This window comes from Scophthalmus maximus, chromosome 18 (assembly GCF_022379125.1).
Source record: "Scophthalmus maximus strain ysfricsl-2021 chromosome 18, ASM2237912v1, whole genome shotgun sequence".
Taxonomy (NCBI): Eukaryota; Metazoa; Chordata; class Actinopteri; order Pleuronectiformes; family Scophthalmidae; genus Scophthalmus; species Scophthalmus maximus.
This window is the reverse complement of record NC_061532.1, coordinates 1,141,457-1,212,931: the sequence shown is the minus strand read 5'-3', so window position 1 is coordinate 1,212,931 and position 71,475 is coordinate 1,141,457. Positions and strand designations below refer to the sequence as shown.

At 40.8% G+C, this 71,475-nt stretch overlaps 4 protein-coding genes across 9 annotated transcripts in view; 1 reads left to right on the top strand and 3 right to left on the bottom strand.

Moving 5' to 3' along the window:
* Nucleotides 1–6,094, bottom strand: part of si:dkey-119m7.4 (uncharacterized protein LOC560629 homolog) — a 10,627-nt gene extending 4,533 nt beyond the window's left edge. The window contains exons 1-6 of the mRNA XM_035618499.2: nt 5,496–6,094; nt 3,592–3,695; nt 3,343–3,497; nt 3,054–3,222; nt 2,499–2,622; nt 819–925 (exon numbers count right to left, since the gene is read on the bottom strand). Of these exons, the coding sequence (XP_035474392.1) occupies nt 819–925; nt 2,499–2,622; nt 3,054–3,222; nt 3,343–3,497; nt 3,592–3,695; nt 5,496–5,855 (1,019 nt within the window). The 5' untranslated portion in view covers nt 5,856–6,094. The remainder of the gene's footprint in view (nt 1–818; nt 926–2,498; nt 2,623–3,053; nt 3,223–3,342; nt 3,498–3,591; nt 3,696–5,495) is intronic.
* A 10,866-nt stretch (nt 6,095–16,960) lies between these two features.
* Nucleotides 16,961–23,825, top strand: ccn6 (cellular communication network factor 6). 2 transcript variants are annotated; one of them, XM_047328826.1, is made up of 5 exons: nt 16,961–17,208; nt 20,366–20,645; nt 21,825–22,052; nt 22,585–22,757; nt 22,842–23,825. In XM_047328826.1, the coding sequence occupies exons 1-5, from the start codon at nt 17,161–17,163 to the stop codon at nt 23,121–23,123; spliced, it is 1,011 nt and encodes a 336-aa protein (XP_047184782.1). In that variant the 5' UTR covers nt 16,961–17,160; the 3' UTR covers nt 23,124–23,825. The 2 variants fall into 2 exon arrangements, with proteins under 2 accessions (XP_047184782.1, XP_035474168.1); XM_035618275.2 differs by having other exon boundaries at nt 16,962–17,208; nt 22,564–22,757.
* Nucleotides 23,720–34,851, bottom strand: tube1 (tubulin, epsilon 1). Of its 5 annotated transcripts, none has more exons than XM_035618271.2 (12): nt 34,778–34,851; nt 34,393–34,466; nt 32,762–32,814; nt 32,618–32,675; nt 32,142–32,257; nt 31,170–31,291; nt 30,874–31,061; nt 30,599–30,771; nt 29,488–29,628; nt 26,439–26,579; nt 25,030–25,204; nt 23,720–24,071 (listed from the first exon to the last, which is right to left on the bottom strand). In XM_035618271.2, exons 1-12 carry the CDS (start codon nt 34,791–34,793, stop codon nt 23,913–23,915), a joined length of 1,416 nt encoding a protein of 471 aa, XP_035474164.2. In that variant the 5' UTR covers nt 34,794–34,851; the 3' UTR covers nt 23,720–23,912. The 5 variants fall into 5 exon arrangements, with proteins under 5 accessions (XP_035474164.2, XP_047184780.1, XP_035474163.2 ...); XM_047328824.1 differs by having other exon boundaries at nt 34,393–34,490; nt 34,680–34,849; XM_035618270.2 differs by having other exon boundaries at nt 34,680–34,849.
* Nucleotides 34,852–36,782: 1,931 nt separating this feature from the next.
* lama4 (laminin, alpha 4) lies at nt 36,783–66,575 on the bottom strand. Its single transcript, XM_035618004.2, has 40 exons — nt 66,089–66,575; nt 60,969–61,070; nt 60,715–60,842; nt 60,542–60,622; nt 59,464–59,678; nt 58,870–58,970; nt 57,700–57,880; nt 57,161–57,244; nt 56,900–57,051; nt 56,627–56,737; nt 56,227–56,338; nt 55,873–56,037; nt 53,943–54,130; nt 52,285–52,401; nt 51,777–51,925; nt 51,273–51,414; nt 51,098–51,191; nt 50,871–50,987; nt 50,256–50,441; nt 49,986–50,125; nt 47,230–47,394; nt 46,438–46,583; nt 44,845–45,007; nt 44,614–44,747; nt 44,131–44,302; nt 43,896–44,024; nt 43,663–43,805; nt 43,246–43,375; nt 42,965–43,102; nt 42,620–42,753; nt 42,011–42,175; nt 41,548–41,701; nt 41,243–41,436; nt 40,927–41,116; nt 40,665–40,820; nt 39,774–39,933; nt 39,194–39,321; nt 38,983–39,076; nt 37,470–37,589; nt 36,783–37,380 (listed from the first exon to the last, which is right to left on the bottom strand). The coding sequence occupies exons 1-40, from the start codon at nt 66,194–66,196 to the stop codon at nt 37,235–37,237; spliced, it is 5,634 nt and encodes a 1,877-aa protein (XP_035473897.2). The 5' UTR covers nt 66,197–66,575; the 3' UTR covers nt 36,783–37,234.
* Between the last annotated feature and the right edge of the window lie 4,900 nt (nt 66,576–71,475).

Below are 71,475 nucleotides of genomic sequence, written 5' to 3'. Positions count from 1 at the left end.
GTTTATCCAACTGTGTTTGGAGGAATTTTGCTCTGCGTCCGTTGGTAACACCTTTTGGAAATCAAAAATGAACCGAGAGGTCCCACAGTAATACACATTTGAGTATTAGTCTGGCTATGCCAGGCAAGGCTCATGGGGCTTTCTATCTTTTACCCCTTTAACACCAAAATTATTGTATACTGGGTTTAAAAATCTTGTTAACCTGCTCAACAAAATTACAATTGACTCCTTTTATATTGTCAGTAGATGAGTTTGGACTCTGTTTGGACTGAAAGCTGCTAGCTGCTGTGCAGACTGATACAATAGATATGCTGTGTCTTATCCATGGTTTGATATATTAATGTTTAAAACCTTGTCTATATATCCTTATAAAGAACCCAGGAAGAGGTTGAATGAGTTGGTTTGTTAGACTAGCAAAACTGCTTGCTGGATGTCTGCTTTGGATATTGTTCCATTATCTCACATTTGAATGAGTAGAAATTGTAATTTGACTGCAACCCATAAATGCACATACAGGTGGAACGTAGCTCTCCTCTGCAGTCATCTGACAGTAGAAGTACCTGCGATGTGGAATTAGCTACACTGTCATTTAAAATGAGACATCACAGAGGCTCAGAATTGATACATAGGACATAGGTCAGTTCAGTTTCATGACCTACACAACAATACGGGGCAGTGTCTTCCACTGTTAATTCAAAAGCTCTAAGAATGGATAAAAGGCCATGTCAGATATACTGTACCCATGTGGATGTACTCTTAGTGTTCAGGTCTTATTGACACTCATGTAAAGAGAAAAATAGTGTTCGTCTCATACTCACCAGAGATAAAAAACAATCAGAGACTGCTTCCTCATTCTTGGGGTTCGAACAAGATCTATGCATGAGTATTTTCTCTTCACCTCTGTTTTCTCTCCAGTTTTATAGACCTGGAGAAACAGTGAATAAGATGATGAGAATGACACTTTGGAGCGTGGCTTATGAAGTGAATTTAACAGGGGGCCGTGCTGTCAGTAGTTTGCACATGTCAATTATATCCAGCGATCTAACCTTTATGCAAGGTCTTTGGTTTGACCTGTTTAAGTACTTGCGTCACACGGGTATTACACTTTCCGTGCGGCTAAAACAAGAGAAACTAATACCAGGTTGTCAACAAATAATGATTTTAATATTAATTTATCATTAAATATAAAATAGGATGTTGGTTCATGTTGACAATTACAACATTTTACTTGAATGTCTACATTTAATATTCACAATCATAGCAAGTGGGCAGGTGACAAGCTTGCTACTAACACTAGCAGTGTCACCAAGGAGCATATCAATCACTAACTAGAGTAGATTAGTTTGTGGTACAATAGATAAGTCTCGTCTGCCACTACCTCATCCATTGTTTAGCATTTCCTCCTCATAATGTTTAAGTTGGTCCTAGATGCTGTCAGTGTTTCAGACAGTCTTGCCATTGTAGAAACTTCTTGCTAGAATGGCTGACTTGGGAGAGAAACTTTATTTATTTATTTTATTTATTAACATATTTGTATTTATTGAATTATTTGTTGTTGTTGTTGTTGCTGTTGTCAAAAAAGTGCCCGGCAAAAAACAAACCAAATATTTGATCAGACTCACTTAAAGAAAGCCCTAGAAAAATAGTTTGAAAAATTATAAACATGTCAGCCACCAAATAGGGTCACACAAAACTCTAAAAAATCACCAGAACTAACTAGCTCTAAATTGCATAACACAAACGATGGCTTTCTTCATTTTTATTTTAAATGAAATATGCATCGTTTAGGGTGCTGACTTTTTTGCCTGGGAGATGCAACTTTAGATCCCATCTTTTGACATGATATGAATCCATCATGTATGTAGCCAAGATTCCCTTTAGATGGCTTTCCTCTGTCTTACTAGTGAGCGGTAAACATAAAATCAAATAGTTTTCAACCAACAAATGGAGTAAATTTTTGCCCAATCAGCAAGCTATAGCTTTCAAAATTTTATCAATTATCAACCTGCTCTTACTAGCTTCCTGGATTTCCACCCAAGGACTCACTCTGCCCAGCTTTTTCACCGAACGATACCTTCCTGTCTCCACTCCAGGTAAAACTACCCTTCAGACTGACCCCTTTTTGTGGAAAAACGAATTATTTTCGTTGCTAACACCTAAGTTTAGGTCTTTTGTCTGCATTGTGGGTCGAGTAAAGAACACTCTTTATGAGAACTGCATCGCTAGAAGAAGCTGCTGTTGTATATCTCTGTATGAGAAAGATGACCCATTGTTTAAAAAAAATACCTTTGATGGGATATCTGATAGTCTTGTAACTAGAAATGTGCTGTGTGAAAATGAACGGCTTGCCAGGCGTAGCAGAAAGGGAGACGGGCATCATTTTGGTCTTTTTTACATCAGTCGCGGGTGTAATAGGTATTTCTTTATAGCCTTTGAATTTTGTAATAAATGAAAATATCTATAGACTAGTAAATAATAAAAACTTGTTGCAGCTGTACCCGACACATCTGCAGATCTTTGGTGATGGGCTTCCCATTCATCTGTGCTGCTTTATGGATCAGCTCCCATGCTTCCTCATTCCTGTCATTGGCCATTAACCAACGGGCCGACTTTGGCAACACCCTGAAAATGTAAAGATAAACTGCTTATGTACAAACACCAGTACAAGAGCCACTGTGCCGCAGGGAGAAACGTTGATAGGCGTTTCACACTGTAGAACAAATTTACTTGTCATAGCAGGAATAATTGCTGGTGTAACTAAAAAAACGTTAGCTAACACTGGAACACCCTCATGGAATGGAGCCATTATTCTATTTATCACTGACAGTAGGTCTCATAAGCAAAAGCTCAGCTGTTTTTTTTTTACTGTTTTTGCAATTTGGCACCAAACAAAATTGCACAAAATGAGCAATAGTTACAAATATTGTTGGTAATCACAGGGGATTTCATTTAACATAGACTTTCACAAGTACAACACAACATTTTTGAAAATACTTGTTTCTGTGTCTCTGGACAGTCTGCATCATTTATGGGTCACACTGTTGTCCACTCACCAGATGTAAAAGATGAAGAGGAAACCGGGTATGGAAATGGCCAGCTGCAGTTTACGCCAGTCTCGTATGAGATACGCCACTCCGGCCAGCAGAATGTAGCCAAAACCAAAGAAGTAGTCAGTGATTATACCGGCCAGCATTCGCTGCTTAGGTCCAGTCCATTCTGTGCCTGTATCGGACATAAAAAGGACAGGGATCACACAAAATACTGAATGTACACACAAATGCAAATTGAGAGAACATACTATTTAAATCGAGATAAACCATGACATTTGTACAGCACACTCACCTAGGACAAAGGCATTCATTATAACACCAGAGACAGTTGTTCCAACCACAAAACGAAGAGCAATGTAGACGTAAAAATTAGGGGCAAAAGCAGCACCAACCCCAAATACAGCCTGGATAGCCAGGTTGATGAGGATAATATTCCTGCGACCGTACCTGGAACAAGATGAGACAATTCCTAACTTTGTTATTCCAACAACAACAAAAAGTTCAAATTCATGCAAGTGTGCTCTGAGGATAGATTGCTCACTTGTCTGATAAGCTCCCGAACATCAGAGCTCCAATAAGGAGGCCAAACATGTAGATGGAGGAGCCCATGTTGTTTAGGCTTGCACTGTCACAAACCAGGTCCCACTGCAAGGAACAAAGACAACAAATAAGGTGAAAGTAGTTTCATTTTGAAAAGTCTACCTGCTCAGCATGGTTTAGAATTAGGTCACAGCAGAAAAGAGAGGGGTAGAAGTGGCAAGAACTATGAATGACAAACGTTGGTTGGTTTAGCTGCATGGAGTGAGATATCTGGTGGCCAGATTGCTATGAGTTATGGCATGTACATTTCATTTGGTGGTGGCAGGATATGCCCACAGTTCCACTTGACAAAATACTTAGGCCTATTTATTTGAACAAACACTGGATGTTTGATCATCATGTTACAAGCAGTGGACTTTCATGGTTCTCAGGTTAAATCCTTATGATGTTGGTGCTACCTGAACCTTTCCTAAGGCACCAGCTCAGGCCCTATTTCCACGTGTGTGATAAATGTAGATAAACATGTCTGATTTCCTCATGGCCTCTGCCGTAAGCCAGAGTATTCGATTATCTCTAAAAATGAAGAAACTCAGTTAATTGAATCGTAACATTGCAGCATTTAAGGACCTTTAGCCTTTGGAGATTTAGTCGTGTGCCGCAGACAACAGCACCATTTTTTAATAAATGTTTTAATAAAGGCAAAAGTCAAATCATTGCTGGATACATGTCTTTGAGGTGGTAAGCGGCATGCTCTGTTGGAGAGCCAGCTACTGTATATACCAAGAAGGTCCTTGACATCCTCAGCTGGAATCATCCAAAGCCCAGGGCATCTTTTCTGCTGTAACTCACATATTTCCTCATGGTGGCTCGTTGTGACAAATAAAGGATTATTTTATTTTATCTTATCTTTTCAATGGCAGATATCATGCCTGCTGCCAGTGACAGACTGGGATCAAAAAAACACCCTGGCATTTGCAACACACACCTGCCCTATTTTCAAACCGAACAACACCAACCCCACTTAAATGTTGCCACAAAAAGCATAAAACCATACAGATAAAGAATGCAGAAATTCGCAACACATTCAAACAACAACAATATCGCACAAGCCAGTACCAGTACCCCGAAAACCCATATTTATTTTTTTACGGTGCACACAGAACCGACAGCTAGCGGATGGTGAAGAAATATTCACTGATTTTTACAAAAAGTGTATTAGATTAAAATCACTTACTGCCCCTTTAAACCACAGTATGCTACAGGCAACAGGTTGTGACAGCCTGTTGCCTTTCAAATCCTTTACAAATCCAATGGGCACAGGAGATCCATCCCGCTGGTCTGAGGTACTTTGACGACTCAAGGGCAAAATGCGCAGGAACAATTGCGCAGTCAAACAGTCTCATACTTTAAAAGTAACTCCATGAAGTTGTGTGCTTTTACAGGCACAGCTGGCTTGTGTTTGCGGCTGAATGCATAAATCACTTTTAGAAAATAATCAAATACAAAATTGTTTTTATTAGGTTATTATTTTTATCAATAAAATGACCCATTCTTAGCAGCCAATATAGAGGGCGGTCCTTCTGGCATTTGCCCAAATTCCAGATGGCCAGCCCGTCACTGCCTACTGCCCATTATCGGTCTTCACTGCAACTGAAACCTAAGTTGCTGTTTGACATTGCTTGTCCAATCACACATGGCAGAAGGCAGGCTGTGTTGGAAGACCCAGCGGGTGCCTGCCTTCCAGGGCTTTCTCCGAACTTTGACCCTGTCTTACCCCGTCTCAAATATCAGTCGCCTGTTATAAAACGTCTTAGCCCCTACATTCTTAAGTGGTATGTAAAACACATCAGGTGAGAATGTAGACATATTAAGAATATCCAAATCCTGAATCTCTCAGTGACTCACCTCAGTTACTATAGTGCTTTCGAAAGTATTGGTGCTGTACTCCCAGCCCCCCTGGCAGCTCCCAGCAGGGTGTCCATCGCCAAGAGTTAAAACACTGCTGTGGTTCAAGGGAACAGTGCATGACAACTCATGCGGGCCATCAGGAGTTGTCAGATGGCTGAAGTTCGAAGATGCTGGATTGTCCTCTGGCGGCCACGTCGAGCGGCATAAATGAGGTGGAACAGCCCCAGTGAAGACAGAGACCAGCATGTGGAATGCAAGAAAGATCTGCGGTAGACAGATCCACACATACAAGATCTTCTGGTACTTCCCAAAGCCCCCAATAAGACAGAGAATCTCATCAAAATTATTTCCTGTCATGTCTTGCAGATGCTCATTTAAAATGTACTGCTGTATAGCTAAATCAGGTCTGATTCAGACATCCAACACTGCTCTTAAAATGGAGCTGCCGAGGATGCACAAGCAGAGCCAAACATGAGTCAAATGTCTGAGATTAAAGACTGCAATTAGTATCTGAACCAGGCTGGTGATTAACAGGTAGAGAGAATGTCCTCACTCAGTTGCAGTCACACCTTAATAATACTTCAGACTGAGCAGCCTGTTGCTATCCGTGAGTGAACTATATAGCTCTCTGAGGGTGATATAACCTCAGTGTGATGGGAGTGAACAAAAGCAGGAGGGAGGTGATTGCACTCTGTGGGAGGAGCTGCCTCTCCACTGAAAAACTTCCATGCCATATGTTTTATATTAAGTAACCAATTTTGACTTTGTGGGGATCTCAGTTGATCCCAACAGCCTCAGTCAGTTGCAGAGGAGGGCAAAACACCTTTACAGTGACATAAACTTACACTCAGGGTTGTAATAGATTACATTCAATAAGGATTACAAAAAAGTAACTATAATAAACCATAACTATTAGAAAATGAAATTTGAAAAAAATGTGTAGTTAGACTGTAGTTACATTGTCAAGAATAATATAATTTGATTTTGAACATTTTACATTTTTTGATATATAAAATATGGTAATTTGGCTGGAAAAGGCTGGTCTCAAAGACAGCACAGAGGCACTATTCATGGTAGCACAAGAACAAGAACAGGCGCTGTGCACAAGATCAATGAGGCCGGGGTCTACCATTCCAGACAGGACCCCAGCGGCAGGCTGTGCAAAGACGGCCCTGAGACCATCCAGCACATAAGGGGGAGTGGTAAGATGCAGGCAGTTACGACTTACATAGAATGCCATAACAAGTAGCTGGCATAGTGTACAGGAACATCTGTGCCGAGTATGGGCTGGAAGGTCAAAAAGTTGAAATGGAAGACACCGGAAGAATGACTGAGCTGAGATCCTGTGGGACTTTAAGATCCAGGAGAAGGCAGTAGTGATAGATGTAGCAATCCCAAGTGAGTGGGTCAAAAAATAAGGGCTGAAAAAGTAGCTATCAAGATGTGGTAAGTGGCTCAAGCATATTCCAGGAACAACATGTATGAAAAACAATAATGTTAAAGTAATCCAAGAGTATTTCGACTAGAAAAGATTACTTTTTTGTAATCCAATGGATTAAGTAACAAATTATTTTGTCTCAGTTGTTAAAACTTCAGTTGTTCTAAGTGGGTAATACTGGCTAACAGACATCCACACACATTCCAAGTGGACTTAATCTACCGAGGGATACAATGGGTGACTAAGCTGGTGACAAGGAAGAAATACAGGTTGGGATTAAGGGAAGCTCAAACTACTCCATACCACCTCCCATCTTCACTAGCTCTCGTCTCTAACACAGGAGTGATTCTTTTCTTATGCTAATCAAAGGTTTATATTCTGCGCACAAAATACATGAGTTAAAGAGTCATGTTATAAATGCTGTTAACTTTGTGCAGAAAAGTGGCTAATGCATGTTTTCCAATTTAATTGTCCTGTGAAAAAAAATTCTTTACATCCCATTGACATACACACGCACACACGATGTATCAGTTTGGGGTCCAGTACCTTGCCCATGGACACGTGCAGAAGTAGGGAGGAGCGCAGCAATCAAACCACCGACCATCTGATTGGTGTATGACCTGCTCTTCCTCGTGGGCTACAGCTGTTCATTCAGTGCACTGCAAGAAAAACAACAATACAGAGAGCATGTTGTTAAGCAAATGCCACTGCAGGAATAGAACATGCTGCATCTTAGGCCCCAACAGAAATACATTCAAATGGGCTGCTTCACAAATAAAAAGTAAATTTAAATAAGGATAAAGTCTACATTTTTCTTGTTGCCTTGCCATTAAACAGTATCCTATAGGGTAATTCCATCATTCACTTGTGTCACCAGAAATGTTCGTTTTTTGCTTTACACATTGAAGCATATCTTAGGGTTAAATAAAAAATATATCAAAACGTCAAAAAGAACAGACAATGAATCAAATTCAGAAGTAATTTGCAACATTGTTTTATCAAATATGAATAATCAAAGTTAAAGCTAGCTTCTATGTGGTAATAATGTGTTTAATTTGGACATTTTGGAGAGAATCTGTTTCTCTTGTTGTTGTTGTTGTGATTTTCCTGCTCGCTCGCTACATGGCTCTAGCAGTATCTAACTCTAGCCTACAGTAAGCTAGTAGCTACTCCAACACAAGTCGACAAAACAACAAAATGCGAAAAGCTAAACAGTCCAAAGTGTGGCTGTATTTCACGCAACAGGACTCTGACAGTGGGATGTGCAGCAAGATTTGAAAACAGTGTGTTTTCACCTACGTCATGGTTTGGTCAGTTAGGAACCAGTCTGGGAGGATCTTGGAACCCACTGTACTTGTATGGCTGGCCTGGGGGAGACATGCACACATGTTGCAGCTTTGTTGTTTCTTATTGAAGCAACAGTGAAGTTGAGGGACTCTGAGGGAAAGTGAAAAATTTTCTTTGCTGTTGACTGAACAGCGAAATGAGGAGGCACTTCACATGGACTACACTTGTAATGATATAAACATTTCAGTGTCAGAGGAGCAAGCAAAGGCAGTTGAGAGAGCTACAAGGGATCAAGCCTCTTGTAATCTGTGGTTTCAGTCTCGTGCTGGTCGAATCACAGCATCTAAAATGAAAACTGCATGTTGCACTGAACCCAATCAACCCGCTTAGAGCTTGATCAAAAGTGTATGCTATCCCCAATCATACAAGTTTACATCAAAAGCTACTACCTGGGGATGTTCTCATGAGAAATTTGCACATGATATGTTTACAGATTAACATAAGAAATCTCATGAAAATGTGAAAATGTCCGAGACAGGTTTCTTCATAAATCCAATTGTTCCATTCTTGGGTGCTTCCCCAGATGGCGTTGCTTCTTGTCATTGTTGTGGTGTCAGTGTCATTGAAATGAAATGTCCATTCTGTGTAAAATCTGATAAGTTAGACAGTGTTACAGGATTTTACTTGGAGAAAGATGATGAAGGGAAACTGACACTGAACAGAAACCACCAGTATTTCTATCAGGTCCAAACACAGCTTGGAGTGTGCAAACGGGAGTCTGCTTATTTTGCTGTTTGGACAGAGAAAGACTTGCATGTTGAACACATTTTGTTTGATGAAGAGTTCTGGGACATGATATGTCAGAAAAGCAAGCAAATTTTTACACAGATATTATGCCTGAACTAGTTGGCAAGTTTTACACTAGGCTTTCATCGACCATGGCTAATGTGTCAGTACAACCTGGTGTATCTATCCCTGCTGATTCAGATGGTTCTGATGATGATGCAAGAGCCAGTGGGCAAGAGTAAGCTGGTGTTGCTGTGGCCAGGTTGAGTTTGGTCAGATGATTTTGTGTGAAAATGCAAAATGTCATATTCAGTGGTTTCACTATTCTTTTGTCAATGTTGAGGTTGCTCCGAAAGGAAAATAGTACGGTTCAAACTGCAGTAAGCTACCTCAATTTCTTTCAAAAAGGGTCAAGAAACGTATTGACTAAAAAAACTGTAGTTATGTTATATGAAGTAAATATTCTGCTATACCTTTATATTCAATAGCTTGTTTTCACAAGCTATTGTGAAAACATGTTTTCATTTACATCAGTGATGTACAGCCAAAGTGTAGGCAAGCATAGTACCTTTTTTTTAGTAAGCACCTCAGGCACTTTTTGTTTAAATTATGATGAAAATTTGTATTATTTTAATTTTTTTTCCTTTTAAAAATGTAATGTGTTATTTGAGCAATTCACAATGATAAGTCTTTTTGTTACAATTTTATTTCTGAATAACTTATACATGTTTACATAATTTGTACATCATACAATAAAGTAAAGAGTTGTAGCATACCCAACTGTTCTGTTGCTCTTTTAATACATTTGTGTTGTTCCGATGACAGTGGTATACTGTGTGTTTGTACTACTCAACAATACTATTTACAATGAAATCACCGAGATTTTTTTTACCGACATAGCCTAAAACAAGCAACTTCACTCAAAATTTACATCTGATGGACTAAGGTTCACCAGAGCACAATAGACAAGTCCAATCTTGTCTATTATACAAAAAATATTGTCTTTTCTCATCAGGAAATCAATTGGCAAAGTCCGCCCCGAAATACAATATTTCTGGCGCACACTACCAATCACACGTTCAACCTGAATCCTTACCTGAGCAATTTTCCTTGTGGTTTCCAAGTCAACAGGAGCTAGCTGTGACTTCACACGAGTTAAGGCTGTCATTTTTACCTGAGCCATAATGCAACCTAAAGTGTCCTGAATATCAAAGCCACGGTCAGCAAGAATTAAATCACCAGGTATAATGTTGTCCAGAAAGTCACAGTTTTCAGTTATGTACTTATCACTTACTCTTCCTCCCCATGCATTTGATATGTAAGAGACTGTACCCTGTGGTGTAATACCAATCAAAAACTGGACTGTGTTATGGTGCTTGTAGGATGACCATGTTTCTGCTCTGGCTATAAGGTTGGATGGGCAATCTATAAAGACCTCAAAGCAGTGGATAGTAACAACACATATTTTCCCAAATTGTTTTCTGAATTGTGTGGTTTCATCTGAATAAACATGACATCAGTAAAATCAGTGAATACCCTAGAAGCAGTGGCAATTGACACATTGACTGTATTAGACAGGAAGGTTGTAGAAACATTAATCCTTAGTCTCATTAATGTCAACATCAGCACCTGGCATTCATTAAGCGACTTCTTCACAGGGAGGTGGGGACTAAGGTATGTAAAGAGTGCTAACAAATCTGGTATGTAGGTAGACCAGTGAAAAACAAGACCTTTTCATCTTAACCCTCAAATGCAATTTGGTCATAGGAAGAGGACAAATGTTCAACATCACAACGCAACTGAATGTTTTCTGTTCTCAGATTTTGAAGTTCACTGGTCATAGAATCAATAAAATCAACAGTCATTTCAGTTTGAGTACCTACACTGCAGATTTTATCATCACTTGTGGCAGAATCATCATCATCTGGTGTGTTCATAAGAAGCAAAGAAAAGTCTTCAGCATCCTTGTGTTTCTGCTGGCTCCTATTCACACGACGTTTGTAGCGTGATGTCAGTGAGTCCTTAGGTTGTTGGGGATCTTGCTTTCCTTTCATATTTATGCATGGCACCCAATCTGGATCACCCTTCTTGTGTATGTACAGTGAAGTGTTTGTATGAGCTCTTCCCTCTACAGCTGTCCCCTAGAAACCCCTTGGGATTAAATGAACTCATGTAAAGTCTCCTGACTACTGCACTTTATTTTTTAAAATTTTATTTTACCTAGAATACAATGATAAGTATAGCACAGTTTTTAAACTAAATTTCACAAACATTTTACAGAAAATATGCAAGTTTTGGATTATTAGAGTAGGCTATGATATTAGATCACAATCCGATTTTTAACCAGGAATTTAACAAACAGCAACGTAATATCAATATGAGTGAATACAAAATAAGTTAAGAATTTCTGATATTTATATTTCACCTACCTGACAAGAAATGAGCAGAACAAACTCAAATGTTGTCAAGATTCTTGCCTTGGAAATCCTGGTTCAGTTTGGCCAACCACAAACGCCTTCTTTCCTCAGAGAGTTTTTTGCACTCTTCTCCTTGATTTGTAATAACCTTTGGCAGTCTTTAGTACTCCAAATGTTTTTCCCTGTCGGACCAATTAGTACAGCAAAAAACACGGCAGTAATTGACCATGTTCAGGAGCAATTATCAGGAAGAGTTGCGAGTTCGGTAGCGTTGTTTACGTTCAGTATCGCCAAAATGGCCAACTTGATGATATATTGTTCTTTTACGAATTTGCCAAGTCACAGATACTTTGATACTGAATGCATCTGTAAAATGTTTACAGACACCATACAGTATCCATTTGTAATTACTCCAGCATCATTGTAATTTTCATGGTTTTGTTGAGGAATGCAAAGCACTTGGTTAAGGTTACACAAAGATGAAGGTTTAATACAATAAAGTTCACAGAAACTTCAGAAACAAAGTGCTTATTTACTTTAAACCATAAAAATGATCTTTCCTTGTCCTCAACCAAAGTGCTCTTTTTGTCTAAACATTACCACAGACAGGACTTAAAAAAACTGTAATTAGCTAGCCTACTTTTATATTTTTATAACCTAAACTGCCTCCAAGTTGCTAAAACCAAAATTCTGAAAAAGATTATGAAGGCCATATTCTCAGTGCTAGCTGAAGCCCTACATGTAAAATGTTTTGGGTAACGCAGATGAGATCACAGCAGTTTGGTAGGAGCATGGAACAAATTGAGCTGATCCTATTGAGTCAACTGAAACTGCAATATCTCAGTATAATCATGTGGAGAGTCGATGATATATTGTTGTATTGTAAAGTCTTCAGGTATGTAAAAATTGTTGTATTAGATATCTTTTGTAAAGCAAGTGTAGACAGAGCGGGGTCTTCCTCTTCTTTGTTGATATACAGTATTGTTGATAAGTGCGGATGTATTATCTATCTGAAAATGTGTAATTGTTAACACTTCTTTCGTCAGAGTTAAGAGCTGGATGTTGGAATGCTAGATCAACAGGATGCAGTGTGTAAAATCAAACAAGAGCAACCTTCCTTATCTTCCTTATCTCTACAGGGGAGAAGACTTGTGACGCAAAACCAGTTTACGGTAAACTAAAGCTAATTTCCTTTACTTCTTAACTGCTTGAACCTACTACATTCTTAGAATACAATGGCACTCAGTAGAGCGCATACCCCCACCAAGGCCCAGCCGTCCCCTTATATTAAATCAAGCCACAAAAAATTGAACACACTCATAGATATAACTCTTTTAAATATGCCAGATTTTTTTTTTAAGATCCATCAATTATTACTAAGGAAATCTGTGAAAAAAAACACCTTATCCTAAAGAAAACTTTTTTTTTTTAATCCCTGGATCCTTCCCTTAATGCAGATTTCCACTTAATGAATGTGTTCTTTCCTTTCCAATGTCTCGTCGTTCAACCAAATTTAGTGGAAATCTGTTCAGTAATTTGTAAGCTCTGCATAGTCCTACAGACAAAAAAACTAACTAACAAAACCAACAAACGGACAGGGGTGAAAACATAACTTCCTTGGCGGAGGAAGTAATCGTCTGCATTCTCTGCAGTCTGCACTAAAAGACAGTTTACAATCTGGATTCGGCTCAGTGACATGCATTACAAAGAGGAACGATAAACTGCAGAAGTGTATTGACATAGGTGGGTCATCACAGGGCATTCCTAAAATAGCAGCAAGGAAGTCATGCAGCTGATTTCATGACGTTGTGACTGGGGAGTGGTCAGGTCATCTGAAAGTCTGCTAGTCTTTCCAAATGGACAGAAATTACCGGCTATTACCTCATACCAATTAAACCTGGCGTCAGTCCAGACCACATGGCACCTCTGCTACAAACCCCATGCAACATTTTCATGTACATTTCATCATGCAAAATGTCCAGAAATGAATTTAATGCATCAGTGGATAATTAAATAGGGTATGTGTATGATCAACTGATTTGTTGTCAGCCAGATATAAAGGAAATTAAAGAAGGCAAAATTCTATGGAAGCAAATCTGTCTCACCGGAAAAAAGGTACTGAATTTCTGCTACTGAATTTTTCAACATTGAAATTATGTTTATGAATTTTTTTCCCTCTGAATTTAACCTTTCACATTTGAAGCACTGAATTTTCTCGGTGAAATTATGTATGTTGATTTGTTGCCTCTGAATTCAACACAATTTCAATAACTGATTTTCACTTGTGTTTTTCAATGTTCACAAATTTCCTAATCAAAAAATTCAAGTTATAAAATTCATATCATATAAATTTGTGTTGCTCGAATTTGACAGGCCAAATTTAGATCCCAAAATTCAATGTAAAAAAATTCAGATGCAAGGATAAGCAATCGATTCTGTGTGAACTCGAACCAACATCCAGTCATTCCCTGTGGTAATATTGGAAAGATAATCAAAGATTGTGTTAAAACACAAACACGGCGTCCTCCCAATCAGAGTAAGGTATACACAGAGCTACAGTTATGTTATGTACACTGTTATGTACTGTAGAATAACTAAAATTACCTCACACATTAGTGGTCTTCTCTTGGTCAAATGACGACGTAATTTTGGCAACACTACAGTGCATAGCAGTGAGCCTATTTCATTTTCCAATCTTACCACAGTGAATGGCTGAATGTTGGTTTGGGTTGACACAGAATTGATTGCTTAACCTTGGTGTCTCAGATATTGCATCTGAATTCTTTTATATTGAAATCTTTTAGGATCTGAATTTTGCCTGTTGAATTTGAGCAACTCAAATGTATATGATATTTATTATATAACATGAATGTTTTGATTATGAATTTGTGAATATTTAAAAACACAAGTGAAAATCAGTTATTGAAATTGGTGTTGAAGGCAAAACAATTCTGATACATAATTCCAATGCCAAAAAATGCAGTGCTTCAAATGTGAAGGGTCAAATTCAGAGAAAAAAAAAATTACATAAATAATTTCAGTGCTGAACAATTCAGTAGCAGAAATTCAGTGCCTTTTAAATTTTAAAGTCTGGTGAGAAAGATTTGCTTCCATAGAATTTCAGGGTCAGATTCTTATCAACTTTTACAGAGGAGCAATAAAGCCTCCCAAACTGGCATGGCCCAGGACAATGGACCTCTGATACAGAGATATGCAAGGGTTATTTATTCAGTCATTTATATAGCATATTTAATAGTTAATAGTATAAAGGGACAACATCTGTAATTTCATTATACAATAATTAAATGAAATCTTTAGTCTTTCAGTGGAAATCAGCAATAAGTCGACACAAAGACAGAGAACACTGAAGACTTTTTACTGCCTCCGCCAAGGAGGTTGTGTCAGTCCCTGTCCATTTTGTTTTGCTGCCGAAACTACTGAATGGATTTCCATGACTCTCGGGGAAGGATGGGACATGGGCCATTGAATTTTGGTGCGGATTCAGGAATTTTCATTAACTTTCTATAACACTGTGAGATAGGGTGTTTTTTTTTTATACGTAATAATAATGTGTGGATCTTGATGAAAACAACCAGGCATATTTACTATGTGCAATTCATTGTGTGTAATTTGGTGCAGATCCAAATAAAAACTCCGTAAATGAGGTTTCATTTAATTAATGCAGGGTTTTTGGATTCATACACTCCAGAGAGCAGATTTTGAGATGAGCTCAGTGTGGATAGAAGGTGAAGATTGAACCAGTTTAGAGGAGCTGCAGTCCGATCGAAAGAGGCTGTTGGCTACAACATTCAGAAGCTGAAGTGGATTAGTGAACAATCTTATTCTAGTGTCAAGACGGAATCTTCCAAAGCTTGGCCTGCAAGAATGTTACAACAAGCAAAGGTAATTCTGTGGTTCTTTCTGTTTGAATATAAATCTACATCTGTGGATCTTCACACTCCATGTCTTATCTTTCACTCCTTTCCAGCTTTCCTGGGATCTTAATCTGATTATAGAGAGCTACAGTTCACCTTTGGTCAAAAATACTAACCTACTGTAACTAGCTTACTGTAGAGACCCATAGGAATAAGTATCGTTTTGTGTGTAGTGTAAGACATATGTGCTATGTTCAATCATTGCATTTGCAAAAGATCACCTTCGTGTAATCATATATTTCAACGAAGGGTTCTGTAATGAGTAGGGGATTTGAGAAATTAAATTTTTCCCCAGCTTAATTTCTCCTGAGGAAAGACAATTTATTGACTATGTTATCTTCAGGTTTCTGGCTGGTTCATGAACACATGGGCAGGGCAAAGACTTCAGAGCAGCCTTCCCAACCAGCCAGTCCCCGCATTTAAAACCGCTAGATCCAGATGTTAAGTTTAATATGCCTGATTATTTTAAAACTATTGATCCATTATTCCCTGGAAAATCTTTGAAAATGTCTAAAAACCCAATGTAAAACAAAAGTGATTAAAAACATTACTGGATACGTCACTTCTGATCCATCACAAAATTTCATTGGTTCTCTGTTGGCCCATGTTCCATCCTTCCACCGCGTTTTTTGGAAATCCGTTCGGTAACTTTTGGGTAATCCTGCAGACAGACAAACAAAAGAAGGGACAGGTGTGAAAAAATATCCCCTCGGCAGATGTAGTGACAAACAGAGCTAGCAAAATAAGGTCAGGGTAGGGAAGAAATGTGATGTGCATGTATGATTGATTTCAATTTAATTTAACATTCGATTTCCATTATTGTCATTGCAGTATGATATTAGGTAGCAATCCTGTCACTGCATTCAAAAAAATCAGACAACACTTATGCGCGAATGTAAACATATTAAAACCGGTATGGGCAACAAACATGAAGCAAAACACACAAACATAGCAGCGAAAGGCCTAGAGTGGATTTGCTTTGTCTGTGCATGCCGCCATTTCAAACTCCACCTGCGACATTTATGACACAATCCCAGAAGATGCATGCTGCCAGCTCTCATGTGCACCCTGAGTGACAGGCACACAGAGAGGGCTGGTAAAAATATATTTTCTTTTGATGTCAAACTGGGATCTGTGTACAGCTCGTCATTGTGAGTTACAAAATAAGCAGGTTTTTTTTTCTTCTTTCCATTTGAATTCTCAAAGGAGCGTTGGCTTTGCATGGATGGAGCGGAGGGCTGGCTCTGAGAGGGACCTCTTTACTCAGTGTAAATAATAATGGAATGTGAACTCAAAAACATCAGTCCACATTAAGTGGGCTCATGCAGCTTTGGCACCACATTAGACAAACAATATACAGTGACTGCATTTACTGCCGTGACTTCTACTCGTGAATTCAGTCTTTGTCCATCTAAGAATGAAACTGGAGTGTATTTCTTCAAGTGTACCTCATTGAGAGGTATGTAGCAGCCTGTCACACATCAGTTAGAGTTTTGACTGTTACCTACACTCAGACAAACGAGAGCGGAGTTCGCAGACCAAGAATAAACAAGTGGGCAGGACTTGACGGCCTCAAAATGGCCCAGCAGTTATGAAGACAAATATTTCCCCTTCTGGATCAGTAAGGGAGGGAAAGGTGTGTTTGGAGAGGAGACAGAGGGGCGCCTTGTCCCCTTCTCTGACATGTCAGCTCTCCCAATCCCAATCCCCCCTCATTCCTCTCTCCCTCGATCCCACCTTCCTGCTCCCTCGTTCCCCTGCCCTCTCCAGGAGCTCACACAGACCTTCTCCCTTGAAAGATGCTATCGCTTCTCTGCCGTTCCCTCCTGCTCATCCTTGTTCAACAGGTAAGAGGAGTTATTTTTTTTTTATTCTAACACTATAGAAAGACTGGGTTTTCTGATATTACAACATATGGAGGCACTCAACACCTGCCATATGTGGTTTAACAGGAGGAAAGTAAAATAACTGTAGTAAATGTACTCTAGTCAAGAATGAGTTCTATTTTTAATTTTTTTCAATCATAATCTCTTGGAATATACTAGAATGCTTACCGAGCGGTTTTCACCATTGTTATTTTATTGTCACTGCTGGTTGAAGAGAGACAAAGTCTGAGGTCTTCATATTCAAAGCTCCCGTGGACTCATTTTCACACCATGAAATGAGCTCATTCAGTAAACCTGGCAGACAGGCTTCAGATTTTTGGCGCAACCCCCAGTGACCCTTGGAAGCATTCAGAGCCAGGCGAACTGGAGCACAAGTGGCACCACACAGGGACTGCATCGAAGCAAATACAGGCATAAACATTAGAGAAATTACAGAACTGAACAGGAGAATATTGATGAGCTGGTGGGATGGCACCACCACTCTCTCAACACCCAGTTCAGGTCGCCATAGACTTGAATTTTTAATGGGACCAACCATTTCCTTATATCACAGATATCTAACAATAAAATAATTACAGAATAAAAAACTCGACAAAAACATTACTTTAACTGTGGTAGAAGTGAAAATATGTTTATCTTCTAGCTGATTGGGCCTAAGACTGATTTTAAATTGACAGCAGAATAGGAAAAATATGAGGAAACTCGACGGTCCCTTTAAATTCAATCAGGTTGCGTTTCCCTTTATCTAAAATGTGTAATGTTATTTATGACATGTAAGAGGTATGGGTTACAGGAGATTAAGAAAGAGTAGAGTCTCCAAAAATGCCTCAAGACACAAAAAGTAAATCGTATATGTTGCTCTAAGCACAAACTATCTGTTATCACTCTTTCTTCATTTCATTTTGATCTGTTATAAAAACAAATCTACCTCACATACAGAAATATAGATACATTGAAATAAGGGAAAGGACAGAAGACAGCAGTGTTGCCATTTTTAAAAGCAAGCTCAAGACCTAGCTTTTAATTGAATCTTACTTCTTTTTCAAGTTGTCCTTTTATTTATATTTCAGACATTTTGACAGTTTTTATTTAATTTTATTTATATTTCAATTTAATTTAATCGTATTACTTGTATTTATTTATTTTCATGTACTCCCCTTTTAATAATAAATTGTATTAACCCTAATACAATATCCTATAGGTATGTATATATAATGTATGTGTGCATGTATATATGTATTTGTGCATATAGATGTGTATATATATATATATATATATATATATATATATATACTCACTTTTCTTTTTACTGAGTTTTAGTATTTATTTTAACTCTGCATCTAGTGTTTTCCTCATTGCAAATAGATGAGACAGTGTTTTCCTGAGATCCTCGTTCATGTAACTAAATGTTTTATTTATTTTTGCTCTTTTGAGCCTTGCATGGTATATTTGATCTTGAGTAAATGTCTGTGTCTGTGTATGTGTCTATCGGAGGGTGGGGGTATCTTTGTCTTTTTTGTGTTGCATTTTTTTGGGATGAAAAGTGCTATATAAATAAAGTCTGATTGATTGATTGATTGGTTGAGAAGATGCAGGTATCTCACAATTGGTCAGTCTTACATGGTTACTCTGAGCGAACCGTCCTTGGTTCATTCCTTGTATTTTTCACCCTCTCTTTCTTAAGCCAGGCCAAATAAGATATGACATATTATATAGACCTTGCCTGTGTAGTTGCACTTGAATAAAGTGTAAACAAAGTATGAAAAGTCATTTTATGGTGTGATGTATCAGTAAATGGACTGTATGTAGGTGTTGCTATTGCTACAAATCCAGTGGACTGCATTATAACTTGATGTATGTGTGCATGAATGGGTTAATGAGACCCGGAGTGTAGAGTTAAGACCACATAGTGCTTTATAAATGCAGTCCATTTACACTCATTCACACAGGCACAAACAGGGGTTAAATATCTTGCGGTGTCTTGTAATAGCTAACATGTTTACTTAGCAGTCTAAAAGCAACATTGTTTGTTCAGCAAGAGCTGTGTCCAGCGGTGGAAAGCAACACTAATATTAACTCCTGTTAAGCTTCTATTTCTATCAACTTCCTTGCTTCTCCTGAAGTTATCAATCTAACCAGCCAGGCCCGGCGCAGCGCATGACTGTAGCGTCCCGTCCAGTCGGCCCTGAAGACGAGGCACTGCTGACAGGGCATGTTAGAACCTCTTGTCCTGTATGCAACGAAGTCTGAACCCACTCCTGGTTAGAAATCACTTTCCATGGCAGAGAAATCTTGCAAAATAGCACCTCTAAGGTTTCTGCAGTAGCTCACACGTGGCATGTTCGAACCAATAAAACCCAATGTGTGCTGAAGTAGAAAATTTGGACGTGGGACCAGAATCTGCCCATCTGAAAGAGAGATGGGATCTTAAATAGGAAGCAGTCTCTAAAACAAAAAAAAGCCTACTGCTGGTCAGGGTAATGCAACAGTTCATTAAATATAGGAAACTTTTGGATGAAAAGAACTCATTGATACTGATGAATAGTAAACTCTCATTCTCAAAGCATTACAAGCAGTGGAGCTTGGTATGATGTTCTCAAAGGGATCAACTATTTAGATTATACATGAATGTGCATCATATGGTATGAATAACTCTGACTCACTGACATTTTTGCCGGAGGGTGTGTGCCCAAGTACTGGCTGACAAGAATCTCCAACCATGGACCATATGCACTAACCATGTCCATATGGCTGAATGCTGACTCAAAACCACAGACATTTTTATTCAAGGTTGCACTAAATCTGACTTTATGCTACATGCTGAACAACAGCTCTGCAAGAGAGATGGTGTTGAGTTGCAGAACTCTGCAGAGAAACTATTTCAAACGTGATTCAAACGTGGCTAATTTTTCCCTCACACTTCTGCTGTATGGGGATGTGTTCGGAGGTTAGATTTGTATAAAATATCTTCTTCTTTTAAACTCACTTTGACAGCTTTCCAAAGTTATCGAATATCTGAAACAGAGCAGATGGAAATATTACCTCACATTTCAATCCAGTGGCTAACAATTTATTGAATAACTCAGACAACTCGGAATCTGTATTTCTCCTCACACAGTGCCTCAGCAGGGCTCAGAACAATGGGCAGCAGCTGGCTGCTCGAGGTGGGCAGTCCCTGGCTGAGAGACGGCAATTCTGCCAGTGGCCCTGCAAGTGTCGGGAGAGACCTCACTGTGCCCCGGGGGTGAGCGCCGTCCTGGACGGGTGCGGCTGCTGCAAGAGCTGCGCCAGGCAGATTGGAGAGTCGTGCAACGAGAGAGATGTTTGTGACCCGCACAAGGGCATGTACTGCGACTTCTCAGCTGACCAGCCACGATACGAGGTCGGAGTGTGTGCATGTGAGTGCCTCTCATCTTTAATTTGGTCATCACTGGGTAGAACAGTAACAAGAGTGCTACACATTTTCTGTTTCAAACTTATTCATTGCTTTAAGCAGGTGCTCAAGTGGATCCCTGGGGGGCTGTGTTGTTCTGGGTGCCGAGTCGGGTCAGAGATCACAGACATTAGAACAAGTCATTTACTCTTCAAAGTTACCCTTTTTGGAACTTATGTTTGCACGGTGTTGATGCACCTTGCATTCCAGTAATATATTACTGTAATATTATTACTTTTCCCAGTAACTAGTAGTATGAGATTACAATTTCCAAAAATAGTAATATTATTACAGTTACTGATCCAAGTAAAGCTGCATTAGTTATTACTTTATGATGACGTGTACGCGCGGGCAGCTCACGTCGGCTACGACTGGGAGGCCAAAAAGCTAAACGAAGGATAGAGGATGACAGAGATCTGGAGAAGCTCATTGCTGGGTACATCGTAGACAAGAGGTTTGAGAAGCTTCTGCTAATGACATACAATCATTGTTTCACTTCTGAACATTAGGACCTTGCTTTATATGTGAAGGCAGAAAAAACAGAAACAAAGAGCTGGACACAATATCCGCTTGGGTGTTATGCAACGTTTTATGTTCTGTAAAGCCATCAGATACCCCTTGCTAATCTTATGACTGAATATGCAGAAACCCGCAAAAGTAATATAGTGATATTATGAGTAACGTAACTAAAACAAGTAATAAGTTACTTATTACCCTTCCTGAGTAACTTGCCCAACACTGGTCGCAACAGGGGAACTCGTTTGTGTTTTCTGTTGCAGCACTAGTGATAAAACTTTGCTTTATAGGCCGTTTACACCGAGCCTCCAAGAACGGCGCTGAGCTGTTAAGCAGTTTGAGTGTAGACACTGCCAGGGTATCACACCCCCTGGAATCATCACAGGACACACAATGGCCCCCTAAAAGGCATTTTCCCCATGAACATCACAGTAGAATCTGCAAAAAAGAGAATAAATATTCCTGAGTGTTACAAACCCCCCTCAAATGTTTCTTTGACATTATCAGAATTTGATCCTTTTAGCCTAATAACCTTTGGAAAGTCTCGAGTCTAGTTGCATCACACTTAGAGGTGATCGGGTGCTCACTGCCTGCAGCAGATCCTGAGATGTTTCCCTTGTTCTTTTAGACATGATGGCCGTGGGTTGTGACCTGAACGGGGCCCACTATGAAAATGGAGAGGCTTTCCAGACCAGCCCCCTCTATAAGTGCACATGTATTGCCGGAGCAATTGGCTGTACCCCTGCTTTCATCCAGAAGCCTGCGGGTCTCTTGGGCCCCGCCCCGCTGATTGGCAACATGCCAGCCGGCCTCCGCAGCCCAAAGAGGCACCAGCAGGACACTACCTACATGTCAGGTGTGTGTTTATAGAGTAAACGCTGTGGAGAAGGGCCAGCCTGTCTGGATGCGAAGGGGAGAGAGAACATTTGATTACTCCGGTGGAAAGATGGATGGTTCCAGTTATAAACTGCAGGAGAACAAAAATTCGCTTTTCATTAAAAACATCAAATATCTCACTCTGATGAGCTTTGTTTGCAATGAAACTCACTAAATTTTGGAAACACTAATCTAATGTGACGAATTTAAAATCGCGATGACGCATTTTTCGTCAAAGAGTTGACGCACACATTAGGATCTTTAAAAGATCATTTCAGTTCAGTCCTAAGTCAACTAATAATTGGGAACTTAAATGTATGCTCAGTAGCTCATATTCACCTGTGGCATAACATTAATTCCCTTCTGGTGGCTCAGAACAGGTATTTGATGTTGTTTGCATGATTCTGACCAGTGCTCAGGTAGTGGCAAACAGGCTCATTGTTTGTGTAGGGTGTTGTTGACACAATGCCCTTTAACTGTAATACTGAAAGCTTACAGGGATCCTCCTTTAGCCTGGAAGAAGAACTGTCTGATCCAGACCACCCCCTGGAGTCCCTGCTCCAAGACCTGCGGCCTGGGAATCTCTGTGCGCGTCAACAACGACAACAGCAAATGTGAGATGAGGAAGGATCGCCGCCTGTGCCTGCTGCGACCATGTGAGAGGAGCGTGCTAACGAGCATTAAGGTGACAAGTTTAAATCCAATTCCGTTCAAGTATTGACAAATACAAAAAAATAAAAAAGGTAACAACATCTATTTTCAATCCTAGATGCCAAAGGGTAAAACATGCCAGCCTAAATTCCAGGCAAAGAAAGCAGAGAAGCTGACACTCTCTGGCTGCACAAGTACTAAAAAGTTCAAGCCCACATACTGCGGCATCTGCACAGACAAGCGCTGTTGTTTGCCCAACAAGTCACTCATGATCAAGGTCAACTTCACCTGTAAAGGAGGCTCCAACACACAGTGGAAGATGCAGTGGATAACATCCTGCGTGTGCCAGAGGAAGTGCAACAATCCAGACGACATGTTTTCTGAGCTGCGATTACTCTGATGGAGCCCGAGACGGACGCAGGTTCTGAGCCCTGTTGTGGAGGACCGAGGTTCTCCTCAGCAGTGGTGAGGAGGAGACTAAAGACAAGAACTTAAAACTACAAAACCTCGTTTCATACTAAAGGATGGCTGGGATCATGAAATGAAGAACTAGAAGTAGAGCGCTTACGTCCACCAAGGCCCAACAGTCCCCTGAAATTCAGTCAAGTCGCACCAAATTGCACACACTCATACCATAGATATCAGTCCCCGAAACCTATTTTTTCATCAACATTCATTAAATATTTCCTGGGAAATCTGTGAAAAACTAAAAAAAAAAGTGATAAATAAAATTCAAAGATTTTGTCAAGATCCACGCCAAAATCCACTGGGTTCTTCATGGGTTGTTTTTGACAAACCAACAACAAACGAACAGACAGGGGTGAAAACATAACCCCCTTGGTGGAAGTAAAAATGCAGTTAGCTCTGAAGAACCCCGTCTTCAGGACACGTGCAATAACAACACAGACTGTGGTCAGTGTAACAGCTGTAACAGCAGTACCTCACAATATGATGGTCAGGGAGCCTCGACTGGCAAATCAGAGTTTGACTCAATGCTTTTGACATTGAGGTTGTTTATTTTTTTTTCAAACAGGGAAACAATTTAATCAGGTCATAAATAAGACAATTTGGATCTATAACTTATAAAAGTATATACAACATGTTTGCTTGTGTGAAGTCGTTTTTTTAAAAATAGGTAGACAGACACAAAACCCCCCCCAGACAAAACGATTTACAGCAGAGTGGACCTTCATCTGGCGATGCTGAGCCTGGGTGCATCAGGGATTAGTTTCCCCTTGGTGGCATCAAGATGATGGTACTCTTCAATTAGCGAGCTGAGAGAGGTGATGGCCTCTGAGAAGCAGCTCTGCTCCATCCCCTCTACATGCAGGTAGTGATGTAAGTGAGCCTTCAGAATACAGAAAGAAAAAAAGACGGTTACATTTACACACGATCACTCTAAATACAGACTTCAGTATTTCAGATTAAGAGTTATATTTCTCCGTCCCCCACGTTAAAGAAATGTGGAAATTTTATGTAGAAGCAAAACACAAGGATGGGTGGTATGGTCTATTATAGCCAAGTGGCTCCAAAATACCACGAGTATGACCCAAATTCATAGAAAAGAGAGAGGGGGAACAATCGAGGTCGAATCATTTTCATTTTGAAAAAGTGTCCTCATACCTATTCAATCTTTCAAGATTAAGTGTTGAATGAAAATACTTTACTGGAAAGGAGGGAAGACAAGAAACATTCATACTCAAACTTGAGCTATTAATTGATTAGTCGATATTCAATTTCAGCAACTCAAATATATAAAAACAAAAAAAAGTTATGTTCACATTTGATGGTTAAAAAATAGAATTACTGCCTTGTGGTTATTGCCTCCACCAACCAGTACGGTTGGAAGGAACGTGGCCCCAATCTTCCCTCCTGTTCCTGAGTTTTAAATAACATTATAATGTCACAGTGAAGATGACCTGAAAACATAATACTCGTGGATACAACCCTGTGCAGAGACAAAATAATATTTGGCCAAAAGTCTCTTTTAGATAGCAACGTTTCATTTTTTTAGCCAGATGATAAAAGCTAATTAACTGATTGTGGGTATTATCATTAGTTGCAGCCCTAATAAATTAATACATTAATAGTAACTAAAGTCAAAATTATGACAAATATCCATCACAAGTGAGCAGAGCAGAGAGCTGCAACATATCTTAAGTCTGCTTATACTATCTCACTGAGAGACCTATAATTTTCTGTGAAGGAAAACAAGTAAATAATCATGTTTGACCATATGTAACCAAAAAAAGAATCCTTCCCTGCAACTGCACATGGTCCAAAATATCAAATGACTTGAAATGCACCTTCTTCCTGTAGAGTTTGGTGAAACGCTCTTTCAGGTCCAAGAATGTGGACTTCACACAGGTGTTGTTGGCCAAGGCCAGCAGGGAGTGAGAGTGACCCACAGGAGGCACCGAGCACAGGCCCGTCTTCCAGCCTTCTTGGTTCCACGAGACAAAGGGAAGAGATGGCCTCAGTCTAGTACAGTGGCAAAAAACAGAACAGAAAATTCAGAGGGGTTGACTGGTTCCTAGAGCACTTAGCAGGACATTTTACATTTACATACATTTTATTGATGGAAGAATCTTGAGTATATGACAAGCATTGGAGGGGGCAGAGCATTCCCTGTGTACATGTTGTACAGAGGCTGATGTACACACAATTACAAGTTTTCACCAGGAAAAAAAGGCGCCCACGTTGATGTTTTTACCGCCCTAGGCAGGCAGGATTTAACATAACCTCAGTATAGAATGCGTTTGCTGTGCTTGTTCATGCAATAAGGAAACAATTCTCAGCAGGCAGGCAGACCTCAGCCCTGCTCAGTGAGAGTCTGTGTTGTTTGTGTTTGTGTTGCCCCGTCCCTACACAACCGATCATGTCCAGAAGTCAATCATCTGGAGATACTCTCTCAAAAAATATTCCCACCAAGTTTGGAAAAAAATACCATGTGTTTTGTGTTATGCTGTGAACACACGCACCCCTAAATCAGGAAGCTTGACAGCTGCTATTGGAATGCATTACTATTTGTGACCAGTAGAAATATGTAAAAGCAATGAGTATGTAGTATGTGGCTAGAACTTAACTTCCCTAAACCCCTAAAAAAACCCTGAATCTTTAAACCAATAATGTTCCCTGAATGCCTCACTAGCGAAGCTATCGATAGATGCTACAATTTACCTATATTCCCTAAATGTATCACATGCAGTCTATCGGTGGTCACCTGCTTACAAAAAAGAAGAAAATTGTCACATTTGAGCAGCTTGAATGTTGTTTGATACAGTTGATAACAGACACTTTCTCTTGGCATCAGCCCTAAATAAAATTACGGAAGGTTTCTAGATAAATTATTTTTTCGACACACATTTGTGGCAACACATGTCCAGTGATTAAATGCACCCTTGAGTTTTGTGGTGGGGAACATTTCTGTGTTTTCCCTCCTCCCTCCGTTTCCTCCTCTTTTACAGCATGGTCACGCTTAAATATGTGCTCTCACACCAGCCTCTCTTGACAACGTGCCATATCAAAACAAGGTCTGCAGGGAGGGCAGAGGAGAGGCGGCTGCTGAATGGACCAGTCATTAATCAGTGCTATCCATGCTGAATGGGAGTACTATCTGAGAGACTGAGGGTTTTTGGGCCTATCAGGGAGATTGCACGGGCTCAACGCCTGTTTTGGTGCAGACACAGACCGAGTGGGAGGACGGCATGCTGACCTCTCAATATTCCTGCGGAGGTCTGACACCTGCACGTTGCCCCGGACCATTAGGGCGCAGGCCAGGTAGAGGCTGTGCTTCGGGTTTGCTCGGAGCAGCTGGTGGTCTTTGCTGAAGGCGTCGCTGAACATCTGATCCAGTCTAGAGTACAGAGTCAGAAAAGACAATTTCACATCATGAGACATTACAAAATGCTCAGTGTAGTAAAACATGTCCAACACAGATATATCGGCGATAATGGATTTGGACAGTGTTTCTGAAGAGGTCTTTATCAAACCCTTATGTCAAAGAAATGTAAATGAGGCTATAACCCATAAACTTTATTATTAATAAATAGAAATAAAATAAAACATAAATACAACCAAATATACAATCACCGGCCACTTTATTAGGTACACCTTGCTAGTAAAAGGTTGCCTTCAGAACTGCCTTAATTCTTCAGTGTATACTTTCAACAAGGTGTTGGAAACATTCCTCAGAGATTTTGGTCCATATTGACATGATGGCATCACGCAGTTGCTGCAGATTTGTCAGCTGCACATCTATGATGCGAATCTCCCATTCCACCACATCCCAAAGGTGCTCTGTTGGATTGAGATCTGGTGACTGTGGAGGCCATTGGAGTACAGTGAACTCATTGTCATGTTCAAGAAACCAGTTTGAGATGATATGAGCTTTGTGACATGGTGCATTATCCTGCTGGAAGTCGCCGTCAGAAAATGGGTACACTATGGTCATTAAGGGATGGACATGGTCAGCAACAATTCTCAGGTAGGCTGTGGCATTTAAACGATGCTCAATTTGTACTAAGGGGCCCAAAGTGTGCCAAGAAAATATCCACCACACCATTACACCACCACCACCAGCCTGAACCGTTGATACAAGGCAGGATGGATCCATGCTTTCATGTTGTGTAAGCCAAATTCTGACCCTGCCATCCGAATGTCGCAGCTGAAATTGAGACTCGTCAGACCAGGCAACGTTTTTCCAATCTTCTATTGTCCAATTTTGGTGAGCCTGTGCGAACTGTAGTCTTAGTTTCCTGTTCTTAGCTGACAGGAGTGGCACCCGGTGCGGTCTTCTGCTGCTGTAGAACATCTTCTTCGAGGTTCGACGTGTTGTGCGTTCAGAGATGGTATTCTGCATTACTTGGTTGTAACGAGTGGTTATTTGAGTTACTGTTACCTTTTCTATCATCTCAAACCAGTCTGCCCATTCTCCTCTGACCTCTCACATCAACAAGGCATTTTCGTCCACACAAATGCCGCTCACTGGATTTTTTCTCTTTTTCGGACCATTCTCTGTAAACCCTAGAGATGGTTGTACGTGAAAATACCAGTAGATCAACAGTTTCTGAAATACTCAGACCAGCCCGTCTGGCACGAACAACCATACCACGTTCAAAGTGACTTAAATCCCCTTTCTTTCCCATTCTGATGCTCAGTTTGAACTTCAGCAAGTTGTCTTGACCACCTCTACATGCCTAAATGCACTGAATTGCAGCCATGTGATTGGCTGATTAGCTATTTGTGTTGACAAGCAATTGAACAGGTGTACCTAATAAAGTGGCCCTGAGTGTATATATATATATTAATTAATTACATTTGTATGTAAAATGTAAACATAAATGCACATATTTTCTGCATTGTTTATTCTGCGGGCAATGGTTGAGAAAGCAGAATTTGTGAAACTGTATTTATCCAGGGACATTCTGCTGAGAAGGCAAGATGTTTTTAAGGAACGCCCTGGTCTGCTTTGCTCACACACAGTGACATATATTCAGCTCGAGGAGTTACTCAGTGCAGCCACTGCTTGTTTTGACCAATGAGCTGCTCTACTGGGCAGATTTGGTCTCCATGGCTCAGACAAGGCCACTTTCATGGCGGTGGGTTGGGTGGTGGGTCACAGTTTTTCCTGTCACTGGCCTGCAGCACTGAACTTGAAATAACCACCGTCTCACTTGATAAAGTGAAAGCTTGGCTTTGTGGTGTCTGAGGGTCTCATGCCCCCCGTTAAGATTATGGTTCTGATCAGAAGAAAAACTAACAACCATGTTTTAAATTAGTAGCAAAAAAAAAAAGCAACAGTGCCAACCAATAATTTTCACATCACGTCTGGAGTCAGGAACGTAGACTGTACATAAAGATGGATGACATAACAGCTGCCAAAGCACCTGGATCCCCCCTGGTGGCTGGCTGCAGTATAGATCACAAACCCCACCTCCTCCATGTTAGTGTATGGGACATGGGTTAAACCAAGTAGTGAAAGTACATGTAAAACACATTATTCTAGACTTTTTAGACTAAGATTATTAGTAATTCTAAGTTAGTTCTTATCACAATGATGTATGTTCTGTTTCTGATAAATTGAGTTTTAATCAATTATTCAACGCTATAAAAACTGGGTGAAATGTCATGTCTCGTGATTGGTCGAGCGTGTGTAACCGCGGGACATCGATACAGCAGCTCCATACCACAATCGATACTGTGCAGACTTTGGTTCCAAATGACATTGCCAAAGCAAGAAGCGCTGGTATCCCAGATAACCTGGCATCTTTTGCATTGAATATCTTTTTCTCATTTTAATATACATGAATACTGAATATTACATTAAAGCGCAAAGTCTCAGCCTTCATTTGAGCAGGTTTACCTACAGACTGTGCACTTTAATATAGTGTCCATTATTCTATTTCAAACTGAATGTACTGAAGATCAGAGCCTGAAGATAAAAAAAAATTGTCAAAATACTTTTGGCCTTGACTGTATTTGCAATATCATAGTAAGTATTAATATCAGAAAAATATTCATTGATTTCATGATGCTAACCAGATCACTCTGCTCCATCTCTAATATTTCAAATGACAATGTAGATTTTACACACATCAGTAAGGTCGTCACAGGAGGCGCTCCCCTCCTCATTCATCACCTCAGTCAACACGAGGAATGTGTGAAAGGGATGACGGAGTTCATGTCAGCTATAGTAAACAGCTCTGCAGGAGTCACAACAACTGTGAGGTAAATATAGCGGCATTGGCAGCCATACAGCAGACCTTCTGGTGGGGACACTGACGTCCGCCAGCGTGTAGAGCGGGGTGAGGCTGGGCACCAGGTAGTGTAAACGAGGGAAAGGCACCAGGTTCATGGCGATCTCGTTCAGGTCCATGTTGAGAGAACCCTCAAAACGCGCTGAGCTGAAAAAGATTAATAATGCAGGACACTTAAAGGGACACTAAGCAATTTTGGACAAAGCTTTTCCCTCTCTTTGTTGAGGATGATTTTACTGCACTGGCCGGGCCTGGAACCCGCAGCCTCGGTTATGGGAGGCAGACGTGCTAACCACGAGGCCAAAACCCCTGAGTCGATGAGTCTGTCGCTTGAACGTCTCTTAAAGTGTTTTTTTCCTTGCACACACGGTGTTGTGAGGTGCGGTGCGTACCATTTTTTTCGGGTAACAATTCTCAGAGCAAGTCAGTGGAATGGTGTTAAACCATTGTCAGGACTGTGGTTGCGCAATGTGCAAAAAAAAAAAAAAAAGGAAAAAAGGAACCCACTGGTAAAGATGTTGTTCCATAGTGACACTAACAAACTCTACAAGGTTCCCCACTTCAGACTACAAACTACAGATGGGTGAAAAAGTAAGAATATCATCTGAGTAAGAAAAAAACATGACTAATAGAGAAGGGCTGCTTTCATACATGCCTGAAGTTCTCCCTGAATGCCATAATGCAAATTATATGTTTTGGTCTTCGCTGCCTCTAGCTCTCAACCCAGCTATACACAAATACGGGAGATTTTGGATTAAACTTAGAGCCTCCTCTATCCACCACCAACCGAACCCAAAACATCCAATCATCCCTCCAGTTAGGTTCCACAGATTTCGACAATCTAAGCTGACGCTGTTACCCCACTAAGAAAGTTTATTTTGGGTTTTCCTTTCATCTGTCAACAATCTGAATCTGGAATTGAACCTAATTGTGAAGGTGGATGTAGAAATTGGTATCGGACTTGAAAATTCAGGGTGTTAGAGAAATACTATGTAACAGCTTTACAGAAGTGGCATTGAGGTTTTACTTTTGCTCACACCACAAAAAGAAGAAAAGAAAAATGGCAGTATTTCCAGTGGTAAACACTGCCTTACGAGCACACACTGTAATACTGTACCTGGTAATGTTGAGCAACAGGTTAGCCACAATGTTATTCATGGCATCGAAGGGCTTCTCTGCCCCCCTGAGGCCACCCTGTCCAGAGATGATGCTGCTGTCTTTCCTGATCGTCAGCCCTGGCTTTCCACCATCAGACATGTGTTTAATCTTATTCACAATGTCAACCAATGACTGGAGGAGGAGCAGAGGGGGAATTCATCATTGATGGTTTAGATATGAACATACAGCAGAGACATAATGGGGGGGGGGGGGCAAACAATCACACGCACAAACCTGGTTTTCCACAGGAATGACACAGTCAGCGTGCTCTGAGAGCTCTTTCATGGCCAGGACGCTGTTGTACGGGGAGGTAATGACATCGTCCTCCGGAGACGGATAGACTGAGGTGACAATTCGACACACCTCTGGGAACTCTTCCTCCAGCAGGCTCAGCACTCTGGTCCCCAAACCCGAACCGGTGCCTCAAATTTAGTCAAGGAGAATGCACTTACACTAAGCAAGAAGGTTTCTGCAGTAAGATGATGAATTTAATGTCGTGTAAGCCGTTTCCAAATAATTTTGTGCCTTACCTCCTCCCATAGAGTGAATGAGAAAAAAGCACTGCAGACAGTCACAGTGTTCTGCAGCCTTCCGCAGCTTATCCACTATCTGCTCCCTGTAGACTGAGCCGTACGACATATGTCCAACTGCCCTGGACAAGGAAGCAGGTATGTTACTATTGAGTTTATATATGATGAGAAGTGTTAAATGTATATAAATGTGTATAAATTAAGCAATGAATTTTCTCATTTGAGTCAGATCTTTAAAAAAAGAAAAAAAAATGTAATTCTGCAAGCTTCACAAGTGGTGAATTAAAAGCAGTCTGAATTTTAGACAGTCTTGACAAACATGAAAATAAACATTTCAACATGAAGAATAAACAAGCACAAATTCAAATGTCATTGTGTGGAGTTGAAAGCTGTGTGGAGAAAAGTGTCTAGGATTTTAAAAGTCAGTCCCCTGCACATTTTTTATAAACTTAAAAGTAAAAGGCTGAAGACGTTGAGTTTTGAAGGGGAAATCTATGTTAGCAGCACTAACATAAGTCAGCCACAACACGTCTCTCCTCGGAAGTTTCCTTTGAGAAGCTGAAGAGTTCACACCCACTGCTTGACGTGTCATTGCGAAGAGGAATTATTTGGTTTTAAAGTGGCTATCAGACTGAGGGAAAGCAGCTCCAGCCCCATGAGAGAGGGAATATCTACGTAGACCAGTCTTGTCAACAAACACCCCTGACCTTTCCCCTAAATAATACTGTCTGTACTTGAGAAAGAGCAAATTGGACAAAAACACCCAGTTTCTGAGGCTACGATGCTGCAAGTGTTTTTGTTTCTTGCTCTTTTATATTCCTGAGGAATTTGAATGTTTAAAAGCAGATTGAATCCTTTCAGCCACGAAAAACTTATCATGTTGCACTTATCATGACAGTGAATGGTTTGGAACACTGGCTTCAGGCCAAGTGAGCGTGTGAGGCGGCACCCCGTGACTCGTCTGTCTCTCACCAGTTGTTGCCTGAACCCGATACGTCTGTGAGAAGCTGAGTGCTATCGAACACTTCGCTCAGCGGGCCTTGAAGGATCTCATTGACCACCCCCTCCTCCATGTCCACCAGCACCGCCTGTGGATTCACATATGCGAGAATGAAGCGAACAGTATTTTCAATTTCCATTAAATGCTCAGCACATGCCTTAAGTCCATTGCTATCATTCCATAACTCTTTGAGGTTGAGGTATAAAAAAATCCCATTTTTTGTATACATTTAGGAAGGATTTTTTGTGAACCATCACTTGTGTTTCGTGACTCAGACAATACATTTTAAACAGTTGGACAGTAATGATCAAGGTCACCGCTTAACCTATGATTCTAAGTGCAAATGCAGTAGTCTTTCAGCATCACAGCTTTACACTACACCTTGGGATATCCATTTTCCTCAACCAATTTTTCAACCAGCTTTTTCCTGGTAACTACCGGGACTTACTCGGGCCTTAAGATGTTGGATTCTCCCACCGAAACCACAGGCGCCTCCATCACTTTTCCTGGAAAGGCACACCAAGTATAAAAAGATGAAAGGATCACCTTGACGGACAGTTACATGTCAACCCATGTAACAGTAACCGTTTACCTTGAGTCCACATTCCGAAAAAAGCTGCTGAGAGCATCGTCATACACTCCTGTCTGAATGGGAGACAGAGATAGCATGTTAGGAATGCCCTGGACAAATGGTAGGTGATTGCATGTCCTTCTTTGAAAGATGAGATAAATCAAAATGAGACGGGGCTTCACTTTGTTTTTTTGTTGGTTTGTTTGTTTTTTTGTTTGTCCGCAAATTATGCAGAAACTACTAAACTGCATTGAAAATGACAGTGAATCTAAATAACTATATGTTATGCATGTTCATTTGACAGTCACTTTCTTCTTGTTATGTTGCATTGCCAATGGTCCTTACCCGTGTCCGCTTGTTGATTTGTCAGCGGGATTACGTAAAAACTACTAAACAGAACCACATGGGCCGAAAAGAACCAATTACATTTTGGTGTGGATCCGGACAAAGGGGCAGATACAGGAATTGTTTTTACCACTTTCTTTAACATTGTGACAGCACAGCGTTTTTTTGTCATTTCCACCAATTCCTCAAAGAATAACACTTGGATCTCGATGAAAAGCAGGCACTCGTTGATTGGCTTGATTAAATCTATGAGGACTATCTTGGGCCTTGGCAGATGTATGCTATCTACAATCAAACAAAGGTTTAACATTTGAGCATTAGCACATTTTCTAATTTAATTTCCAACATGGTTGGTGTTTGGGGAAACCTGGTAGACTAATGGTTAAGGCCCAAACCACATGGCTGCAACATCTGCAGTTTTGACTTCTGTCTGGGAGAAGCCCATGTTGCATTTCCACAACAGTGACAAAGAGGGAAAAAAGAAAAAACTATCCATGATTGGAAATATATGATTTGGAATACAACTAATAATTGAATTATTAGCTCGTGAAAAACAAAAAAACTGATTGTAAAATTGAGACTTTTTATAATTTTAACTTTTATTGTAAATTCCTGTGCAAACGTTTGTCACTAAAAGTAATGTGTGGTGGGATTATTTATTCTTTTAATCAAATGAATATTTCCTGTTACCACCCTAGGCCTTTAGAAACAGCACCACTTCTCCTCGGTTCAGGGGAACAACGATTGTCAGGGTACTGGGACTTCTGTCCCTTCATGTGATCCCAGCCCGACTCCACGATGTGATCAGGGCTCAGTTGCGGGGCTCCTTGTTGGTGGGCATACAGTAGCTCCGAATGACTCGCGGTGGGACCAATCAGATGCCTTCCCGATGGTATTACTTGATTGAGGAGAATTTCAAACGCAGCGCTTTAAACTTTTGCGATAGATATTTCATTTTTCTGTCACATGCCATTGTCACAGTCTTTAAATGGTTTTGTACTGACCCTAAATGATGACCAAAGGTACGTGAGCAACAACTTTTAAATCCTGACAGTGGAGAGATTTGTGTGAGTGAATGCGTGTGAGGACAGCTGAGGGTAGAGGCTGGTGTGTGCTGCTGTAGACACGTTAGAGCCATCAAAGCAGATGTAAGCACAACAAAAAAACAAAACGGAATGCGTCCAACATTATCATTATCCTGATATAAGACTTGTGAAACGTCTGCTGTGCAAAGTGCCATTGTGTTTGACTCAGTGCAAGTTGCCACTCAGAATAGTTGTGCTGCTGTTGTGGACTCGAGCACTTACTTTATTGACATGAGCATGTTCTCTCAAAGCGAGATCCCAGAACCTGCAGCCAACCTGGTTCCCACACTGTCCGACTGCAGAACAAAGTGAAGTGTCACCTTCGGGCATCGTTTGAAAGGGGAAACGGTTCCATTGAATTGACCTACGTGTTCTCTAAGTGAGCCGTGAACCAGCTGACCGCGCAGGGACGCTGTTAGCATCGCCCGACAGCAGACTGAACGTTAGCTAAGCTAACGTTAGCTTAGCTAAGCTAACGTTCAGTTCGGAGAGTGGACACTTTTACTCACCCTGGACAACAACTGACTGTGTCATGGCGCCAGCGACACTCACACCCTTCACTTGCAACGACTTAAGTCATACTCAATATTCACGTGTTTTACAAAACCTTTTGAATGTCTCATTGGAAGCGCGCCTCAGCTGCGTTTGGTCGATTGCTGATGACGTGTGCCATGAACGGACTCACACGGGTAACACACCCCCCCCCCGCCAACCTAACCCGGAAAGTCCGTTTGGGATTTTCTAATGAAATATTGTGTTTCCAATCAGATTAGACTAGTTTCTTTTACAATTATAATTTTGATTTAGCTTGTAAAGCAGATGCTTCAGGATTCAGGGACAGAAAGTGGGTTTTTCAATAAAGAAACTCTTTTGTTAGATATAGAATATTTCCTTAAAATGTTGACTGGTGCAACTGTTTATTATATTTGTCATAATAAGAATGATATTTGATTAAAAAAAGACTATTGTGAACATCTGTATTACTCTTTACTGCACTTGTAATCCCACCATGGTAGGCTACTTGTTTTTCCCTCATCCTGCCTGTGCTTATAGAAAAAGACCTTGTTGCAGCTGATAGATAATCATTTCTATATCAGTATTGTCACTAATTTAATAAAGAAGAAACGTTTATCTCATTCCCGCATTTAAAAAATCCATTTTCCCCCATGCCCTTTTTACTATATATTGGATAATGGACACAAAGGTGCTGAGGTCCCAGTGTCAGGTCTAGAACAGATTCCACTGTGCTCTCTTCCTCATCATATACCGTCTATTTCTTCTGCTGTTTGCTACCTCTATGCATGGTTGATAGAAGTTTGTAACCACCAGGTTTATCCTTCTTTCCACACTTCAACTGCCCACACAGTCCCACTCAGTTCTAATATTACTTCTGAAGGAGATACCCATCACAACGGTGGCAAAACACCCACCTGCCCCATCTTCCCTGCCATATACACATTTATTATGAAAACCCTAACTTTGTTTTAATCTGGATAGACAACAGATCTTGGTTTTCTTTCTGACTGTGGATGAACTGTTTAACATCAGGCTTTTTGTGTTCGAATAGAGAATTAAATCGGTTATTGATATGGGCCAGTACATTGTATTTCTGGATTATCTTGAATACTTGACTCACCTTTTACTTCTTCGTTCTCATATCCAGATTATGGGCAGTTTCTTCGACTATAATCTGTATTCTATTAGTTTCAGATTCCACATCTTCAGTCACATTTTTGACTCCTGCTATCATCAATTTTTTTTTAATTTCTCTGTCAACATTTTAATTTCAAATTCTTGCATAATACTTGCCACTACTGCTGCATCCAGCCATGTAAACTCAGGCCTCAGCATAAACTCTACTGTGCTGCACTGCTGTCTAACACTTCCTACACACATTTGCTTTCTTGCCTTTTCTGTTTGGATCTCTCTGTGTTACACTCATTCAGCAAGTTACCAACCCCGGCACTCTTGCATACTTCTCCTGCTACTCTCATCAGTGCATCAAGTGGCTGCACCCTTTCCACTTAATAGACCAATTAGTGTTAATTCATTAAAACATTATCTATTTATTATATTGTTTATTTGCTATCATTTACAATTGATGTACTTTTTTTTTTATCTTTTGTTAGTTTTATTTGTTTTTGTCTTTATTGTTAGTATCATGGTTAACCACCTTTTTTATTTTTAAATTATTGTTCAAAAAAAGCAAATAAATAAGAAAAAGGGACATTATGAAATGAAAAAGTTTATAGTAAATATCAATCATTTTTATAAAGGACTAGTCTTCTAAGCAAATACAATGGTGATGAAAAACACTTAGACATCGTGAAAGAGATATTTTGAAAAGGCAATCAAATACATTTATTATAAAAAGATTAGCACTCTGTCTAGACTTTGTATTGCATCCATAATGACACCAGTTACTTACTGATGAATAAATGTGCATGAATACTCACTCACTACTACTTTTAACTACCTAAGATAAGTATTCGACAAAGGCAAATAGCCAAAGTGACAAACACTTCACTCTTTCATTTTCTAACATACTGCAAACAAAAAGGACCAGACTTCTTATATTTTGGAAAAAGACAGAGAAAAAAACAAAGCGTGCATGGATGTTAGACATCGTTTATTCACCAGACATAAAACTTAAAAAGAGAAGGTTTTGAGCTTGTATAAAAAATGTGCCATGGAAATATTAAAGTTGGTTGGTGGACCATAAAATACACTAAAATCAAATAGTGTCTTTTGTAATGTAAAAATAATAAAAGTCTAAATCATGGATGCACGTACGATCCCTCGGGATGGTTCTAATCCTGATCTTACTAATGATAGACTTTCACTGTGTGTTTCCTTTCAGGGTTATTCTTATGTTGTTAAATTTGGTCATGGCTTGGGACAATTGTAAAGACAAGTTAATGACAGAAACAATAATAAAAATCTGACAGAGTGAAATGAATGACAACACTTGTTTTAATGGTTATTTTTTTTAACAGAAAGGAGCATTTAAAATGTGTTCGGTCATTGCTGTATTGGGGATAGTTGTAGCGTTGAGAGTTGAGTGTTATGCTGCTGGGCAGGTTCCGACACTGACAGCTCCACTGACCAAGACAGCTTTGCTGAAGCTCACTGGGCTGTTATTGATGGTCAGGTTCCTCATACAGCCAACATAGGCCTTTCTGGTGGGAAGGCTCTCTGGGAGGAAAAGATCTGAAAGGAGGGAGAGTATCAGCATGATGAGAAAACTGTGGTATTTCTATCACCGGAGAAGATCAGGAGAAGTGGTGTTCCGGACTCACCTGGGGCTCCACCAATGAACACCGGCTTTCTCTCATCTGTGGAGTTGGCATTCAGAGCTCCCACCACGTGGTTGACCTCAGAGTCCACATCCAGCTGGACGACGTTGGCATCTCGGATCACTGTGATGAGGCAAGACAGAATGACCGAATTAAACTCACAGAGATACCAGAGCTGACTTTCCTAAACAGAAATTGCCACCACACTACAGCTGCGTATAAAAAACGAGTTGAGCAAATAGTACAATACTATTCCTGTGAAATGAAGAAGAGAATGTAGAAAACTATAAAGCAACATTAAAGGGCCCATATTATGCCCCTTTTACACAAGTTACATTGGTTTTCAGGTGTGTGAACTACATGACTTTGCAATTCCATGTCAAAACACCTCAAGGATCAAGCCACACAGCACCCTCCTCTTTCTGTATAAACAGCCCTGTGAGACTACGGTCGATTCCGGCGCTTTCCTGCTCACTCCTCGCCCCCCTCCCTTCATGTTCCGCAAAGCTCCTCCTCGCTCCTCCCCGGGTCTGCTGCCATGACAACAGTCGCACGTAACAAGGCACATACACGACGTAGAGACCCGGGAGGCCCAGCGAACACGTTCTCCATAATTACACACAGAGCACAAGGGGCTGGGCGATAGAACGTTAACGACATCCCGGCCGCGAGTCTAGCTACGCCGGTAGCCGGGAGCTCCGCCGCAAGCCGGGAGCCGCAACCGCCGGCAGCCGCGACCGACCGCCGGCAGTCGCGACCTCCGCCGCAAGCCGGCAGCCGCGACCGACCGCCGGCAGCCGCGACCTCCGCCGCAAGCCGGCAGCCGCGACCGAACGCCCCAAGCCGGGAGCCGCGACCGAACGCCGGCGTAGACGCGATCTGTTTTTCCGCACTTCAAGGGGGGAGGTGCTGCTCAGGTTGGGGGCGTGGTCGCCCCAGTAGCAGGAGTCAACTTACGTCACTTGACGCCCGGGCTGTGAATGGCTCGTTTACAGACCGTCTGCACGATCAACCTAAACCACGAATCAACGACTCATTGTTTTCTTTTCATTCTCCGTGGGCTGGCAGACACCCCAGATAACCAAATATACGTGGAGGCAGGCTGAAAAGGTGCCTGGAGCATAATATGGCCCCTTTAAGGTGGCATGGAATGGAAATACATTTGCACCCTATACAAACATTTTTGGTCTTTTATGTTACAATTACTTTCTCTTTGTGGTTTAATTTTGACATATCAAAACAACAACTTTTAAAATGTGAATCAAGTTTTGTTATGAACCCAGTAATAACTAAAAATATGAAATGAATTAAACAGTATAAAGTATGAATTTTAAAAAGCACCTTAATATCATTTTTGCATTTGAATATTAACTTTGTTATTTGCGCTATGCCATCAACATGACTGGCATGAGAGATGAAAGGTGATAGTGACGATTTAAGAGCACTCACACAAACTTGAAAGAAGCTAAAGAGTTTTTTTTTTAGCTCTTGTGAGGGCTGATAAGAAAATTCTCACCAGTAATTCTGTGCCAGTTGCCAGCACACAGACCCTGTCTTGGAGGCACTTCGGTGAAGAACTCATTGGTTCCATCGTTTACAAGAACCACGACCTGGAAAAACATGGAAATTTGTGATCATGCTTTTGAACATATGACACATTTCATTTTGTTCAACATAAACTGACCAGAGTGTGTGTAGTTTTCTGGATAACTGTCTAAATGACTTACTGCTCCTTGGTGAGTGTACATGGTTACATATCCCTCTGCTGTGCGCACATGCATTAGCACCCCAGATGCCACACGGGGGCGCACCTCCATCACCAGCTCAAACTTCAGCCCCAGGTTAAAAGATTCATCTGAGGGAGAGAAGTGGACACCAAATGAAGTGAGTCAATGATACCTTATTCATTCTGGACTCTCACCTTTTTGCTGCATATCAGCCCTGTTTCTCTACCATGTCTGCATGAATGTAAAATTACTTGCAGCTAAGTTGCTAAGTTTCTCAGGGCCTTCACGTTGCCCCCTATCCTCTGTACCCCCCATCAACAATTTCTCCAAAGCTACACTGATGACTGATTGTTTTCCCTTGCCCACAGGCAGTTTACCGAAATAACATTTTCGTAAGCCATGACATGGTATGAAACCTCGAAACAGATGGGGTTCTTTGGACTGATTTTAATGCTCCTCAAAATGAGTTATTTTTAATGTTGGGGAGTCAGGCTGCAACAAATAATTTTCATACAATGTATTCAACTTCTTTCAGATTGGAGGTTCAGGAACAAAATGCCTGTGTCTACTAGACATTTACCCAGCACGATGTATCCTCCTTCCTCTGAGAAGAATGTTCCCGCCTCAGAGAGTCCGTCAAAGCAAGGAGTGACCCCAAACGTGTCTGTCACAGAGGACAACAACCTTCCATCGAGCTGAAGGTTCTTTAAACAGCCGGTAAAGCTGTATGCAGAGTTTCTCTAAAAGGGAGGCACAGGTAAGGAAATCAAATGACACAATGTAACAATAGAAAGAAGACATACCCCATTGTTCCTTTTTACAAAGGAACAGTTGAATTCATAAGCAACTAGAAGGGTGCTTGGAGAGAGCGCATACCTCTGCCATGGCTGTCCTCTTGCCTTGCATCTGCTATGCCATCAGTTTTATAAAGTGATTATATGTTAATGCTGTGGGGACTGCAGACAAGTCGGTGATGAAATCAATCTATGCAGCCAGGATGTTAAGGGAAAGGGGAACGGGTGAAAGTGAGGGTTTTCCTACTGTCTGAGGGAACAGCAGAGCAGAGCTGCATGTCTGCTGCTACGATCATGTTTGTTCCAGAAAGAATAACCAAAGGGTTATTACCTCTACCAACAAGATTATGATTATCTCTTTCTTTAAACAATGTGAGATTTTTTTGACTTTTTTTCCAGGGAATTATACATGGATCTTGATGAAAAAAGAAATCTGCCATATATGGGAGACACATATCTATGAGTGTGGGCAATTTGATGTGGCTTGATTTGATTTAGGCAACTGTTGGGCCTTGGCGGAGGTAGGTGCTTTACTGAGTGCCATTCTAATTAAATACAGACATATGAAGGAGGTTATAGTTTTATTCAGTGCTACATACATTGATATAATATTCATGTGATTCAAGTGATCCCTGTTGTGTATGTTCTTAATGTTCAAACTCAACATTTACCCATACCTGAATATTCTTCTGGGCTCTCTCAGGAGGAACTCCTCCAACATAGAGGGGACTGCTGATATGCCAGGAGACGTCGCTTCCCTGAGCGCTGTCCTCCAGCACTGTGAGCCCATCAATTATTAATCGACCCACACTCCCATCACGGATAAAAATAACCTTCAGCAGGAGAAGACAGAGGGGTCGTCACTGGACATAGTGTTGACACATAAACAAACACACACTTGCCCAAGCATACATTCAGGACTGTAGGTGACAAACTTACATTGTGCCATGCACCATCATTGTATTTGTCATCACTCTTGATTTTGACTCTCTGCTCTGCTACGTTGAAGGTGTATACCAGCTTCCCATGGGCCAGGAAGAGAGCCATGAAATTGTCCTCTTGGACATCAGATACATAAAAGATGAGACCAAAGGATGAGTAGGTCTTCAGGGACAAGGAGAAGTGGGACCTGGGGGGTGGGAGATACATTTTGTCATGCGTGCAAACACAAAGAAACCATTAAAAGAGTATTTGCACGGGGAGGTTTTAACTAGATTTGACCTGGAGGTTAATTCTAGTTCTCTGTTGAACGTACCTCTCTGAAAGGGAGTCTGGGAGATCTATGTAGTGCTGTCTGCTGTTGGCGATGCCACCATAGTGGAAGGCTTGTTGGGATGCTCTGGGACTTGAGGAGAGGTAGCAGGGCTCAGTGTTCAGCTCTGGTGGCTCCTGGCTATCACTTGTCAGTTCCATCAGGCCAAGAGGGAGGTTAGACTTATCCCTGGTAACCTTTGAAGGTGTTTGTTGAATGTCAGTATGGCCCAAAGGATTGTTATCAAATGAAAAAGCATACATCCCCAAAAAAGCCAGCGTTCATGAAAGGCATTCTTTAGTTTTTACCTTCTGTAACTCGCCATGTTTGGCTCTGGAGGTGTTATTCCTGTGCCTTGACAGCAGAGCGGCAGGGGGGCGATGGACTGGACAGTCCTGCAGGGAGGTCTTCACCTTCTCTGTGTACTTCTGAAAGTCCTCAGGCTCAATGTCACGATCTTGTCTATGAAAACAGGAGTGACAGTGAGTGAGCACAAGACTGCCAAACGTGTAAAAGCTGCAGCTGCAGCAACAAACTCCATGTCATGTTCAAATGACTTTACTTGTAATTGTCCTCTTCGATCAAAAGGAAAGGGAGAAAGATCTCCATACTAAGCAGCAACTAGAGTCACATGTTCACTTAGAAAGCTCTGACTGCTGCAGTCTGGAGAGATATGAAGGGGGCAATTTTGTCGACTACAAGAGTAGAACAAATGTGTTCCTTCCAGTCATACTCAAAGTTGTATTGATGTACTGTTCAGTAGTGATTTACCTGTTGACGTAGGCATAGCTGATGCAGCCTGTGAAGTTCTTGAAGCTGCTGCTCGGAGACCCTCCGTAGTAGAAGGTCTTTATAGCAGAGCCTGTTGAGGACCTTGTGGCTGATGATGGACGTTTCTTCTCCTGCTTGTCTTTGTCATCCACCAACAGAGAATACCTGAAGTAAACAGTTCAAGCAGTCACTCAATTATTAATTCTGTCACTTAGTATTTTCTTTAGTCATCAGCACATATAATCACATGAAAGCTCTATTCAAAAAATTAATTTCATAAAGGGTAAGTTGCCACAAGATGACATTAACTGTTTGCTTTTTGTTTGCAAGACAAAACAGGGAAAACAAAACAGTAATAAGAGGACAGGAGAATTATTAATAGTCTAGCCAAGAAACAAGAAAGCAAAGTGAGAGTTGTTGAATGTGATATGGTGTGTGTGTGTGTGTGTGTGTGTGTGTGTGTGCGTGTGCGTGTGTGCGTGTGTGCGTGTGTGTGTGTGTGTGTGTGTGTGTAGGTGCGTCTGTGTGTGTGGGTCTGCATGTGTGTGTCAGCCTACCCCCTAAGGAAGTGGCGAACAGGATTCTGCAGCTGCTCAGTTGAACACTTACTTCTGATTGTTGACTGAGGCCACTAAGAAGTGCGTCCTTCCATCACCGTATTGTTTCTTGTGTGATTTGACTCTTGTGCCTCTGGTGTTCAGCACCACTGCTCCGTTCTCCAGGGAGATGCTGAACTCATCAGACTGAAGAATGAGAAAATAAAAGTGTAGTTATTATAATCTAGTGATAAGTTATATTGATATAAGATAATATAGTTGTTAATCAGGAGCACTAGCAGGTTTTGAAAAGAATAAGGGCTCTTAGAGCATTCTTAAACTAACAGAAAAAATCATGAGCACTACTTGTCTCACCCAACAAACAGATTTGCATTAAGACATGGATTTGTGTGTGTACCCCTTCACTGTGGTAGAACAGAAGTCCACTGGGCAGGACTGTTCTAAAGTTGAGTCCTCCCTCAAAGCTGTCGAAGGGTGAAATCTTTGCTGTGGATCCAAGGTAGCTCTCTCCAGTGAAATAGGCCTTGTGGGACATCTGTCATGAAAAAACACATGTCACTTTTATCACCTGTTCCCTTTCACTCATGCAGCTTACAGGTAAAAAGTATTTCCTCTTAACTGAAAGTGAAAAGTTTGTGTATGTGCAAATGTGTGTTTGATGTATGTGGTATTGATTACAAAGGACTCCTCAGGGCAGCCGCTGCTGATGCCAATGGTGCCAGGCTCCTCCAGCAGGTTGAAGTCTTTTTTCTGGAACTGGAAACCTTTCACACAGCCTTTCAGGCCGACCACGGCAGACAGCTCTGGCCTGAAGTGATACACATACAAAACTGTCACCATCTTACAGAAAACACACGTCACAGCCAACCAGTCAAGTTGCAGGAAATGGTTAGTTATGGCGTTGTGTAATGACCTGTACATGAGTAAGGACAGCCTGATAATCCTGGTCTCTTGGAGACCAAAGCACAGATAAAAGGATAGTAAATATTGGATTTATATTCATCACAGTGCTAGAAACACAAAATAATCTTCAGACTTTAAAAAATTAAATTAGTTTCTCCTTGCTGCCACTTTCTTTTTTTTTTTTTAACTCACCTGGATTTTAGAATGCTTGACGGAGCCCCACCGATGTAGATGTCTGAGAAGGGAAGAGTGGTTTTCGGATTCTCCACAGATTTAACATGGCTTTTGTCCACTAGCAAGATTACCTTCTTTGACTGGTGGTAGATGACCGACACCTATGCATAAAGCCCAACAGCAACAGTTACAGCAACACATAATAACTCATTCACATGTTCAACAAACGAAATTAGAAGTTTGGAATGTACCTCATGGTATCGAGCGTCATTTATTTGCAGCTTTGTTAAGTTTTCCAAACGTTTTGGCCCATCGGTGAAGCCAAAGTCATACACTAGCCGCAGGAAGCCATTCTTAAATTCCAAAAGGAAGAATTTCTCCTGTAGAGATGAAAATAAAATGTATATGCAATTACTGCAGTTTATAATGTAACATCACATCAATAATTACCTCCCCCCAGGAGGATTACAGAGTCTTGATACTCACTGCATTGACCATAAGAAAAATGACTCCATTATTTGCAACTGTTCGAACTGCAATATCAAATCTTGTGACAACGCCGAATTTGCCCCTCCTCTCAATATTATTGATGAGAGCGTAACCTGTTCCATCAAACAGGTAGCTGGCGATGCGACTCTGCGAGAATGCCAACTTGTACCTGCGAGAAAAAAAAAATTGTGTTCAAATATTTGCACCACAAAAGTACAATTACAAATGAGTTGGGTCCAAAATGATTTGCTTACTTTTCAACTCTGTGTCTAAATCTAGTTTAAAACCGTTACTATTTTAGTTTACAAAATTCTTAGTCTAAAACTAATAAAAAAGAGGTGTAGATTATACAAAACAATAGGAACATATAACACAGTACAACAGCAGCAAAAACTGCAGCCTCTTTATTCCGATCTGTGCACTGTACTTTGAGAGAACTGAGAATTTTAGAGGAGTTAATCCAACTATGCAAATGTGTACCTGGAGCACGGTGATGATGTAACCACATCCACTTTGTGAGTCTCCTTGAAATTGTACAGACTGATCACGTCATTGTTGAGCGAGCCCAACTCTATGCAGCCCACAAAAGGAGCAAGACTCAGAGGGGGTGGAAGCTAAAAAACAAAAAATCAATTACAACACAGTTACATGTAATTAAAAAAAACTGGTAATTAAATAAAGATTTATAAGGACTTTTGTAAAACTCATTACCCTAACATCTGGTGGGACTCCACCGACAAAGAACACTATATCCTTGGGGTCAATGTCAAATATGGAGTCAGTGCCTGGAGCCTCGCCCTTCTGGATGAACTTCTGCTCGTCTGTGGAGCTCTGACTGGGGATTGTCAGGAAGACTTTTCCATGTCTGCCGAGTCTACAGGCAGAGAGCACAAAGAAGCATGAGTAACAAAAGTAATTTTATCACCTTATGGGTTTAACAGACACATGTGGGACAATGGGCTGGATTTTTGTTTCTCTCTTTTTCAAACTTGCTTGTCAAGCGTCCCAAATCAGATACAGCAAACTCTCCTAACAGCACAAACTTTTGGTGAATGGCTTGTTTAAATGTGCAAGTGATTACTACTGTAGCATAATCCATTCCCCTAATTTCTACAGGTGACCCAAGTAAATGGTATTTAGACTGCAACCTTGAGTCACAGCTGCTGCCAAGTCATGAGTGAAAAGGTTCCACCTAAAGTAAAAAGAAACTGCTGTTGGAACTAAGTAGCCCAAACAAAATCTGAAAAAAAATGTAATACAGCTGCGACATGTGGTGCTAAGACATAGCACAGCAGCTTTGTACTGTGAGAGCAATAAAGGGGGAACAGATTGGATATTAAGTTGATGGACATGAGTCAGATGGAGGCGGTTAAGGAGATTTGACATCGATGAGAGTATATTACAGGTTACCGCAGGAACAGGATGATGTTGGACTTTGTTATAGAACAGTGTTACGACTGTGGTCGTATTATGTGAGGTTGTATGTGAGGTTGTGTTTTTTTCTGCTATTTTCTGTGGAATGAATGTTGGCATTACTTGTGATTGGTGGAATAAATGAATGTATATAAATAGATCTGTGCCAAGATGGCGCGTTCAGCCCTGGTCTCAAAGGAGCACATTCATCTTCCCGATGTGCCGACCAGCCACACCTTTTGTATTGGAACTTCACTATAGCTTGTGCCATATTCATGATTTATTATTTGTTAGAGTTAGTAAGGGTGAACTGCAATTTTCTTTTAACAGGTTTTCTCATGTTTTTGATAGTCAGGATGTTTAGTTATTGGTATTTCGTTCTGTCATATCCCAATAGTTTAAATTGATGATTTGTTTTTGAGATAGATTTGTTGATTTGTTGTTTTGGCCTTTGTCCTTCCTAATTTGGAAATAAATTATTGAATACATTTAAGTTTTATGCTAACAGAAACTTTGCTTACAGGCTGAGGGTGGGGTTTTATCGTAGACAAAAGTTATGTTTAAAGTCCGTGTTACGCACCAAAATCTATTGAAAGTTTCTCTGAGGTCTAACAAACATCTTTGGTGAATTTCCTTCCTCATACATTTACGTTTACTTTTGGCCGTGCAGTTCACTGTTTTTGGTATCCACCATTTTGTGTGTGCTTATATCCACTGTTAACAAAAGATAAAGTTTTGTAAAATGCTTTTCAAATATAATTTCTAAAAACCATTGCCCCACAGTGCCACTAGTGCTCAGTTATACAGGCCACCTTTAAATAGTTTTTTCTTGGTGGTTTGCAGTTACATATTCAAATTCAATCAGATTAAATTAAAGCCAACATATATTACCTCTCTACTTTGATGTAGTTGAAGACGGCAGGCCACTGGCTGACAGGCTTTGAACCCAGCGGGATCTCAACATCTTCGCCCCCGAGGTTGTACACGTACACCAGGTTGTCGTTCTTGATAGCCAGACCCATGTAGTCTTTCCTACCCTGTGGGCATGATCATCATAAAACATCAGAGTGCGTTGACACATTGTTCCAAAGTGGCCTTTGTTTGTACAACGGCCACCACTTTGTCATGATTTTCCTACATGGGAATTTTATTCTACGTTGAAATAGAGGGTAATATTAGACGCGGAGAAGCTGTAGACAAAAACTACTGCATGCAGTATATTAAACTGGCAGTGACATTATGGAGGGTGAAATTCTTAAGAGAACAGAGAGGCCACACATTGTGTAACTGCTCTCTTCTGTGGGGTGGCTCTGCAACTACTCACATGCACCATCGTAACAGGCGTCTCTTGGAGACCCTTTGAATGGGGTAATTGTGCACTTTCAAAGGCTGTTATTCCTGCTCCCATGATCCCGACACACTATTCAAGTCCACAAGCGGCTCCCTGCATGTTATCATTTGATCTCAGCCTCTGCGTGCAGGTCTATGAAGTTTAGAAACAGCTATTCGTCACATACCAAGCCGTTATATTAGGAAAAGTAAAAAAGTTTTAAAAAAAGTTGTTTCCCACAACTGCTTTGACTTTCTGTAATTGGCTCCTACCTGTATCTAGCTGTATTTAGCATTCATTCTGGTAAGCATTATTTGGGTAAATTAATGAATAATTCATCTGAAAATCCTCACATTTCTGTCTCCCAGGTAAAAGATGAAACGGTCCTCAATGGGATCCTTGTCAGGGTCCACTCTCATGAACAAGCTAATGGATGTCACTGTCTTCAGTTCTTCCAGGTTACTGTGAGGGTGCACCTCCACCGAAGACTGGCCGTTGAACTTCATGGACACTTGGACCTGGGATTGAAAACATGAAGAAGTTGTTTTTTTTAAAGCTGTGTGTCTGTCTATCTATCTATCTATCTATCTGTTTATCTATCTATCTATCTATCTATCTAGAGCACTAAGAAAGTAAAAGACATTCAGTAAAAACAGAAACTGAAATGCTCTCTCACCAATTAACAATATGGACTCACCAGAGGCAGATTTCAAAAACACAAAAATTCTAAATAGGGAAAAAATTGCTGAAATAGAAATAAATAATAGATGGAAATAATACAAAAATAAATAAATAGAAAGATATCTAAAATAGGATAAAATCATAACAGAGACTAGATGTATTTAAGTGAGTAAAATAAGAAAAGAAAATACAGTTTTAAAGGGAAAACGATCTGGAAAAAATGTAATAAAATCCATTTGCAGGCCAGACAAAGATCTTAAGTTTGCTTTTAATAATATCAACATGTTATGCTTGTTATGTTAGGGCTCATTCTACTCTGGGTAGGGAATGAGCCCTTACCTCAAGTAAAGGAGTTTAAGTACCTCGGGGTCTTGTTTGCGAGTGAGGGGACAATGGAGCGTGAGATTGGCCGTAGAATTGGAGCAGCGGGGGCGGTATTGCACTCGCTTTGCCGCACCGTTGTGACAAAAAGGGAGCTGAGCCGGAAGGCAAAGCTCTCGATCTACCGGTCAATCTTTGTTCCTACCCTCACCTATGGTCATGAAGGATGGGTCGTGACCGAAAAAACGAGATCGCGAGTACAAGCGGCCGAAATGGGTTTCCTTAGAAAGGTGGCTGGGGTCTCCCTTAGAGATAGGGTGAGAAGCTCAGTCATCCGTGAGGAGCTCGGAGTAGAGCCGCTGCTCCTTTGCGTAGAAAGGAGCCAGTTAAGGTGGTTCGGGCATCTGGTAAGGATGCCCCCTGGGCGCCTCCCCTGGGAGGTGTTCCAGGCACGTCCAGCTGGGAAGAGACCTCGGGGTAGACCCAGGACTAGGTGGAGAGATTATATCTCCACACTGGCCTGGGAACGCCTCGGGATCCCCCAGTCAGACCTGGTTAATGTGGCCCGGGAAAGGGAAGTTTGGGGCCCCCTACTGAAGCTGCTGCCCCCGCGACCCGACCACGGATAAGCGGTTGAAGATGAGATGAGATGAACATGTTATGCTGCCCTCAGGTCTTCTGCAAGGCTGTTCCAGAGATGTTGGCCATGGTAATGAAAAGGATTCTTCACAATGGGTTTTTGATCTGATCTGAGGGATCTAGTGAGTTCATAAGTTAAAATAAAATTTTGCTCTTCCTATGTGAACGGCAAAAAAAAAAAAGCTCAACAGTTGATAATAACACCCATGCATCTGATAGATAATGCTGGTAAATACCTATATAATAATAATAATTAAAAACTCTGTTCTGTTTATTTTACTATTTCATATCACATTTTGTTACATATTTGATTGTATTTATTTGTCCACTAATTCCCTGATTTAATTTAAATTGTATTTAGCATTATTAAATATTTGCTGAATTGACTTTAATGGGTAAAATACTCATTTTGTCTTCTTCCGATGGTTTTTGTTTGTTGTTGTTGTGTCTAGTGAAAAACAGCATGAGGGAGTATGCTTGAGGCCGTGTTGTAGGGCCACAACATATTAAGAGATCGCACCGTAATTGGTTGTCCAGTAGCTCTGTATTTCCGTTTCCCCTAACAGCGGAAAGACAAAAAATGGTGGAAAAATCGAAAAGAAGAGAGGTACCTAGGTTGACTTTATAAAGATTTTGTAATGATTTGTTTTTTCAAACCAATATATTATTAATTTTCATTGGCATAACAACGAACCCTAATCATAACCCTAACCCTGATCCTAACCAGACCTAACCCAATTAAAGTTAAATGCAGCATTAATATGAGCATAAAATCATATTGAATGTTACGTTGATTGTCTGCCATCTTTAGAATTATGGGAGAAAGGTAACAATGCACATGTGCAAGCGGTGAACCAATGAAAGACTTCTCACAAGTGGTGAACCAATGAAACACTTCTCACAAGCGGTGAACCAATGAAAGACTTCTCACAAGTGGTGAACCAATGAAACACTTCTCACAAGCGGTGAACCAATGAAAGACTTCTCACAAGTGGTGAACCAATGAAACACTTCTCACAAGCGGTAAACAAATGAACGACCTCAGTCTTATCGTGTTGTCAGAAACCCATTGTCAGCCTCAGACATCCCTCGCATTGAGCTAAAAAAAAAAAAATCATCTCAATGTTGCTTTGCTTTTTTATGCTAGCGTTACTTTTGTGATGGAACGGAACCGACTCATACCTCACTTGTCAACACCTACACGGGAAAATTTTTATGTAGTATGTTATATCGGATGGTACCATTACTGCTAGTCATGTTAACTAATTACCTTAAGTCAATAGATCGACATTAGGTGTGCATTAAAAAAAGGTTTGAACATGTGAGTACACCCAATTTTTTTAAAAAGTAAATTGCTGTTTTGCAGAGAGTGGTTTCACTTCTGCTGCATGCTTACTCTGAAGCATGAAGCTGGATTTGCCTGTCTTTCCTAAATGTACTGTTATCATGTTTTCAGTCATCAACTCACTTTCTTGGCCACGCTCCTTGCCTGAGCTATGAGCTCTCTGATCCTCATGATGTTGGTGGTTACGTTGTTGACAGGCTTCTTCTCCTCAACCACCTTCAGCTTGTCCAGCAGCTCAGGAACGAGCATATTCAAGTTCTCCACTACAAAACAGGTTTAACAGAATTGAATTGCTAATACAATAATGATGATATTGATAAATGGTTATTCTAACTGCACGCTCAGAATCATTGACAAATCAAAGATACATATGTGTCGCCCTGAATCTGGTACCGGCTTCTCCGGCGGAGGAAACGACCTCTTCATAGGCAGCTGTGGAGTATTCGTTGTTTTTCATGTTGTTGGCCCATTCCTCAACTTTGCTGCTTATGGGCATAACAGTTTGAAGGACCTCTGCTGAGCGGTTGAGAGTCCCTTCTGCCACCTTCAGGGTGAACTCCAGACGCTGTGGTGTCCTGTCTGGAAATGGATGCAGAGGATGAGAAAGTTCAAATTTCAGCTGGCAAAAAGTGGATTACCATCCAACTGTGCAAAACTCAGCTCTATGGAGGTTTCTATCCTCTGTCTGTAAGAAAGTTAGGCCCCCTTTCTTTGGTTGTCATTGAAACCTATGATTAAAGGATTCATCTTGAAAAAAGGAAAATATTTTTTTTTACATGTTAACATTATATTCAATTTGATTGACGGAGCCGTTAAATTAGACAAACAAAAGAAAAATCAAACCTTTCAAGAATTAAACTTAATGGGGACAGATAAGAAGCTCCATCTAGGGAGCAGTTCCCTGTTTTCAGCTTCCAGATTTTGTAAAAAACTAAACACACTACTAAACTCTCTCTGAACTGGACACAGTAATTTCCTTTGCTTCTTTAAAACAACCTAATACCTTACCTGTTTGAATTCCACTTATATCCTGCACAATTTCTGCAAGTTTTTTGGTGTTTTTATCCATGGTCTCTTTGGTCTCCTCGATGTATTTTAGTTTGTCTACCACCTCAGTTTCAACCTCTGTAACAGAAAAAATGTAGTAAATGACATCCAACTGGGACTTTTGGTTGAATACACAGTAACAATTATCAACAGTTATATCTTTCTGTGAACAAATTGCTTTTCCATACCAAATTGTTCTGAGTGTAATGAAACAGATTCCTTGAAAACATTGTCACTCTGCGTTACCAGGTTTCCAAGCTGTGTGTTGATCCCAATGATAGCCTTGAACACAGAACACAAAAGGTGGAAGTCAGTTTGGAATTAGAGGGGATTTGTTCTGCACAGAACTATGATGTTACGTACATCTTCAGCTCTTTGGGATAAGTTGAGGGTGGTGAGCGAGGTGATATTTGCATCTTCAATGTATTTCACTATGTTGTTGTAGACGTTGACAGCACTTATGGCTCTCTGCACAAAGCCGTTGGCATCGCTGGCTCTCAGATCCCTGGAGGAGACAGGAAGGTGTAATTCCCCATTTCATTTTTAGGGGTTTCTATATTGCAAGAAAAACCCAGTGTGCACAACCTGTCCAGCAGCATACTGCAAAATTACAATGATAGCAACTGGTTGAAATAAATAGCAATTCTAATTCTAATTATTCTGTTTGAGTAAGGTTTTCTATCAACTACAAGGGCCAGCTAATCCATTTTCAAAAATGAAATTACAGGATATTTACATTTCAAAGTCAATATATCTAGTAGGAACCAATGGAATTAAAGCTCAGTGACAAAGAATGGGTGAAGAATGGTGAGAGACAGACTGATGCTGATTCATGGGTTTCATGATGAGTATCAAAGGGTTCCTCACTCCTCCAGTTCATTGGCCTGTTTCTCCAGCTCCTCGGCATGCTCGTCGGCCCTCTGGACCAAATCTCTGTTAGCCAGCGACAGACGCTCCGTCTTCTCTGTCAGCTTCTGGCTGGCGCCATCGATCGCTGCATGGTACTCGGTCACATTCTATGATCAGAGATGCGCGCGCACACACACACACACACACACACACACACACACAGACACACACACATACTTAAGTCTACATTGTTACCACAGGATGATTGTAATGATCCACTAAATAACTCAACAGAGAGGTCCTTCACTAAATCCATAAACTGCCTCCAAATCAAACTGCCCAGCCTAGGATGTGAGGCCTGAGATAGTGAAACCCCTTCACCAAATTATAGGTTATGTAAGCCCTGATTCATTGCACCATTAAGAAAACCTGAGCATAATTATATACATTTTTTGTGTCTGACCCACCCAATGAAACCACTGTGGGGTCCAGATAAACTCAGGTCCTCACAGTATGAAGGCCTCACCTGCACCATAGCGTCCACCTCAGCCACAGTCCTCTCTGTGTCAGAGATTAAGCCTCTGGACTCTTCCAGTGTGTCATTGACGGCAGTGTGGTCCTCTGTCAGCATCTGCTGCTTTGCCTGGGGAAACAGGGAAACAATACTTTTTGCTAACAATTATTCAATCTTCAATGAATTTCTTCCCTTATTGCATAGGATGCAGTGGAGATAGGTATGGAATGGATCTGAACAGGGACATTGAGTTACATGCACAAAGTCTTAGCCTGGGACCTAGGCAACCAAGACACAAAGACTCTTTCAAGAGACAGTTTGTTAGCAGGCCTGGCCGTACAGGGATCAACGATGCCGGCGAAAAAAGATACAGATATTGAGCTACACAATGTTTTGTGACACTGTCCAAAATTTTAAAGGATATTACACAGGAAACCTTCATATTATTAATATACATATGGTACAGTTACTGGGTTCACCTAAGTGCTATGTGGATGTTGTAAAACTGAAGCTAAAAGTACCCACACCCTATCTTTTGTTTGACCACTGCATGACTTGTACGGCGCAATGCTGAGATCGTTTGATTGGCTGTGGTAACTCAGCAGTGAGCACACTGTGGCTGCAGCTGGTGTCGGCCAGTCTGTGCTGAAGCTACGAAGAGCCCCAGATTAGGAGAAGCTCTGTGTTTGGTTAGACCACCATTCATGGCATTGGTTTACAGCAGAGACCCTGATCATGGAGATCCCCACTCCAGATAACATAAACACACACACACACACACACACACACACACACACACAGGGTCCAGCAGCAGCTGTTCTGCATGTCATCCAGGGCATGGTAACAACGGATAAATCACAACTTCCTGGATCCAAATTCCAACCACATATGATTTAACACAGTTACCATTCAACAAATCCAGAAGCATGACATTTAATTACACCATATAAACCCATGCTATTGTTTTTGAATGTTTTAACCTTCGGCGTTTATTGAAACTCATGTGTATGTACATCGCTGTCAAACATTTTTACATAAATGGTTGAATGACATGCCCGGTGAGCTTAATGTTGAATTTTCATGCTAGATATATACACATATACGTACTACTACAGCTCCGCTATCTATCCACCATATACACTGTTGTGCAGTCATGCAATTGCGGTTTTCTCAAGTGTTGGTGGAAGAAGAGGTGTATCTCCTCTTACAGAAATAACATTGTGCATAATGCATCATGGCAAAATAAAGCTGTGTATCCATGTTCAGGCTCTAGATATTATAATTTGAAAAGAATTTGCATTGCAGCGTTACTCATCCCCCTATGTGGGCCTCCTCCTAATGTAACAATCCCACAGATGGTTTCGTGTTTTTGTTCTCGGCCCTTAAATACCACCAGAATATGCTTCTCTATCAGCCAGATCTCACTCACACTGCATTTGGCAACTGAAGAACAGACTAATGTCATTTCAGGCCAGGTACCTCTGTGTGACTGAGTATTACTCAAGTAGTGATAAAGCACACCGCACTTAGACGAGAAACTCCATGCCAGTGCATTCCCTCACATTGGGGAGGAAAGATTGCAAGCTCTTTACCCAGACTATGTACTAATGAATATAGAAACAAACAGAATGGGAGTGCTGGGGGAGAACCTGGGTGTCATGGGAAATTACCTCATTCCTATGGAATTTGAGGACGTTTGCTCTGTTCATGTCCTCCTGCACAGTGCCGGCTGCTTTCTGGAGAAAGCCCTGAGCGTCTGACAGCTTGGAGGAAAAACGGGACAGAACCTCCCTGACAGGTAGGAGTCGACCTTCTGTGATCATCAGCTTTTTCTCCAACTGACGGATTTGCCTTAGCACTGGAAACACAATCAGAAATGAAAGACATTACTTTATTGTCATTAGTGTTACATTTGAGTGACTCAGGACTTGCCACTGTAGACTCTCAGGCCACAATGCTTATCCCTTTAAGACTGTTGCTGATGGAAAGTGAAAATGGGCATGTGATGTAGTGTATATGTACTGTATATTCAAGTACATGTGCATCCCTAGAATGGCACTCAGTAGAGCGGATACAGTAACATTAACAGGCCCCAACAGTCTACTTAAATTCAATCAGGCCACACCACATTGCACACACTCATAGACATCAGTCCCCTAAATATGAATATTTCTTTCATCAAGATCCATGAATTATTACCTAGGCAATCTCATTAAATTAACGAAAAGTATTTTTAATAAATCCTGGTTCCCCCCTAATTTTAATGGGAACTTTCTTGGCCCATCCTTCCACCAACTTTTTTGGGGAAATCCATTCAGCAGTTTTTGAGTAATCCTGCTGAAAAACAAACAAACGAACAAAAAAAATAACAAACAATCAAATAGACGGGGGTGAAAACATAACCTCCTTGGACCTTAAACCTAGGCAATGGCTTCAGCCATTTTTTCAGTTGGTTGAGCTACTATAATATCTGTTATGTGAAAAGCATTGGAGGGTTGATGCATCACCTGTGTGTGCGTTATTTGACCCAACAGTATCTCAACTCGAGCGACTGAAGACACTGACGTGACAACAGTATATTTCGCCCTATTCACGTCATTTGCGATGCCAGACTCAATAATGTGAAATTTGCTTCTAGTCGGGTCTTTGCATTGACTTAGTATATAATCTACTCGCGGGAATAATTTGCGTCACGTCCGGTGTGAACGCACCATAAGCAGTACTGCCCACATTGGTGTCCCATGAAAACATCAATAACATTTTTACTTTCCTTGGCAGGCAGGCAGGATTTAGTATAAACTCAGTAGACACCACTTTTGCTGTGCACGTTCACACGACAGGCGCACAATCCTCTACAGCAGGAAGACCTCGGCTCAACACTGGCCCTGTGCTGCACAAGCGTACTGTTATTATTCATGTATAATGGTTGTATGTGTGGGTCAGAGTAAACGGGAAGCAGATTGTCTTCTCTGCAGTTGGTTGCTTGATTGCACAAAATACTACTCTGTGAATGAAAAAAAGAGTAATGGTGAAAATTAAGAGCACGGATTTCTTTTCTTTGACCAACGATGAGGTGGAACTGTTACTGACAGTAATTGTTAGCAACGCTTCTCATTCACCGCTGGTAGTCGAGTCGTAACTGATAAGCAAATGTTGGTGTCTGCGTTCTCCAACCTCTGAGTTTTTAAACTAAAACAGCAGCATTTCAAAAATCAATCTCCATTTAAGGGGCTTGTGGTCTCGTAGCAAATGTGATGAGTTTAATAACTTAATGGTAATTGTGGTAAATGAATTCTGAAAAACAGCATCTTAACATTTTTATTGTGACAATGTGGCAATTATTCTAATTACTGTTATTGTACATTCTATATCAGTCATTGTATGAGTCACTGTTCAGCAAAAGTTTGATTATTGGTTAAAATTCCCTCAGAGTTTGTTGAACATGTTAAGGCTTCTACCATGATGAAAAGTTACATTTATTCTAATTGTTGCATTATCTTTTAATCTCCATTATTATGGTCAAAAGTTAATAAATAAACAAATGGTAATCAGTGATCAGCGTTTTGATTTGAATATGTATAATGTGCTGTATCTCCTCACAGTCATGGGCCTCAGTGGACTCGTCAGTGGCGACGGGCTCTCGTGGAGACAGGTTCAGTTCCTTCATCCAGGTCACCATTCCCTGGGCCACCTCTGTGTTGCGTCTGACCACCTCTGGGTCCACATCCTGCTGAACACTGTACAGCTCCCAATCATGGATCATCTCTGTAAACACAGGCAGACACATACGTTAACATACATTGACACAGTTATTACAGTATGATCTAATCATTCTGATCATTGAAGGTTCAAAAGTCACTGGTTCTCGCCAGTAAGAAAACTTCATAATGTGTGAGAAATGCACACAACACTGATAATACAAAATGTGTGTTGAATATTGGAACAGAACAGCACCTTCGATGCGAATGTTGAGATCAGTGAGGTTTGTGCTGAGCTGCTCAGCCAGGGTTAAGGTCTCTAGAGTGGCGTTATCCAGCCTGTTCCCCAAAGTCATCACCACGCTCTCCTGAAAATCACCACACAAACTAATCAGTGAGCTCTATTGGAATACGTATTTTTTAAAAACCAGGAAGATACAAGTCTACATAAGCTTCAAATTCCTGTAGTTTAGAGAAAGAGTTCATCAATATTCTGTATCTGTATTCTGCAAAATTATTTTTATCTCGTTTGGGATAAAGACGAGTAGGAACAGTTGCAGCACTTATCTACTGACAAACATTGGCTTAATATTCTAAAACCCTGCAGGGACTTCTTAAATGTGCATTAAATGAAATAGATGAGCGACTTCGCTGACCGATTCTCCCAGCTGTTTGATGTCTAAAACCACAGACTCTGTGGCCTCCTCCAGCTCCCCAGTCTGCGCCTTCATTGCAGATGACTTGTTCCTCCAGCCTTGAAACTGAGTCTGGAAGCAAAGCAACTCCAGTCATTCATCGGATCGCATTATAATTAATCAGCAATGGTGGAAATCTCAAAGCATTGATAAGTGCAACCTTAATTTTTTTTAAACCCCTTATACATACTGTATTCATATTTTTTGGACTGATCTGCATTAATGTACATGTACCTGCAGTCGATGTGCTGTGTAGTTGTAGTATTTGAGCCTGTCGTTAGCAGCAGCTCCAGTGGAGATATTCAACACTCCAACTTTCAGCTGGTCAAGTGTTTTATTGGACAGACGCAAGTCCCCAATCAGATGCCAAATGCACTCATCACAACCTACAACCAGGGAAGAAATGTGAATTTCAAACTATTTCAAACAAATAATACAAACCGCCTTTTGTCCTGCTGTTGTGCAGTCTCTGCTATAGTTGAGAACTCTACTTACTGATGTTGCACAGGTTGACTGTTGCAGCTTCTGACAGGCACTCTCCTGTATGCATATCACAGTGGCCGCTCTCACAGTCGCACTCTATAAAAAACAGATGCATAAGCATTTAATCATACAGTGTTGGACAGAAAGTTCTGCGCAGCACTTTCAGTTCTTGACCAGCTGGAAATAGTTCAGTGCAGTTCTCAAATATATATTAGGACCCACAGATGGTATCTTGGCATCAGGCCTGCACATCTGTCTTGTGGCCTCTCTTGTGTGGGACTGATGGTTTAAGCAGCTGTCTGTGCATATACTGTAGATTTGGGTTGCATGGTGAAGTCATCCGCCTCTCCGCAGAGAGTCTCCGGCCACAGGGTCACAGCTCTCAGCAGATGCTTCTCTGACATCATGTGCACTACTGTGTTAGTGAGTGTGGGAATGTGAACCCTCAGTACGGCTTTCTTTCTCTGGGAAAGAGTTAACAGCATTGAATGTCTGGGGGCGTTTTATTCAAAAGAGTAATAGACAGGCCTTGTGACAGACGGATGACTTACTCTGGCAGCCGGACAGGCTGTAGTCCCAGTAACCTGGGAGGCAGCGCTCACAGTAACGCCCACCGGCGCCCGGGCGGCACGGGCAGCTGAGGGTGAGAGGATGGCAGGTGGAGCGAATGGAAGCTGGCCCGCATTCACACCTCCGACAACCCTGACAGCTGGAGAAACCAGAGTAGCCCTCCTAGATTACATGAATGAAAAGCACTGTTAGATCCCAGCATCTGCCGGTTTAAGTTCATTTTGAAACACTGTCTTGAGTCATTTACAGGATGAATTTGGTCTGTTTCAGCTGGTTTCATTTTGGCCACCATTTGTTCCCAAATAAGGATAACTTCATGCACACAAAAGTTATTATGGTCAGCTGAGAACACAGTGACAGTAGAACAAAGTCTGGTTAGAAACACTCTGATAGCTGGACTGGTTTAGATAAGTTGGTAACACAGGGAAACTAAGCGCACACCAAACTACAGAGTGGATCCGTGGTCTAATTTGGCAATAAACTTGGTGCTGCTGGATGTTTTGTGACAGTTTGTGTTATCATTTCACCATACACCTTTTTTTTCTTCTACCAAATAAAGCTTTTTCATAAAGTGACTTTTTAGTTTCTTCCATGTTCTGCTCTCGAAAGTTTAACAGTTTAACTACTCTCAGCTCTTATACAGCAAAAGTCAAGCTGTCAATGCTTGACTGAAACATGCATGACACCTATCCTAAGCACTTCCACTGCAACTGACATTTCAACCAGCGAGCAATACTGTGCTTTCACTTCTGTCTACACCTCAACTCCTTACAACTCATTAAGCTTCACCTACAACTTGAAATCCTTTCACCACTTTGAGTTAAAGTTCTTCGACTTTAAAAGAGAAAAAAAAACTCTCTGTTATTACTTGTGTTTCAAGACAAAATTTTTTAGAATAAACATTTTCATCAAAAAAACTTCTTTAACTTCTTTAACTGTTCACCAGTTGACTCGTCCAAATATTTTTGGTTAACCTGAATTTTTAATGAGGTTATTCTTTTTAGTGAAGATGCTACATTCACAAATCTCTGAAGTTAACGATGAGAATACCTGGGTTGTAATAAACCTCCACCTCATCCCTGAACCCTTCACACAGAGTCTCCCAGAAGAGATATCAGTGTAACTGTGCAGAGTCATGAGATCTTGCTCACCTCACACCGGTCGCAGAGTCGTCCAGTGACACCTGGTTTGCAGTGACACACTCCTGTCCTGTCGTCACATGAAGAGGTGCCACATTTATTGCACACGCACTCTGGGACAGACACGGGACACATGCAGTGATGAGAACATCAGAGGTCAAATGATGTCACGAGCATGGTTATTTTTGGACTTGCTCGAAAGGCATAATCTAGACTTTGATCCTGATTGTCTTATTTTTCCACTGAACATCACAAACAGACCACATGTACAAAGCCATTAAAATGTCTGGTACACATGTCATTAATTTGATATTGCTCAACTGTTAACGAATTAAATATTCATTAACACTATTCACATTTCGGCTCAAACATAGTGGAACTTAATATCCAACACTGACCTGGAAGAATGCTGAACTGCTGTCACTGACCAAATATCAGCCAGAGCAACTGTGTTAACAAACTAAATGACTTTTCCGGCCTTCATCATACATCTTGCTGTGTGTAGCAACAACAGCAATAGCCTCCTATCATCTAAGGCTTGAAAGTATAGAATTAACATCTCTCGAATGAAGGTTAAAGATGTAGGAGTTAGCTCGTTGCCCCTACCTCTGCAGTTCTTGGCACTGATGGCGTCGCCATAGAAACCTGGGGCGCACCTCTCACAGTTGGCACCGGCGGTGTTTCCCCAGCAGTGCTGGCAGTCACCCGTCACGTTGTGGCACTCATTGAAGATCAGGTTGGGGTCGGAGTTGCCATTGCAGTCGCACCTCTTACAAGAATTACCGATCGCCATGGGGTTGCCATAGTAACCCGGGGCACACCTGGATAGGGAGAACTGCAGATGACTGACAATATCATTGTCTCGTGCAATGAACAATTGAAGGATAAATCCACCTTTGGACATTCTCATTCTCCTTTGTGGTGAGGTTTCTTAATCAGCTTCTCTCCTTGTCTAATTATTATTAACTAATTTGTTGAGGAATTTCCTCATTTGTACTTTTTTTCCCCCTGGGTTAATTTTTAGTGAGACTCCATTTGTCCCCTGGACTCCTTAGGAACATAACACAGGCTTTTTGGCAATTTACAGTGCCACTTTCTAATAAGGCAAAGAAAGTAATAGGTCCATAAAGTATTTAGTAAAACTGTTATTATCTCCGTCAAGGAGGTTTGTTTGTTTGTTTGGTTGGTTGGTTGGTTGGTTGGTTTAACTGTAGCATAACGCAAAAATGACTGCACAGATTTCCACCAAACTTGGTGGAGGGAAGGGGCCTGGGCTTGAGAAGAACCCATTACATTTTGGAGAAGATGCAGATTTACAAAACTTCATGTACAAATATATTAATGTTTTACAACAAATAGATCTTAATTTTTTGGTGGAGGTACAGTTTAGTTCTAGATTAAAACTTACTTCATTATCAACCATCAAGTCTGCATATCAATCATTATGGAAGTTTTGTTATTGAAATTATCATGTTCACTGATGAATTACAGTCAGAGCTTGAATCTTCAAACTTGTTAATATTAATGCATTATGATTTCCCCATGAAGCATTACAAAAATATGTTGCTTGATATCACTAGGCAATTTATATGCCACATGATGCGAGCAATTTATTGTAATTTATTGTTTCAATTTATACATGAAAACTTCTTGATTGGTTGTTTGATGCTTTGTCAACACTGACCTCTCACAAAGATGTCCAGCATAGCCTTCTTGGCACTTGCACCTCAGAATGGCACCTCCTTTGTCACAGCGCTCTGCAAAGCTGTGGCCGGACACAGGGGAAAGTATTTCAGGGATTACACTCTGCTTACCAACACACAGCAACAAACAACAAACGTGAAGTGACTGACTGACTTGTTGGAGGGGACTGAGAGGGGGCAGGCGCAAGGTCTGCAGGTGTGGCGTCGGTCCATGCTGGGAGCCAGCATGTAACCATCTTCACACATTTCACAGAAATCACCTGTACTGTGCTCCCTGCAATTCTGAAAGGGAAACATTAGGATTATTGCACCTTACTTCTCACAATATTCAAACCATATATTAGACGGTTTTGGCAAAATTAATGAAGTAGTTGGTAAATTAAATCATAATCAGAATGGAACACTTACTATACAAACGCCGGTGATGTCTTCACATGAGTCAGCGTGGCCTTTACAGTTACATGGTAAGCATATGTTTTGCTCACTGAGGAAAAATCCCTTCGCACACACCTGCAGTGGGGACAGAAATATACATGCTTACTGTAGACAGAAAAACAGAAAAACACACAAAAATGAGGTGGCTCCATCTGCAGCCTCTAGATTTTGAAATTGGTATTTTGTCCCAAGGATGGCACGAAAAGAAAGATCATGAAGTGTCAAAGGACACATCCTCTGGTGAGCCTGAATGAACTCAATATACACCATGTAACAATATCCATTTGAATTTCATATTTCTTGGTAACAAATATTTTCAATTTCTCTTAAGGGGTGTTGACTGACCAACATTACCATAATTAGGTCCCAATCGTAGGTGACAAAAAATATTGCAGTGGACAATGATCAAGTATAGTCAGGTTTATTTGACTAGTCCCAACATACAGATGAATGTCTCAGTGGGATTACAGGTCCTGAGCAAGCCCCATCCTGGTAAAGAAGACTGGGAAATAATCCTCAAACAAACACCTCAGCACATGAAGAGAAGAATAAGAAAAATGAAGGCAGAGGAAATTCATTGATGGATCTCTTATTCTGAAACAGACAGGCACACAATTTGAAACCAAGTATTCCTGACCAAAGTGCGTATCCATGCAAAAACTACCAAATTCTGTATTTTCTAATCTAAACTTGGTCGAGCAAATCTGCTAAACTTTTCAAAATTCACTTATTACCCATGGTATTGCAAATCACACAGAATACTGAACACCACACACAGGCCCAGGGGCCCATATGGGTGGGGGGGGCCTAAGCCAGAGCCAGACACTGTCTTGACTGACTTATACTTTTAATGTTTTGTTTTGAAGCTCCTTGATACATAGAGGCGAAAGTAATTTACCAAGTAAATTAGAACACATATAAAGTTTACATATGTTTGACAGCACAATATCTATACGTAGTGTAGATGGTAAATGGGGAATCTTTTTAGAAATACAATATATGTATATATAATATAATGTAGTGATGACACACCTGAAAAAAACCTGCTATTGTATCAATGTATCTCTGACAATCATTTAATTTTAAGCTGTTTTTTTAAAATCTAAAAACTGCACAAAGTGAGTTGTGAGGAAACTGTTCTGAAATGCTACGGTTCCCTCCCATTAACATCCTGTCCAGTGTTTGTTCACCAGAGTTTCTCAGGATGCTGTGATGTCAGAGTTCACAGCCGTAGCCCCCCCACATCCACACTCACACACATACACACACACACACACCCTCTTATCTTATATTAGATGCAAGGACATTCACTGACATACAATAATGCATACTGTAACCCCTTACCCTACACACACTCCTTTGAACCTAATAGAGCATTCGAAGCAGCCCCATTCAATGAGGCATACAAGGGCACAATAGCAGCAGTCTGTAAGAACTCCATACTTTGACCTCCTTGTTCCACTCAGTCTACTGGACATTGATGCTGTGAGCCAGAAGATGGAACATTCCCCAGACATACAGTACAGCATGCCTTCATGGGATTCATATTTCCCTCTGATTAATTCACAGTTGAGCAGTGACACAAAGACATGCTTTTGTAGTCAGATATTGGGAAACATCCTGTGAACAGCAGCACTTAGTTTTGTTGCAGACCCATTTCCTGGGGGTTTCCCCTACCCACAGTGTACATGCACTGATACAAGACCTATCCATCAGTAGGCGTGTGAACTCTTCATGTAAACACAAATCTGGTGATGCAAATGGGAGGCAGAAGATATAGCCATATGTCCAAATGGTGGTCTGAGCCATTAGGAGTTACAAACCACTTATGGGAAAACCACAGAGATCCGGTGCTATTTACCATTTGTTAAGCCACTTAAAGGAGTTTTGAAATGGTTCAGGCCTAGCTGTGTGACAGTTGGTGATGGGTCTAACAGCTGTGGTGTGTATACAGGACAGGGTAGTAGAGGACAGCGAGTTTAGGGTTGGAGCGAGATCGAGCAGATGGTGTAGAAGTAGGATGCAGACCCCTCTAAAATCTGAGGAATGCATCTCAAGTATACAACCAAGCAGCTAGTGGAACAACATTTTTTTTTTCTGTCCATGTTTCAGACCTAAAAAGAATAATATCTATATGTGCAATTTTAATAGATGTGCAATCAGGTTAACAATGTATATAATCATTAATATTTTTACATTATAAAATTGCTATTTTTCACATTGTTCTTATTTTTATTTTTCACATTTATTACTGCTACTTCCCTGTGGGACCAATAAAAGATAAAGGTTTATCTTAAATGGACTAGTTCAACATCCCTTCAAAATATGCTTAGCTGGTTGCTTCTTTTTTTCAGTGTAAAGCTGGAGTCACAATGTGGTGAACTGATAGAGACAAAAATGAGTGGAGAAAATCAAGCCTCACACTGTTTGAAGTTTAAAATACCAACATTTGACTCGAAATCATTTGACTCATTAATTAACACGCGATGTCTTGTTTCTTTATTTTAAACATGAACGGAAAAGTGGGAAGGTGTCTGATCTTCTTCTTGTCAAACACCAGTTTATTCATGCACCTAATGCTCCTGTGTGGTCAAAACTCTGATAAACCCACTGCATGTTAGCCGTCCATCCATCAGTGACTATCTGATGAACATAGCAGGGCATTTAAGCAGCCCAAAAAAACATTTTGTTGGTGGAGACTTAATACAGAGTAAAAAAGTAGTGGCTAAATTATTGTTTTAGTGTTTAGGGCAGTAAAAAATCTGAATGGATATGAAACTTTGAATAGGATTTTTAAACATGGTGGTCCTCCCTCTTATCTCATAGTTTTAAAATCAGGACCCTTTGGCCATCCGTGACCACACTGAGTTATGTGAACTATTTCTGTGGCCCTCGCAATGTACCCACTACAGTACAGAACAAAGATGACATTCAACATGTTATGCAGTCTCTCACAGTCTTCATGTGAAGCTGCCTCTTCCAGTGATTCATTCCCTGTTCTGCTCTCAAACTAGTTATCAGTGTACAGTATTTCCTGCTTGTACGGTTGACCTTTGGACTCCATCTCTGTTTTCAGATTTAGAGCTAAACAAATAGAGCTTCTATCAACCACAAAAACTCAGATGACTGATGTCCAAAATCAACACACTCCGCTCATGTAGCTTCAAAACTGTGCATCCATACCCTCTCTGGAGTGTGTGTGGACAGTTGTATCTCTAAAATGTTGTTTTATAAGGCAAACTTCTAATTGTAATTGGTCCTGTGCTTGTTTGTTTGTGAATTTTACTGTAGACCTCTGCTTCAACTCTCAACAGAATTTTTCAACAGGGGGAGAATTAAGTGGATTAAGTGTTGAGGATTGAAGGGTGAGTCTCATTTCCGCTTAGTTTCCCAAGTGGAGCTGGCTGCTGTACTTACACTGACATTGAAGAAGGGTTCAGACACTGGATTTAGTCACGCTAACTCCTCCTAACGCCCTCAGTATGGAACAGATCCTGGGTCATGAGAATCTCATCCTAATTCAATAACTGCACAGACAGTCTGACTGCAGGGGTGAGGCCTGCTCTCAGGGGATCACGAACTCAGAGAGCTCAGTGAGAAATACATCTGCATCTGAAAAGTTTTGCTCTGGTTTAGCATTGCCTTGTTTGGGGATTGTATGAGTCAACATTCTCTTTGACATTTTTGACCCACTGCGTATTTTGCCGGGATGTTTCTTTGTACAGATCACTTCAGAGAAAAGTTATTACATAGCCACTCACAAGAGTTGTGGCTCCTCTGTGCAGTTCTACGGGCCCAGTGGATATAAATCATCCTCAAAAGCATCCATAGCAACCACATAAGAAAAGTCACAGCATAAAAGAACATTTCTGCAAAACCATAAAGTTCTAGTAGTATATGTGGCCTGGCATCTTGTTCTATTCATTTGCAGCTACAGGCAGCTAGCCCATGTACAGTATACAAGAATGTAGACACCGAATCAACTGTACAAGAGAGGCTGTCATCCAGTCAATCACGCCATAGATCAGAGAGTCAGGATATTTTTTTTTGTTTCTTCAGATTTTTTGCATGCATTTGCCCATAAGGGCTGGGATTTTTGTGTTTTATTGTCTGCTCAGATTGAGTGAATGGCAACAACCCTAGGCCTACTGATAGACAAGGCTTTCAAATGAACCAGTCAAGTGATTAAATGGAAATCCTGAGGTGCAGAATCATAAAGTAGTTTGTTAGGGTACTGAATTGGATGATAAATGAAGGAGACACTTTTATGATAGTGGCAATTTTGTTTTAATGATACATGTTGCAGAGTTTCTTTGGAATGGGATCACATTATCTTAATGTGCATTTTGATTTTCTATTCTGCATGTGGATGCAATTTAAATCATGTAGATTAGGCTGATTTGCAAGCATCAATTTAGGTACCAGTTGAGGATGTGGTTACAGTATGCAAAATATGTTCCATTGCAAAAATGGGTTTGATTTAATTAGAGATTATAACTTTAGATGGACTCAGAATTGAACAATATGGCAAGATTTAAATTTTATGGAATGAAAATTGTTTGGCCTCTGACCCTTTATCCATTTGAGCGATACAAAGCTAAGGGAACAGTGGCCTATGTGCCAACACTCATGTATGGCTTCTCATGCCCTTAGTCTCTATTGTTCTCTTTCTCTGTCTGTCTTTTCTCTCTGGAGTGTTGCTCAACATTGGGCAGCTGGTTTCCATTAGGGAACTGTCAGGGAGGGGCATGACAGTGGAGAGAGTAAACTCAGAGCCCATCTAAGCTTCGGCCTTGGGGTACCTCTGGTGACACAAACACACACATGCATGTACACAAAGCACGGTGAAGTCCAGACAGAGTCTACATGTCGCCAAGTCACAACACTGACACAAGTCCTCAGAGAGCTCTCCAGACAGCCACAAATAATCTCTCACAAGACGTTGACATTTCCTTTCACCTTAACATTTGTGTACTTGATAATTTTTTGCCATTACATTCAGTACATGTACAGTATGTGAAAACAAAAAGGTATAGCTGTGCTAGCGTGCACAGTGTAACAACCAAAAATGAAGAAAACCAAATCTGTCTTACTGTCAACACCGACTGTTGCTGTTCCCCAAGCCTGGCGGCAGAAGTTGGATAGGCCGTCACTATGAGGATGCAGAGAAGGCAAAGGCAGGACAGAGATTTAGCAGCCATATTTGTGTTTTTGCCCAGTGGAGCACTGATCCCCCCTTTCTGTCTCTGTTTCTGTCTTTGTCCTGGCCGTAGGAAAGCCTCTGGGCAGCTCCTCTTGTTCGGCTGCACCCGTTGGCTTCACTTTCCTGCTGCTCCGACCTCCAGATGCAGCTGCGCCTGTAGTCCCAGCCTGAGCTGAGTCCTGTAAAACAAACTTGTGTGGACTTCCTCCCTTTCTCTCCCTCCCTCCCTGCCCTGACTCCTCTCCCCTAGCGGACTTGCCTCTCCCCTGAGCCTGTGCCTAAATCACAAACAGATGGGAAGGCTGGAAACTGAGGGAAAGAGTGAGAGGGGGAGAGAAAAGAGAGGAAGAATGACAGAGTCAAATGAGCAACAGAGGGCTTCTGTCTCTGGCTTCGGCCATCCCCCCAACACACACACACACACCACCCCACACCCCAACAACCTGGACTGGCAAAGTCAGATTGTATGTTAGGTCCTCGTCTCCATTTGCAGGTCTGTGGAAACCTTTCACCTTGGGCTCAACAGGCAACACAACCCCCCCCCCCCCCCACACACACACACACACACACTCCTCCACCCCCTCCCCTTCCCCCCTGTCCGGCCAGGGTTGGCAGAGGGTTTAAAGCTTCAGCACTCACTCTGTTCTCTGCAGGCGGAAAAGAAACAGCTGCTGTGATATCCCGGTACAGCTCCACATCCACCTCAAAGCCTCAGACATGAGCTTTTGTTTGTTTTCCAAGCTCAGACCATCAATAGCTGCTAAATTTATGGCCATTATATGAGGCTCATAAAAGGAAGAGCCTGATTGTCACCCTTCCTGCACAAACCGAGTATTGTCAGGGTCTAAAAACTTAGTTCCCTCAGATGTGAATTGCTGGATCCAGTGAAAAAGTTGTTGAAACTAATGACTCCAAGCAGACTTGTCACACATGTCCAGACAGTTGACTGTCCATGTTGTAAGCAGCTCCAAATACGTCCACGTTATGTTATGCCAGCCCATAAGACCATGCGTAAGTTATATCTCTCAAGTGACTAATAAACAGGTTGTCACATTCCAGTTATCTATGGCAGAGATGCACAGCAAAACAAGTCCCCAGGCAACTCAAGATGTGCTATTCTGAACAGAACCGGGGTTCAAGTCAAACTCATACACCAGCCTCACTTTTTGTAGTTAAATATCAAATATAATGTCGCCGCAGCTTTTTTTCTAATTATAAAAGGGTAAGCACAGTTGGACATACACTGTATGTGTGAGAAGAACATGTACGTCTAAAGCCCCTGGGGGGAAGTGTCTGATGAGAGAAGCTGATCATCAGACACTGTTATCTGAGAAGTGGTGTTCACGCAGCAACAGACGAACGGTCAATTTCCATAGTATGACACTAAGTGCATGTCAAAGTCCTTCATATCCTAAAAGACAATTTTGCGCATTTTCTACAACCCTACTATGCTCCATTAATAATGGCAGATGGTATCAGAAATAATTTCTGAGGTCAAATGAATATTTAATCCCGCTTCAACTATTATCACCTTTAAATTCCATCCTTTTTCCAGCCAATGAAGCTCTACCATCTGTAATGTTGCCCTCATACCCTTCCCCGTCCTTTATCTGCTTATGAAAAAACGGTGGTATCATAACAAAGTTCAATTTACTGTCCTGGGAAAAACTGTAGAGTCTAACTCTGTTGTTTGGAGCGCAATTTTAGCTTTTCTAAAACACCTTCAGGCAACTTAAATGGCACCGCACAAACCACCAGTAAGCAGATGTAAGGCTTTGCTGTACCACAATCTGTTTACTTCACCCGCTCACTAAGATGAAGACGACTTTTCCCTTCTCCATTTTTGGCCCGCTGCACATTGGTATTCTCAGCACAGGCACAGCATAAACACCAGCGATCACTCACTGGCCAGGGCCGTATTTAGGGATTGGGGAGTTTTCACAGCAGTTGCATGGTCTTCTTAACTTCTCCACAAAGGGATGGGAATGTGCTGGGTGGTCTTCTTCGCAAACGCAGTCAGCTAAGGCCATTCATGTGATCAAAGGCCACTGCTGGTTCTGGCAGCTGAGTGATACAGCAGGCATGGCACAGTGCAACACTGCCCTTCGAGCCAAAAACAACATGGAGAGGAGTGAGTATCACATGATCTGACACAAGTAGAGTGCAACTAAACCTTGTCACAGCCACAGTGTTTCCTTTATTTTTTGTAGTTTTAAATATGATTGGACAATATTCATATTCCAATGGTTAATATAAAAAAATAAATTCATATGAAAGGATAAAACCAGTATATTATAAGTAACGTCTTGTATTTGTATTTTATGGCCATTATGATAAAAACAATGTACTCATTAAAAAAAAACTCAACCTGATCAATAAACTGAGTGATCAATAAAAACAAGTCAGATGGGGCAAAAAACATACTAAGTGAGTTTTAAACAACCCCCATGATCACATGTATTTCTACTCTGTTATGGGAAATGGCCCCATTCTCATCCTGCTGTAGCTCAGGGTAGAGAGGCCTCCCCTGAGTGGGCCCTGGAGGTCAGAAAGTCCAGAGTCAGCCCTCTCCCCTTGGCCCGCAGTGTCTCCTTACACTCTCCACACATACCAGAGAAAACTATAACCTCTATCACAACTAACACCTCCTCACTTTAAGGATACACATTTACTGGGAATACAGCTCCCCAGGAAGAGCACAAGCACAACTTTCAAAAGACAAATAAATACAGAAATAAAAAATAAAATTACACACACACATACAAGGTCACAATCATTATGAGTGAAAATTTAAAAAAATTCATCAACAAACATGCTTCAGAAATATAGATCACATACCTGACAACTTTAGAAATCTGCACCGAATTGATGCTATGCTGCTTCCAGCTGTTGTTGTCCTATTATGTCAAGTCAAAATGTTTACAAAGGTTTGTCACAATATGACAAATAGACTGATAGATAATCTGAAATACAAAGACCTTAAAGTCCCCATAATGTGTTTTGATACTGTCCATCTGTTTTTTATTTTCATTTATGTCAAATTATCTGTCAAAATATGTATCAAAAAAATAATTATATATATATATATATATATATAGTGCGTTGTCTTGTCTATTCTCTTTCTGTAAATGGTTTCAACTGTTCACACCTTCACTGTCTGATTCATCGGTTAGGTGTTGAAGTCATGACTTTCCATGTTGAGCTGCTAGTTTCTGTTAAATCTGCCTCAGGGGTGCCACACATTCAGCGCTATTGGCTGCTTGCCAATCAATATCCACCACACATGTAACTATGCAGAATCAAATCGTGCCCTTACATCCGGACCACACGGTCTTTAAGGACTAGTCTGTATTAATATCAGATTTGAAGAATTCTTTATCTTTGGGAATAAACATTCCAACCACATCACTACCACAAAACAATTTCTCTCACAGGTTTGTGAGTTGCCTCCTCAGGGGGAAGTGTATGGAGCTGTCAACACTGAGACTTGATCAGAAACAGATGGAAGGAGGAGGGAGTATGTGAGAGTGATGTTAAGGCCTGACTCTCCGCTCACATAAAGTGTCCTCACCAAAAACGGATCCAACAGATTAGGGTGCTACAAATCACACATGTGAATGTTGGCAGCTCTTGTGCAATTTTCTGTGCATTTCCCCGAATGTACGTTTAGTCCATCATCTGGTCCGTGTCTAGGCTTCTCCCAAGACAACTGATAGAAAAACGAGCACTTCGGGCGAAGAAATAAGTACAGTAAGTAGATGAACGTCAGCTGCTTGGACCTCACAAGAGAACAGATGAGATAAAGTTACAGGAGAATTTTAATTTAATAATTAAAGTACCTCACTTACAGGCAAATATTATTTAAAGCCACAGAACTTTGTTTTTTAAAGTTAAGTCAGTATCCCAAGTTTTTCAAAGGTACGCAAATCAATTAAAAACACTGGCATCTACGATATCATATGTATCTTGGTTGAATTTAAGTATTTTTCAGTCAGAGTATAATATACTTTTAATGAACTGAGAAAGAACAATATATTAATATTGTACTGCTACAATTTTTTTTTTTCTTGAAGGAATACTTTGACATTTTCATCAAACAAATTCACTTTCTTGTTGAGAATTACCTGAAAAGATGGAGGCCACATTCATATCAGAGGGAACACAGTTAGAAGCTAGTTTGAGTCTTAAAAAACAACAAATTGTCATTTTGTGAGGGTTATGTATCAATATATCCATATAGTGTACTAGTAATATATTCAGTATAGTCATTCAACTACAATATAGGCATTTGTTATTGTTCTCTTACTCTTCTGAAAAGCAAAATTAAATACTTGAATTATGTCAACCAGCTTGATCCAGATAACTGGATGTGGACAGTGGAATCTATTTCCGGAACAGGTCCAGGAGTTTCAGTTCTGCATTAGAGTTACACAACTTTACTGAGACACTCTAATGTTGACTTTCTATCACCCTATGTAACCTCAGCCTGTCAGCCTAAGTACTGAACACAACAGTGAGAAAGAAAGAGCAGGGGAATTCATGTACAATAGCATTGTGCACCATAAATTAAAATCCATCACTGTAGAGTTAATGTCCTCCATATAAATAACACAATGAAACAAGATAAAAAGATGATAAAAACATACAAGACACACCATTGATGGCTATAATCGAATGCAAACTCAATTTGTCTAACCCTAACTATCAATATTTCCTCAACTGGATAATTGTATTTTCTATACAGATATAATACATTTTGACCGGAACTTAACTTTTTTCTGGTGACATAGTTATTTTGGTGTCCTCCAACAAAGTACAAAAACTGTAATGCACTTAAATATACAATGAAATATTACAAACTTTCTACATCAAAATCAAGTACCTCTTGACTACAACAAGGTTAAATAGTGCACACAAGCCAGCGCTGTCATTTGAAAAAACACAAGAACATGTTCTACTTCACAACCAGTGAGTCTGCTATTAAAAGCGCTGTGCAAGTGAAACAATCTGTATTAAATGACTGGTTGCAACCAACCAGCACTGATTTCTGAAAGTACTAAAGTAAGAGAAACTGTAAAGAAACAATACACCTTTAGAGTTTTCATGGATGCAGAATATAGGCTACATCTAGGGTGGCTACAAATTCTAGAGAAAAAAACGTTGTCAAGTTGTCAACACGGAAAATCATTCAGATTAGAAAATCAGCTCAAAATCCTGAACAAGTTTAAAATAATTTCAGTGTGTCAACATACCCTTAATCAACTATTAACTTCAGCA

Excerpts from the sequence above, each read along its gene's own strand:
- ccn6 (XM_035618275.2), top strand. The coding sequence starts at position 17,161 with ATGCTATCGCTTCTCTGCCGTTCCCTCCTGCTCATCCTTGTTCAACAG. Across the intron at positions 20,646-21,824 it reads CGAGGTCGGAGTGTGTGCAT|ACATGATGGCCGTGGGTTGT; the intron begins GTGAGTGCCTCT and ends TTGTTCTTTTAG. Across the intron at positions 22,758-22,841 it reads GCGTGCTAACGAGCATTAAG|ATGCCAAAGGGTAAAACATG; the intron begins GTGACAAGTTTA and ends TTTCAATCCTAG.
- tube1 (XM_047328824.1), bottom strand. The coding sequence starts at position 34,704 with ATGACACAGTCAGTTGTTGTCCAGG. Across the intron at positions 32,815-34,392 it reads AACATGCTCATGTCAATAAA|ACAGGAGTGTATGACGATGC; the intron begins GTAAGTGCTCGA and ends TCTCCCATTCAG. Across the intron at positions 31,292-32,141 it reads TCGGGTTCAGGCAACAACTG|GGCAGTTGGACATATGTCGT; the intron begins GTGAGAGACAGA and ends TTCCTTGTCCAG.
- lama4 (XM_035618004.2), bottom strand. The coding sequence starts at position 66,196 with ATGGCTGCTAAATCTCTGTCCTGCCTTTGCCTTCTCTGCATCCTCATA. Across the intron at positions 51,415-51,776 it reads CAGGCCAATGAACTGGAGGA|GGATCTGAGAGCCAGCGATG; the intron begins GTGAGGAACCCT and ends TGTCTCCTCCAG. Across the intron at positions 43,376-43,662 it reads TCAAGCATTCTAAAATCCAG|GCCAGAGCTGTCTGCCGTGG; the intron begins GTGAGTTAAAAA and ends GTATCACTTCAG.